The following is a 72089-nucleotide window of genomic DNA, read 5'->3' on the forward strand; positions in this document are numbered from 1 at the left end:
AACTTCAAGGCACTTCATGAAGATGACTCACTGTCTTATGACAGGTTTGTGGGGTGAACTGAGGCATGGATCTTCCTCTGCCTTCCACACCCATCTCTTCCTCCACGGCTGGCGTTTGACCTGCCTCCTCCCTTTGGGGTGGTGCCAGGGCCACCCACACACCTAAGCCCTAGTCTCTGGTATCACAGGACTACATATCCTTTGGGGTTGCGGCCAGGTCCCTCTCCTCCCCGAAATCACTTCTCAGGAGCCCCAGACATGGGGTCTGCTCAGACACTGCTCTTCACCTGGATTCTTATTTCCAAAAGAATCTTCTTCCTGCTCCTTTATCATCCATCACACTTCATTGTCCTTGCAGTTTTCTTGGACCTGTTTGTGGATGGTACTGGGTACCTCACTGTGGCTCTTGCTGATGTAATACTCATTTAGGAAAACACATCTCTCCCATGCTCACCCTGGATTCTGGGCCTAGGTTCTATAAGAAATTCCTTTCTAAAATATTTTCTGTTCTTTCTCTAGGTACACTCTTTTCTGCCCTTCCCTAAATGGTGTGTGGCATTTCTTCCATCAATGTCAAACTTCTAGCTTCACCCCTGTCCTGTTATTCCTGTTTGTTTGGCCAGGCAGAGCTAGTGGCTCAATGCTAAAGTGCTCTTTGCCCTCCAGAGAAGCTTTGCTTCTCTATTAACTTTCTTGAATATGTGCATATTTCAGAGAGAACACACTCAGAAACTTCTGATGGTAGTTCCTACGTATCTGGGGTTTTATTTTACCCTCCCACTTCCCCTTTATGGGGAAGGACGATGCTTTTATCCTACCTTCGTTGTACAGAGACTTTCTCAGGACCTGTGTGTAGATGGTACTGGATACCTGTTAGGTACAGTACTGTCTAAACCATCTCTTTACTTGTTGTAGCTCTATGAACCATTTTCACACGTAGCAAGGACTCAGCCTCTCTCCTCATAATTTGAGAGTTCGTCGATGACACATCTCGAGATACCTGTGAGTCTCTTTAATTCACAAGTGGAAGCTAAAAGTTTAGGTTAGTTATTTCTCAAGTAAACTCGTTGCTATGGGTGAGGATAGAAAGCATTTTCTTTTTTCTTTTCATATCCAAGAAAAACTCTTCTGAGACCATTTACTATCTCTGGTTACCCTTGATAATGAACTTTTCCATTATTTTTGTGCTTTAGTTTTCCTTTTGATTAGGCCCCTTCCTTCTTCCTAAAATTACATTTGCAAATAACCTATCTCCACATAAATCTTTGTTTTGGATCTGGTTTTGGAGTAATCTAGGTTAAGACTGTTATAGAAAGCATGAATTAAATCAGTAGTAAATCTATAATCAGATAAAAATCATCTTATGAATTTGAAAAACGTATTTGTCCCTGACCCAAATGCAGTCCTCAGAATCTCTGAAATTGAGATGTCAAATGGAGTGGTATATCATAATTAATTCCCCCAGACTCATTCCAAGTTCACTGATTTTCTAGAAAGACACATAGACCTCAAGAACCTATTACGTCAACATTTACATTTATGATAACATGTCTTCCTTTCATTAAAATGAACAAACTAAGACTTCATGTCATCAACTTAATATTATAACTTAAGGAACTAGGGAAAAAACAACTTACTTAACCCAAGGCTAGACACAGAAAAGGAATAATAAGGAATATAGAAAAAGCAAACCAAACAAATAATAGGATAGTAGCAAAGAAAGCTGAACAAATAAAAATGTTGTTATTTGAAAAGACCCACAATATTGACAAGTATTAAAAAAAGATTCAAATCACTAAAGTAAGAAGTGAAAATAGAGACATAATGCTAATTCTGAAGGAATAACAAGTATCATGGAAAATTGTACACACACACACACACACACACACACACACACACACACACACACACACTGAATAACCTGGATGAAATTAGTTATATTTTGAGAGCTATAAAACCTACAGAGGCAAAAGTTACAAAGAAATTTAAAAAAATCTGGATGGAATGATGACGAGTAAAAAAGACTGAATCAATTCCTGATAAAGAAAATTTCTAGACTGGATGCTTTTCCTGATGAAGTTTAACATTTAAAGAACTTATGACAACGTTTCTCAAATTTTTCTAACAAGGTGAAGAAGTAGCCTGTCTTTCCTACTCTTTGAGACATTGTTGTCCTGGACCAAAGCCAGATTACATAGAAGTAAAGACCTTTGCACCTCTTGGGAGCTTTGAAGTAAATATCCTCCACAAGAGAATATTTAGCTGTGCTAGGACTACATCATGAACTGAATAAAGATTTCTACAAGTCTGGTAGAGAAGCTGATGGTCATGAAATTCCTAAGGCAAGATCGAGCAACTAGACTTCATTGCATGGAACTGAATGAACAGATGCAGCTGGGTTATAGCACATAAAAAATTTGAATATTTGTGTATTTTATGTTTTAGTCCCTGGATAGAGGAAACTTCTTTCTTTTATCTTAAGCTATCTATAACTTGCAACATACTGATTGGGAAAATAATCATATAAAAGTAGAAATGAAACATTTGTCTTTACTTCCCCCTACCTAATCCATCCAGAATTTGTCTCAAAATAATCATTTGTCTAAGATCGATATGAATCTGTTTACCTTGGAGCAGGGCATACTAGAAACATGGGCTACGTGGAATGTTCTATTTGAGAATGATGTGTAGAATCAGATATGAACCTGATACCTGATTTTAAGTTTTAAGGAGTTTTAGGAACTAAAATTGAGTTTATGGAGCTAATGCTGACAAAGCACTCTGGGATAAGGAGTTGGAATCAATGCCAAGTAAAACTTGACTACAAAGATCCTTTATGGGGTCTTACATGGCCCTGTGGCTGGATTCTCTTGCCCCATCCCACCCTGCACTCCTATGGAATGACTTACAGAAGTCCTTTCAGGATTTAAACAACATGGTTTTGTGTGGTGTGTGGTGTGTGGTGTGTGTGTGTGTGTGTGTGTGTGTGTGTGTGTGTTTAAAAACCAAATCAGAAACTTCCAAGAAGTGATCAGCACACATTATCGGGGTATCCTCTGTACCTGAAGCTACTGCTATGTGGGCCACTCAGAATGCTGTGAAGTCTTAATGGGTTGCCCATGACAAAATGACAACAAGGGTTCAGCTTGTCCTTAAGTAACAAAGGAAGAGGGAATGAAAAAAGAATGCACTTGACATTGTTCAAAGGAAGAAAGGATGTCTCTTCTTTCCTTGAACAGAGCACTATTTGATTCTTCTTGACTCAACATTAGTCAGGTCCCTCTAAGTCTTCTTTCATTTGGGATTCTACCTTGGCCCCCATCTTGCCAGACCTGAGAGCCCAGTTTTGGAAAGAATTCTGGAGAGTTTAGAGAGAACCTCCCATGCTTGATATCTGATCACTTTGATCTGTCTTCATTATGAATCCTGTGGAGCTGGATTAACAAGAAACTCCCTACCCTTGCTATTTCCTCTTAGCTATTTTAATTTTATTGTAAAGGTGACATACACAGGGGTTACAGTTACATAAGTAAGGTAATCAGTACATTTATTTTCCAATTGTGTTACCCCCTCCCTCGTTTTTCTCTTGCTTTCCCTCCCTGGTAACTCCTCTCCCCCAAGTTGTAAAGTTTATTTCCAGTAGAGTGTTTAATGAGTTTCACTGTTGCCTTGGGACACCATTTCTATGATTCTACTTCCCTTCCCCAAATCAGAGAAGCTTATATAAAAGACAAATTGTACTGAAATAAAACACAGTGACATCCAGTTCTTCTCCTTGACTCCATATGAGCAGTGGTATTGGCTACATTTGAAGTTAACTTTGATTCTCTACTGAGGTCTCCTTCCCTCTGTTACAATAAAACTCTCCTCTTTCTTTCTTTCTTTCTTTCTTTCTTTCTTTCTTTCTTTCTTTCTTTCTTTCTTTCTTTCTTTTGGACAGTACTTAGCTAGGGGCTGGGTCAGATGACTTCGACTCCTCCATCAATCGTCCTGATTTATTTTCTGGACTGCACAACTTCTGCAGCTTCAATCTCAGGCTTCTCATTTGTTTGTTCTCTTCTGGAATTTCAACTTTCTTCCAAGTATGACAAGTACAACAGATTTGCTAACACCCACAAGCCAAACAGATTTTATTTACAGCACTAACATCTTTGTTTTGACCTTGCCAATCCAATGTCTACTTTATTCAGCTGCTGTCTGTCTGTCTGTCTATCTATCTATCATCTACCTATTTATCAATCTATCTTATCTATCTGTCTCTCTGTCTATTTATTCTGTCTGTCTAATCTATGTAATCGGCATCAGTTTGTTTTCCCTCCCTTCTCCTCACTGATCCTCCCTTTCCTTCCCTCCCTCCCTCCCTCCTTCCCTCCCTCTCTCCCTCTCCTTTTTCCCACCGTCTTTCTTCCTTCTTCCTTCCCCATTTAGATCTGGATTCAGGGTTTTGTGCTTGTTAGGGAGGTGCTGTACAGCTTGAGCCATACTTCCAGCCTTTATGCTATGGGTATTCTTGAGAAAGAATCTCAAATTTTTCCAGAGCCATCCTGGACCACCATCCTCCAGTTTTAATCTTTCCTGTCACAGGTAAACTGGCAGGAATATGCCACTATTCACAGCTTTTTCTGTTGCCATGGGTTCTCATGAACTTTGTGCCAAAGCTGGCGTAGAACTGGGGATATCCTGATCTCAGCCTTCTTATTAGCCAGAATCACAGTCATGAGCCACCACAGTAACTCTTATTTCTCAGTAACTCTTTAAGACTTCCAAGTTGCAGCCAGGTGCTGGGAGATCATGTCTGTAATCCTAGCTTCTCAGATCTAAGGACTGAGGTTTGAAGCCAGTCCAGGTAGCAATGTTCATGAAACATTTCTTTCCAATTACTCAACAAAAATCTGGAAGTGGAGCTATGTCTCAAGTGGTAGAACACTAACCTGGAGTAAAAAAAAATTACTCAGGAACAGTACTCAGGCCATGTGTTCAAGCCCCAGGACTGGCACAAAAAGAAAAAAAATCCTACTTGCTGAAATGAATCCTTTGACCATCTGAGTTGTATTCACCCATTCTTTTGCAAATTATTTTAATTTTTCTTAGAATTTCTAAGACCCATAAAAAGACATCTTCTACCTTCCTTCCTTCCTTCCTTCCTTCCTTCCTTCCTTCCTTCCTTCCTCCCTCCCTCCCTCCCTCCCTCTCTCCTTCTCTCTCTTTCTTTCTTTCTTTCTTTCTTTCTTTCTTTCTTTCTTTCTTTCTTTCTTTCTTTCTTTTTTTGCTAGTGCTGGGGCTTGAATTCAGTGCCTGAGCACTCTCTTTGGGCTTTTTCAAGGCTAGAGCTCTACCACTTGAGTCTTAGCACCACTTCCAGGTCTTCAAGCATGCTAGGCAAGCATACTACCAATAGGCCATGAGATAACTTCTTAGTTCTGAATTTCCTCATTTCTGTAGTTGCTTGGTTTTATCTTTCCAAGATACTTGCTTGGTGATCAGGGTCATGGAAAACCTCTTTGTTGTTCCAGCATAACCCTTCCCTCTGAGAGCAGCCCAAATGTAAAAGTTCAAGCTTTGTGTAACATTTTCTTTTTTCCTAGTCTGCTAATTCTCTCCAACTCCGCACCTTGTACCTGTTTTCAAACTCAGGGCTTTGAGCCAGCTGGCTTTCCCTTAACTAGCTAGAAAGATTGGAAGTATGTGAGCTGCCAGTATGAGAAGCTGCTGAAGTCTCCAGTTTTCCTAACAGAAAACTGGAAATTGGAAAGAGAAATAGGAAAGGCTATCTTAACCAAAATAGCAGGATCTCTACTGCTGAACCTTTTGTTCATTTGGTTAGGAATGTTCAGGATAGGAATGACATAGTTCAGCAACATCTTTGAGATAATTGTGTCTTTAAAAATAAATTTTAAAAATTCTCTAGTACTTCGGTTTGAATGCAGGGCCTCTTGTGTATTCCACTAGACTCTGTTACTTGAGCCATAGCTACAACCAGCTCTTTGCGGGTTATTTTACAGATGGAGTCTTAGTCAATTTTTCTGTCCTGGCTGGTTTTTTTGCCATAGTCTTCTGGATCTCAGTAGTCTGAGCAACTAGGATTAAAGGGTCTATGCCACATTTTTTTTCATTTTAAAAATGAAATAATTTATATAATGTGGGAAAACATTAGAACATTTGAACATTATGTTCAAAAAATGAACATAATCATAAAACCACATTATATTTTGCCACATTTAGTGATAAGACTTTTTCTTTCAGTAAATCTACATATGCATTTTCGTTAACATGGTACTTTTTTGTTGTTCTTGTTTTTTATTAATATGACCTCAACATTTTCCAATATGACTAATTATTCTTCCACATTCTTTTAAATAGATATACAGCCTTCCATCACTCTTTGTTGTTGTTATTAATTAATCAATTTATTTATTTGGTCCTAGGGTTTGAACTCAGGGTCTGGGTTGGGTGTCATCCCTGAGCCTTTTTTTTTTTTTTTGCTCTAGGCTAGTGTTCTGCCACTTGAGCCATAGCTCTACTTCTAGTGTTCTGGGGGTTGATTGGAAACATGAGTCTCATGACTTCCTTGCCTGGTCTGGTGATGAACCATGATCCTAAGATCTCACCCTGCTGCATAGCCAGCATTACAAAGATGATCCATAGGTGTCCAGATACTTTTTTTAAAAAAACGTAAGATAGGTGGTGCCCATATAATGCAACACACTCCAGAGATCTCTGGTAAGAACTCAGGCCTATTTGGCAACCACGGGCAGGGACTGCCCAAAAAGGGGATGAGTAATTGCCAAAGTGGCAGGAGAGAATGAAGTTCTGTATTCTGTTAGGTGCTTACATGTTGAGGCGACTTATTACTGCCGACTTCAATGATGGAATTATTTAGAGATGACTCTAGGACTGATCAATGAAGGACCCTGATTCAGGGTAGGAATGCAGTCTCTGCAATACACAGCTATCCTGAATATAAGGTTCTTCATAATTCTCTTTTATCTCTGATATTTTGAAGTTGAATGACTGACCCATCAGCAAATTCAAGGCTGATTATTTGCCCATGTTAGATTAGATTAAATATCCTTCCCCCTGATAATCAATGCTAAAACGCACTCCTGTTTTTAATCACTTGTTAGATAGATTTCTCAGGGTTATTTGGGGGTGGGGGGAGAAACTATCTGGGAGGGTATGTATGTGGGCAATTGCATGCCTTTTGTGTGAGAAGAATGTATCACAACTCCTAGCAAATAGATCCTCTAAGGATGAACATTTTCTTTCAGGCCTCTATATACGCAGAAGCTACCCAGCATAAGCTGGCACAGTGCATCCTAATGAAGATGGGGCTATGTGGCTGATTATACAAGTGTGGCTATTTAAAAAGAAAAGACGTCCTTTCCTGAATGTTTGTGGGTCTGTATGAGCTCAGATTATCTGGAATGTGAACTGAATGAAAGACAACAGACGGTCATGCTGAAATCTGTGCAAGTTCTGTAAACTTTTCATAAGATATCCAGGACCTTGTGGGAAGACAATGAGGATTGGAGTTTCACTGAAGCCGAAGCCATGAAATGCAGTGGACTCAGTCCAAGGCAAGAGAGGAGTCTTGTTCTAGCTATTGCTGCCCAAACAGACAGACTTAGGATAGCATTACACAATCGGCATAGTTCCTCATTGCCTTCTGCATGGGTCCCCAAAACCTCATAGAAGTATGCAGTGACACACAAAGCAGATAATATCGATACCAGACATGGTCATCTTTCGGTCTACACACCTTAGCTTACCATGGGAGACCTGCAAAAAGGGGAAAGACACAGCCAATGATGAACAGAGCCAAGAGTGGAATGAATGGTCATTTAATGGGGCACAGCAGAGAATAAAGCATTCACATCTCATTTTAAATCCCTCTTTAAAGGAGCTCCAAGCAACTGAAGCACAGTGGAGGCACAAAGGTTTTCTGCTAAAATCAGATGCTTGAAGGACTGACTCCACTGTGTAAAAGGAAGGTCTCAAAGCACAAAATTTAAGATACAAATGGATAGAAACTGTGATTAAAATGACATCAGAAAAATCAGGCATAGAAACAAATGGGGAGGTTGTGTTCATCTGCTGGTGGTTGCATCTTCAAGAGGGTAAACAGCATTACTTCTGCTTTGTCTTCAGTTGAGCTGGGCTTGGAGTGACTAGTGAGGGACAGGACTGAGGAACCTTGGATTGGTTTGGCTCTGGTGCTTTGTTGTAGCCTGGCTCAGGAACCTTTGCATAGCCTGGCTCAGGGACTGTGGTGCAGCCTGCCACAGGGATGCTGGTATTGCATGGCCCAGTAACTGTGGCATAGCCAGGCACAGGGACACTGGTATTGCATGGCCCAGTAACTGTGGTATGGCCAGGCTCAGGAACCTTTGAATAGCCTGGCACAGGGACTGTGGTGCAGCCTGCCACAGGGACACTGGTATTGCATGGCCCAGTAACTGTGGCATAGCCAGGCTCAGGGACACCGGTATTGCATGGCCCAGTAACTGTGGCATAGCCAGCCTCAGGGACACCGGTATTGCATGGCCCAGTAACTGTGGCATAGCCTGCCTCAGGGACACTGGTATTGCAGGGCCCGGAGACCACAGTGCTGCCTGGTTCAGGGACTACGCTGTATCCCTTCTCAGGGATCTTGCTACAGCCTGGCTCAGGAACTTTGATGTTCCCAGGTTGTGGAACATTTGGGTGGCATGGTTCCGTGGAGATGGAAGCAAAGGGTCCTTTTGGCAGAGGCTGCGAGGGCTGTTTCCTCTGCTGGTCTTGAGGCTGAGGGGGTGGAACAAGGGGCTGCTTCTGCTGGTAGGAGCTCATGCTTCAGAGGACGCAGAACCTGGGCACAGAAAAGCTGAGTGAGTGGATTCGAGGACCAAGTAAAATGGTCCTTTTAGCAGTCCAAGTGTCTCATTGCCTGTCCCTTGAGAAGTGTAAGGCCCTCTGCCCCTTCTTTCTGTTTCTCTGAATTCAGACCACAGGATGCTTCCCTGGTTCCCACACAATCTCAAAGTAAAAGATAAAGGTGATTGGTTGAGCTCCACGTGGGTGGTGCACTTTTCTCTGCTTCTTTCTGCTGAATGCCTTGAGATAAAACCCTGCACACAGCCTAAGATCTCAACACAAACAATTCATTACAAGAGCAGTCTCCTAGGTCTGCTGTGGGGCCCCAAGTTTTCAATCACCCCACAGATGATAGGGCAACAGGTGTGGAGTCTCCCCACTCATGCATCCCATAGAGAGCTTTAGGTCTCATAGGAAAAGTGGAAATGATTCCATCTCTGTGTTTCTGCTCATGCTATTTTCTGCCACGTGCTTTCTAGAAGGCTTCCTTGTATATCTCTGCAGTCCCCACATGCTCACCCCAGTGCCTCTGTCAGATTCCACATCACCTCCCTTTTGTTGTCCGAATAGATTACCTGTGTCTCCTTCTATTCCTTTCCCTACTGTATTCTTAGCAAATTCCACCCTTATATATTTTCTAGGCAGTCACACATTCACAGTAAAGAAAACCTTACTTTTTCGGGGTTCACATTTCTAATGTCACATTTTCTATGTCCTCACCTCTCAATAAATTCCACAGAAGGAATCAGAAAGTCACTAGAAATTTCCTGTGATAAAGACTACCCTTCTATTTATTCAACAGATCATTATTTCCCTTTCTTCTTTGTCCTCAAAGCCTATGCCTCTCATCTGAGTAAGGTCTCAAAAATTTACAGAGCCCACCCAAATGGAAATTGTCAGTGCATGGAAGAGAAGTCTCCATCAATACAAAGTAGTGAAGGGAGAATACTAAGAAGTTCCATGTATGGAGACTTACCTGGCTGCAGGGAAGTTTGAACTCTTTCTCCTCTCTGCTCTGGTGTAGAGTCTCTGACAGGCTGGCATTTTATATATAAAATTAGTCCTACCTTAAGGAAGTTGAATTTTCTTTCTGACAGCTCTGTCTCATGAAAGTCTATGGCTTCACATTTTTTGATGCTTGCTGTATGACAATGTGTCACTTAGTTCTGTCATCAGTGTCCACCCTTTTGGGTGGCAGAAGGAAACATAGAAGGCCATGGATTAAGACAGGAGGAAGTTCTTCAATTTCTGGGACCAGAAAGTCGTGTTGATTGGTTAAAACTCTAATCTTATTTAGCTCAGATTAGTTCTGTTGGATCACTTCTTATTTGAGATGAATATAGGGATACCAACAGACATTTCTGATTTTTTCTGGAGGCTCTGGGAGATGGGGAGGTGCTACAGAATGAGTGAGTCATATAATTTTCATTTGCTCAGTGGGTCAATACTTGGGAGATAAAATGAATGAGAAAAGGCTACTTTTGGAAATAAATAGTCTTCATTTTGGAGGAATCCTTCCTTTTTTCCTTTTCCTTCCTCTTTATTTTTTTAAATAGCTTTAGCAAGAAGTTGTTTTAATATACCAGGGTTAAACAGGGAGAAATAGAAATAGAAAGAAGCATGTTCTGTTTCCCATACAGAAAATGAGAGTTAAGGACTCCGAGTTTTGAGAGATTTTTACATGTGTGGGTTCTAGATACAAGACTTTTGTAAGGGCCATGCAGGAACATGCATGCTTGTAATACCAGCTATTTAGGAGGCAGAAGGAGTAAGATCATCCATCTGAGGCCACAGGGCAGGGTGGGGGGTTGTGAGAGAAGGATGAACTACTGAGACTCTCATTTCAGAGATAAAATACAAACATACAAACAAAGGGCTGGAAGAGTGACTCATGTGATAGAACACTTAAAGATTCTTGCTAGATATAGACTATTTGCTAACATTTTCTCAGGATTTCCTTCTTTTTTTTTAACATGGTATTTCAGAGAACAAAAGCTTATTTAGTTAGTTATTTTGCCAGTCCTGGGGCTTGAACTCAGAGCCTGGCACTGTCTCTGAGTTCTCAAGGCTAGAACTCTACCACTTGAGCCTCAGCACCACTTCAGGCCTTTTCTGAGTAGTTGATTAGAAATAAGCCTTTAGGAAACCCAAATGTCTTCAGAATTCAGATGTGTGGATAATGCTTCCCTTCTTCCTGGTTCTTACTGCTGTATGATTCCCATAAACCTGTTAGCCCAGAATCAACCCCCATTGTTAGCTTCTTATACCATTTCCCCGATGACAGCAGCTGTTCTTCATCCTCAGTATCACTAGGATAGAACACTCAGTCAATGGAAAGCCTATTCTTTTCTATGTGGGTATACGAAGAAATGCAAGAAGATTGGCAGGAAGGAATGAAGGAAGGAAGGAGAGAGAGAGAGAGAGAGAGAGAGAGAGAGAGAGAGAGAGAGAGAGAGAGAGAGAGAGAGAGAGAGAGAAAGAAATAAAAGAGTGAGGAATGAGGAGGCAGATGGAAGAGAAATTAAGAAGAGAAAGAATAAATTTTAGAGCGATGCCAAGAGTTCTTTTTGAAAACCAGAAGGATGCTTTTGCAAATAACTCAATGTCACTCATGATACAAGCTGAGAAGAGTAAGGATTCATCAAGGAGTAGGTACTTCCACCCATTTCCTTTCTTCTCTATGAGTGTCTCAACAGCCACCTCCCTTCACCTGCCTCCAGAGAGCTACCATGGCCACCATCACACCCAGATGTGCTAGCTATTTCCTATTACCTCACCTTTAAGCTTCAATCTAGGTACTTGGATTTCTTTTCCTAAACCACCTCTGGTCAGATGTTGCTCTCATGCCAGCGTTCCTGTTCCCAAAGGAAAGTTCTATCCTCCATCATACTTCATTGTACTGAGAGTTTTCCTGAACTTTTCCTTTTCATTGTTTTTTATGCTGGTCTTGGGGCTTGAACTGTGGGGTCCAGCGCTGAGCTCCTTTTTGCTCAAGGCAAGTGCTTTAACATTTGAGGCACAGTGCCTCTTCTTGGAGGTAAGGGTCTGATGGGCTTTCCTGCCTGGGCTGCCGTTAGCCTCCTGAGTAGCTAGGATTACAGACGAGAGCCACAGGAACTTTTTTTGTGGGGAGTGTCTTGAATGTCATATCTGTTCATTTGGTGAAGCACGCACAATAGTTGAAAGCTATTCTGTACTTCTGAACGCTTCTTCACGGATGGTGCTGAGTGTGCCAAAGGATCTGGCCTCAGTTTCAGGGAGAGTAAATCCAGTGTCATCTGAGAGTGTACCCCAGGTCCTAGGTACATTGAGTTTTTCTACTAGGTTTTCTTCTCTTTTCAACTAGCAACAGGCTAGCTGCTTTGGGCTAATTTTATTATTCAAGGATTCACCATATCTTTTAGACCTTGTTTGTTTATTTATTGGTTTGTTTTTGTTTTTGCTTGTCTTGGCTCTCTGGACCACTCCCATATGTTGCCTGGGACTTGACTTTTCTTTTCCTGGCCCAGGTTCTCTGATGCCACAGTGTGAGTTGTGTGTGGGAATCTGTAATGCATATATACATGTGAAAACTAAGCCTTGAACTCTGCCTCATCTATGCCCAGTGAGCTGACAGCCATACACTGTCAGTGGAGGGCATGAGAAGAAAGACAATGCTTACCTCTCTTGTTCCCAATCATCATCGTCTAGGGCACAACTTTTCAGTTCTCTCAGAAGAGAGAGCTTTGTAACAAATAACTTTTCCTTTTGTTTAACTTAATCACTCCCCCTTCTCTTTCCTATGATTATGTTCTCAAAGAAACTAGCTGCACAAAAGACTTTGTCTTCAGATCTGAAGGGAATCTAGAGCACGTCATGAAATGCCTGCTCCATGAGAGGTACAGAAAAAGAAATGCAATTGTGCAATGATAGACATTGGTGCTCAATTCAAAGTCAGAGGATCAGTTCGAGAAATTTGAAATTGCTGTTAGGTCTGTCTTCAAAGATTCTGGAACAGGGATAGCTGCCAGAGCATCCTCTAGTCACACGTGATCCTTTCTATGTAAATATAGAGATTTAGGGATCTGAAGAGCAGGAACTATCAGGCTTAACCAGAGGCTTTCCTGTGCTGAGTGTGTGATGCCAATGGAGATTATATCAGCTACTTGGATGCTTCTTGCACTGCTTGCTCTATAGGTTCTTAGAAATCAGATACAAAAGAAATGATTTTCTGCATCTTCCCTATCCGGAGTACAGTTTGGCAACACCAGCTTGGTTCTTGTGAAAGTCTGAGAAAGTTTATTTCTCTTTACTCACTTATATTAAACCGTCAGTGTTCTTATTAACATAATAGAAATGGAAACTGTTTCTTACCATCTCGACGTCGTGGGATCCCTGATAGGGTCTCAAGAATCCCTGAGGATTTGAAGACCACACCTGGAAAACTTCTTACTTAATGGAAGAACTTCAACGTGCATAGATCAGAAAAATCAAGGCCGCTATTTTTAGGGGCTCAGAAATATTGGCCCTGGAGACAAGGTACTATATAGTCTTGAGACAAAGAGAAACCACTTCACAAATTAAAATCTCCCAAGTTACTATCTCAATAAAAGTGTCTTGCCAAGACTTTTGTACTCTAAAGAAGGAATATGTGGGAAAAGATTATGTAACTGTTGAGGATTTGAGAAATAAAATCAAATGACAAAATAAAGGTTTTCTTCAGCTTATCAAATTTGAATGATCTATTCTTATATATATTAAGAATTGGTAATTTATCACTTTTAAAAGGCAGAAATATGGTATTTACAGAGGGGCACATATCTGTAGCTAGGCAAAACAGGCTCAAGAAAGCAAAAAGGATCACAAAAGCCACAAACCAATGGGTACAAAAACAACAACAATAAAAACAACCAGAATGCTCCTAGGAGGGATAGCCAGAAACAGAGAAGTGGGGTCCACTGGTCCATTTCCCACTTAACACAAAGCAGTCTGCAATTCCTGAAAGGATCACAGTTTTCTTGCTACAAAGGCCCAACTTGGGAGCTGCCCACCTTATCCAGCAGCTCCAGGGGAATTCCTTCAGTGAACAGATCTTATCTAAACCGGATGCTGTCTTGTTTCCTGCCGCACACAAGAAGGCTCATTGCCTTATTAGGAAAAGGATTATGAGGAGCCAGTAAACCAAGAAGGACTCTTGTGAAGAAAGATGGCTAGATGTGTCTTCTACTGGCAGAGCACAGCAGCCATGTGGTGAACTGTACTTCTAACCCTGCGTGTTGAGGCTTCTTACCAGTGTGACACCTCAGGCAAATGCAGCCCCTGCCCTCTACTGTCAGTTTACCAAATAGCACTCTGCTTACTGCTTGGGGAAGGAGCCTGGAGCAGGGAAGGAGCTCAGAGAGCACTCCTCCTGGCTAGGTGTCTTATCATCTTGAGATGGAAGTGTCTTTCTTTTTGAATGTTATTGGGGAAGCGTTCCACAAAAAAAAAAAAATAGAATTGCAGTGGGGAAGTTATATAGCACAACTATTTTTTTTCCCCCCTTGGCAGTCCTGGGCTTGAGCTCAGGGCCTGAGCATTGTCCTTGTACTTGCTCAAGGTCAGAGCTCTACCACTTCCAGCACCAAGTCCAGATTTTTTCTATGTACGTGGTACCAAGGAATCGAACCTGGGTCTTTGTGCATGCTAGGCAAGCACTCTACCACTAGGCCAAACTCCTGGCCAACTATTTTTTTTTTTAAAGCAAGTTTAAGACACCACTCCTGACCCCCTTTCATTTGGATTACTATCCTGAAAATTGTGGCAAGATATGAGGAAGGTTCTGGATAAGTAATTTTTTTCCTCTAGTTCATCAGCATCATTGATCTTCTTTAATCCCTTAGAGCATTATGTATAAATGCTATTTCAATTTCTGGAATAGCTGATGGTTAAAATGCAGAAATATTCAAAAGGCAAAATATATAACACTTATTTAGCCCAACAGTTGAACATATCTACTCTCTGGCTGTATTTACATGTTATATACCACAATATCTTATGTGGGCTTGATATTATCTTAACATTTTTCCATATGCATAAATATTCTCATATAATAATGGTATACTCTAGGATTCAGATGCAAAAGAACTCAATCAATATTCTCTATTGAGAATATATATTATTTTTCCTCATCCTTTATTTTAATATTAGATATAAAATTGAAAGTCTCACCTAAACAAATACATATTTGTATATAAAAATGGATATTTCCTGGTGGAGTATAAAATATTGAAGAATTAGGCCTCATTTTGCTCAACTCAGAAGGTAGTCTTGTAACCTTATAACCCTATTGACCCTATCCCACTAGAAGGTTTCCCAATCAGGACTCACCAATTTATAGTGAAGATGACTCCTAGAGATTTAGTTACTTTTTCCACAATAAGAAGTTGCCTTACCATGTTTGTTGGTTTTTTTGTTTTTGTTTTGCCTTTTTGTGCAGTGTAGGACTTGAACTCCAGCCCTGGACACAATTCCTGAGCCTTTTCACTCAAGGCTAGCATTCTACCACTTTTGAGTCACATGCCACTTCCAGTTTTCTTATAGTTAATTGGAGATAAGAGTCTCATGGATGTCCCTTTGTGGGCTGGCTTCCAGCTGTGATCCTCAGATCTCAGCCTCCTGAGTAGTTAGGATTACAGATATGAGCTACCAGCAACCCCCCCACCTTCCCCAAACCCGGCCTTACCATGAGAATACCTTACTGACCATGTGATGTCATGTTCTTCTACTGAAAACTGCTCATCAACTTGCAAAAGACTATTGATTATTATTATTTTTTGGTATCTCTGACCTCTTTCCAAACTTACTTGGCGTAGTTGTGCATCACACAGGCACCTTACACTCCTTCGGTACCAGGAAGTGTCGTCTTGTTTAAGAGGATCATTCCCATCTGATCACTGCAGCACCTTTGAAAATCTACCCCTCCTCTGCTCCGGCTGAAATTCTGCTCTGGAAGGAAGTTTCCAGGTCTTCTAGATCTGACCAGCCAAGTCTCTAAAGCCTGCTAATCACCAGGAAAAGCAAGAAGACAGAGAAAGCCAGATGCAGAAAGTCTACGGATCTGGGCTCTGGGAACAATTCAGAACTACAACTAATGAGCATCCTTAGGTGTTTGTCTTCCCCTTCTGGACATCCTTTGGTCCCCTTCTACTGAAAATAAACAGGTTGGATCAGGTGATTTTTCCCCCATCTTCTTTACTCTGATATTTTACATTATAATGACCTGCGTTTCCTCAGTGTTCTGTTTGTAATGGCAAATAACTGAAAGAACTCACCTTCCCCTCAACAATCATATCTTAGAACTGTCTTGCTGCCCACCCCACTGAATCATCTGCCCTCCCGACCCCTGAACAAACATACCCTGCAGTTGTAGAGAAGAGAGCCTGAGACAATGGCCTAGTCTGATGCTGTTACCCCTGGTGAACACAGATAGTGTGGAAGCCTGGAAACTCCTCAGTCAAAACAAGACTGCTCTCCCAGTCCACCTCCATCTCACCCCACTTCCACCTGTCCTGCCTGCCCTCACCCTTTCTGCCTAATATTCAAGGGGATCTTCCTTGTACAGTCCCTTTAGCCAAGCTGAGAGAGTCTTGGTTGCCCTTCTCAGGTTTTCAGCTCAAATAAACCCATTGGTCTGTTGAGTTCACCTTTCTGCTCTTTTTCTTTTCTTACACTTTGTCTTACCTGTTTTAACATCCTTCAAAGACTAATAGTTTCTTTTCATTTTTAATTTGATGCATTTATTTCTATGCCTTACATAGAAAAGTATCGTTTGTAGGAGAGGTGAGAGGGAGAGAGAACGGTGGGGAGGGAAGGGGGGAGAGAATGCACTTGTATGTTTATATGTAAGGAAGGTGCGCAGATCAGCTGCCTTAGAGAGCTTCTGGAGCAGGCATGTGGATTCTATTCTCCTTCTGGCCAGTATCAGGTGTCTTCATAGTAGGCACAGGGAAATCAATAAAGAAGACTGAGGAGATAAAAGTCTGTGAATGTGTGCTGTGTGACTTGAGGAATCTAAGCACATGGAAGTTGTGTGTGTATCAATGTCTGCCTGTCAGAACGTCCACCCCTGTGTGTGTGGGGTGCTTTGTGAGGAGTAAAGGGTGAGGAGGGAAGTGTGAATGCTTGTGTTGGCAATATCAAAGAGGGAAGATGAATAAACAACAAATAATCAAGTTGGAATATGCACAAGTACCTGCTGTTTGGATCAATTTTTTGCCAGTTGTGGGGCTTGAACTCAAGACCTGAGCACTGTCCTTGGACTTTTCTCAAGGCTAGAGCTCTACCACTTGAGCCACAGCACTACTTCCAGCTTTTTTCTGCATATGTGTTACCGAGGAATCGAACCCGGGCCTTCGTGCATGCTAGGCAAGCACTCTACCACTAGGCCAAACTCCCAGCCCCTGGATTAATTTTTTTAAAGAAGGAATCAACTGAACAGAATAAGGAAAATTTGGGGACAAGGACTTGGAGATGGAGATACCTTGAAGTGGGCATCATGCATCCTTGATGGTGTGTCAGTTGGGTGACAGCTGGGTCAATGGTATGCCAGCTTTAGCTGTGGATGCCTTGCACCTCCCCTGCCAGCCTCAAAGGGTCACATGCATCAGCCACATACACACATACACGTTCTCAGTGCCTAGGTCAGGAGCTTCTCACCAAAGAACCTCATGACCAATTTTACTGCACCAGTTCCTGCTTTGTGATAAGGGAGCAATGACGAGTGAAGCAGAAATGGACACATAACCAGGAGTGAAGTTAAAAGTGATTTAATGAAGCAGGACTGGGGAGATTCACTTGATTCCTTTTCAAATGAATCCTGGCTACGGGAAGACTAGCTCACTCAGTGAGACTTGCATTCGTATTTAGAGGCTCAGGAAATCACCAGAATGACTACCAGGGATATCACCTTAAGGGTTGCAAAGGGAAGAGGGATGATAACTTAGTGACAGCATGCCAATCTCAAGGTCAAAGGACCACATGGGACTCTGGGGAGGAAGGCTCAGCATGGGCGATTGGCTCTTCATGGGCGAGGCTGTGGAGCACATCACTTCTGCTTTGTCTTCTGCTGGCATGGTGCTGGGGTGACGGTTGAGGGGCAGGGCTCAGGTGCCTTGGGGTGGCAGGGCTCAGGAGCAACTGGCTGGCAGGGCTCAGGCACCTTTGGGTGGCAGGGCTCAGGTGCTTTGTGGTGGCAAGGCTCAGGTGCCTTGGGGTGGCAGGGCTCCGGCGCCTTGGGGTGGCAAGGCTCAGGAGCAACTGGCTGGCAAGGCTCAGGTGCCTTGGAAGGGCAGGGCTCAGGAACAACCGGGTGGCAGGGCTCTTTGGTTTTGGGGGCACATGGCTCCTGGGGTGGAGGTTGGCATGGCTGTTTCACCTGCTGCTGCTGAAGTTGAGGGGGTACAGTGCAGGGCTGTTTCTGCTGCTGGGAGCTCATGCTTCAACAGTGGCTTGTCCTAGAGACAGAAAATGAACTCAGTGATTACACGAAACAGGGAAGGAATCAAGTTCAATGCCAAATAGATTACAAAGGCAACCTATGCTGTAATCATTTCTAGGAAACTTCAAGAGCAAGAGCTTAAGAACATCCGTTGCATTCTGCTCCATTTCAATGGGGTTCTTTACCTGGCTTGCTTTCTCCCCAAGACATTCCTTGAAATGCTCCCCAGAAAGATGGATTCTGACAGAACTATTTGTCCATCTACTGAGATTTTGGGGAATTGACATCCCAGAAACAAACGTAGTCCATCTACTCTAGGTTACGTGGACTCTCTTAGCATATTTAACGCAACCCTATATTAATTCATCCCCCCTATGGTTTTGCTTCTGGCTTTGGCTCTAACAGTTCCTTCTAAAATGCATCTCTTTCCATCTCTGCTTGCAAAATACTACTCCATCATAGCTCACATTCAGAGGCTCTTCTTGAACAATGCTCCCCCAAACCACGCAGCCCTTCTCTGCTTTCGATCCTTAAAAAAACTGGTCTGTGCCTTATCTTTTATCTCTCTCTCTCTATGTACATATATAGAGATATAGATAGGAATTGTAGATAGGAATTCTCCCCCAGTTAGGTTACAAGTTTGGTAAGTTTCATATTGGCTTCACTTATCTAAATGTCAGGCACAGCACATTGTCCTGAATACAATAAAAGTACACTAGAGATTTACCTAATGAATGAAACTGTGTTTAGTATTACATCATCTTTGCTGAGAGTGCTCTGGAACTGAACCTAAGCCTTTCTGCTCCTATGAACTTCCTGTGGGCATTTGGATCCATTCCTTCCTGTCCCTGAATCCTTGGTTCCATGGTTGTTTCACCAAGGTGGCAGATTTAGTCATTTTTAAGTTCCTGTCATACCCAAATTGTGCTGCAAATTAAAACAATTAAAGCATTCCTGACTCTAATACCTTGCATCAACTTTTCTACACATATGTATCCTGCCCAGTTTCTACTAATACTAACATTATTTAATAATAACAAGAATTTCAGATTAGTTGCAATCAGAGACTCACCTAGTCCACAGAGAAGAACAGGCTGCCTGGTAGCTCGGGTCTGATGTGACGGCGAGGGCGAGCTTGGCTTTTATAAGATGAGCATCTCTAGGAAACAAACGTGCCCCGGCCACGATGTTTTCATTTCTCCCTGTCACACATGACTCACCCCACTCCCCTCCATCACCCTTTGACTCAGCTTTTGTGATGAAAACCACCCAGCTGATATAATGACAACCTGACCATGATGTCATCTGGGTCCTACTGCCACCTCCCCCTCAGACCCAGGTGGCAGGTTTGTGTTCTGGGAAGGGCTTAGCAACAGCTTCTGAGGGTTTAATGAGTTAGCCCTCGGGAGGTCTGAGTCCTCTGGTGGCCTTGATACCTGCTGGGCTTGCCACTGCCCTGATTGCTGCTTGTGTTTTGTGGAATAGAATACGCATTAGCCATGGACAGCAGGAGAGGGGAAGGGGAGAAGAGGAGCTGGGGTGGGCACTCGTCTCTGTAAAGGTGGATGCTAGAGCTGGAATTGACTGATTTTAAACTGCTTTGATCATCCGGAAAACACTCATGACCTCTGAATCCATTGCTCATTTCGCTCTTCTAACTCCACTGAAATACAAACATACAGAATTATTCACTTTTCACCCCAAGCCTCACCCTCATGACTGGCTGCTAATCTAGGTGAACCGGCTTCGTTTTTACCAACCACACCTTCGCCCCTCTGCTTTTGAAATGTGCGATGTCTAATCCTTCTTCTGGGATCATCTCTGCCTTTCTGTTCCGTCCAGTTGGCCGTGGCCCTTTCCTCCTTCCTAACTTTCCTTTATTCTGCCCTCCTCCTAAAAATCTAGAAGACTTATCAGTGGCTTTCACACCAATCCCATCCAGAGACCTCAATGTGGAACTCTTTGTCCTTCCTGCCTGCTTTGGCCTTAGCCCAACCTATAGATTCCTCCAAGCTGCAATATTTTCCTATCCTCTCAGACTCTCTACCCCTGGGTGGGGTGGGGGAAGGGGAGCTCTCAAGGGTCAGAATTGTGAGTGCTCAAACCAGCAATGTTCCCAAGATCAGTTGCTTCCTCTTTCTACAGCAAAAATGGATGAATGGACTGTGTGTGTAGGGGTGCTGAGAGCTCTTAATCCCCACTTCTGAAGGGCTGACTGGGGAGTTGAAGCCATGAGGTGTGCAACAGCTCACCCAACGGCAAACAAAGAAGCAAAGAAATGAAAAAACCCAAGAGCAAATTAACTCCAATTTTTCTTTGTTTTAAGTTCCCTTATACTCACATAGGAGTTAAGGCCGAGCACAAGAGATTACAAGGTTGAAAGTGGAGTTCAGGCTTCCTGGCCTGGTGCCAAGTCCTGAGTGCCAGGGAAGCTTTGGGTGAGCCAGTGGCTATGAGAAGACAGGAAGAGGAGTCCAGATTTGTAGAGCAGCCCTTAATTGTTGCTAGGATAAATCCTCTTAAGTAGGAATAAAGCTGCCTGATGGTTAAAGTGGCTCTAGGGATCAAAGGTATTTCTAGTTCAGCTAGAAGTAGAAGGGTATAGGGAATGTAAGGGACTCAGTTTGCCACAACAAGGATGGACTACGGCTGTCTTAGACCCATTACACATAGTGGCTGAGAGCAGCACTCTGTCGCACGAGACAGTCCTGGTCTATCCTGGAACCTGGGCTTCATCCTCAGACAGCTTCTAAGCTTGACAGGCATTATTAGATGCTCAGTGATGTGTTTCATGAAGAGCAAACAAACATGACCTTGGGAGCAAGGTTGGCTTTAAGAGGCACCGTTCAGGCCCTTAAGAGCTTGTAGGGCTAGAACATCAAATGGGGTCAGGGAAATATTACAGGGAGCTGGAGGAGGGCCCAAGATAGGAAGGAAAAGGCTAATGTTCTGAAATATCTGTCTCTGGTTCAGGAGACTTCCCTCTAGTGCGGAAAGTCTCAGAGTGGTATAATGCCATGGTCTAGGTTCTCTGACCACCTGCCTAGCTGTGCTTTCCTTGTATACATATTCTCTGGATTCTCCCAGACTTGGGGACTTCTCTCTTCTGGGAACCTAAGAACAGCAATTGTCCCAGCAATTTTCTCTTATCAACCTAATGTGAAACTGAGGTCATTGATTGAGAGCTACATTCCTAACATAATTTAGTAATGGGGATGACCTTTGAAAAATCCAAATTACCTTAAAACTCAGGTGTGGATGGCTCTTCTTTCTCTTCTCAGATTTTTCTCTTCCCAGTACACATACCTAAATGTTTATGGCACACCTGCTGGCTTCACAGCTGGCTTACCTCCAGTAAACTTGAGTCCAAGATCAGCCTCCCACTGTGTACAGATTGACATCCAAACATGGTACCTGGTGTAGAGTAGCTGCTTAGCAATTGATGAGTGTAGACTGAAGGACTGACTGACTGACTGATTGAATGAATGAATGGGTAAGGGAGGGTATGACATTATTTGTGAAGAGAGACACGGAGACTTCTTCGATAACTACTACGGAGAAGTCTTTTGTAAGAGAAACATCCCTTTGTGTTGGTTTCTTGGAATGAGCTGAGAGGAGATGAGAGGCCTCAGCATATGATACTTCAGTTATCCTCCTCTTCCTCCTTCTCAGAGACCTCAATTGCAGGAGCTAGGGGCAAACCCTCAGCTACCTCTAGTGGGATTCCCAGGCCCAGTGAAGGTTTCTTCTGGTTCCTCTGTCTGCTGGTGTCACCCAGCTTGCTCAGATTCTGAGCTATTCAAGTCTGACTCTGATGCTGTGCTACTTGTATTCTTTTCCTTGTTGGTACTTGCCGTGGGTGGACTCTCCTGCTGCCTTAATCGGTGCTTGCTTTACCCCAAGGTTGCTCTGGCTCCAGCTTCTAGAACTTATTTCTAGTCCTGACATATTCATTTCCTCCATTTTTGTATCTGAAGCCCACTTGGTGATTTATGAAGAATCTTTCTCCCCTTGACTTGTTTCTTCACCATCCAGAATGTGCTTAGCTATTGACTGAAGCCTCACAAGTGGCAAGGTACATAAAGAAAAGAAAAACTGCCCACACTTGACAGAGTATGGCTCCCAGATACTTAGTCCAGCAGCCCCATTTGGTACCGAGGACTCTGTTGCTTTCTACTTGTATTCCCAGCATCTGAATCCTCCATTGATTCAGAATGGTCCTTCTAGTCCCTCCCTCACCACTTACACTGGTGGCCTAGCCTGCTCAATGATCAAGCTTTATCAAAACCAGTTTAGATTACTCCCTTCTCTCTAGGCCTGGCACCAAAGTTCATTCACCATCCACACTCCATTTCCCATTGGAGTGTCGATTTAAAACACATTAATATGTAGAAACGAAGTCTTAAGAGATTGCATGGAGGAGCCAGAGGGCTCTGAGTGTTGGCTAGTCATTTCATGTCACGAAGTGTTTTCAAAAAATGTTTCTACAGTGGAGCTTTGACTTTAGTGACAGAATGTTCAACTTGAACAATACAAGCTTAGCAACAGTGTCCAGAAGCTGAGTTTAAGCCCCAGGATCAGCATATAACAAAACAAAACTAGTTTCCCTGGTCCCCCATCTGAGAAAGGGCAGGTATTTAGGTATTAAGCGCAAATGTGAAACTGTGTTTGCAAATCTGAGTGTGGGGAGGGAGGGAAAAGTCGGGGGGGGGGAGAGAGAGAGAGAGAGAGAGAGAGAGAGAGAGAGAGAGAGAGAGAGAGATTACCACTCTCTCTCCCTAAGAGTGATCTACTTTTTTATTTATTTAGTTATTTTTGTCGGTTGTGGGTCTTGAACTCTGAGCCTGGGCGTTGTCCCTGAGCTCTTCAGCTCAAGGCTACCTCTCTACCCCTTGAGCCACAGCACCACTTCCAAAACCTCCTCTTTTTCTCCCTCTTTATCATTCCATCCTTGAGGTGTTAGATAAATATTTAAAAATCTTTTTTTGTGTTACATGTTTCACGTAAGGGCAGGTAACCATCCTCAGTGGAACAACAGTCTTTCCTTATGTGATTGCGTTAGGTCGATTTATTTAATTCTTAGCTTTCAGGTCTTTGCTGTTTTCAAGATTATATTTTGAACCACAGGACAGTGACAATGACTTTTCAACCCCCACACAGGAGGCAGTTGAAATGATGGGTGATTGTGCCATGACTTGGGCATGCCACAGTTAAGGACACTGAGTAGAAAAATAACTCTCTGAGAGTTCATAAAGTTATGACCTGCCATGATACAGTCTCTTTCACCCTGATGGGTCCACTCACTACCCATGGGGCATTCTATGAACTGGAGGGCCTCTCTTAGATGAGATATTGTCTGGGTCCTGACCCTCTCCTACATCTGGTCTGACCAGTTGACCCATCGTTTATTTGAAATAGGAATTCTCTGGTGTGAATGAGTGAAAGATTCAGGGCCTCCACAGAACACTGGGCTCTGCTATGGTTCAGTGTGCCATGCTCTGCCTTCCTATCATGCATTGCCCCTTGGGTTGTGGGGCAAGGCCTTAACTAGAGCTTCTCGACAGACAATCTAAAACCTCATGAGACATGACTGCTGTGTGTGTAGTTGTTGGTCCCTTCTTTTGTTGGTGTAGTTGTGCCTGTTTGAAAACATAAAAATACTGGATTCTAATCCTGGTTCTGATTTTTGTTAGTTGTATGTGTGGTACTGGGAGAGAATCCTAATGAGGAAATCTACCACTGGCCTGGTTCCAATGCTCATAAAAGGAATGTAAAGAGCAGACCACAAATTCACTCTATAGATGTATAAGCTACAAGCACAAAGACTCAGTCACTTGCCAAGTTTACTGGCAAATAATGACAGAGCCAAGATGCAAATTCTGCACTGGCTTTGGTGAATCTTGGTTTATCTTACCTGTAACTTAGGAATGATAATATTTGCCCTCAGAGCTGTTATTAAATGATTATGAATGCAAAGTCACAACAGTGTGAATGGACAGTAGATATCAGGTGCATTTCTCCTTAGGGTCTGACTATAGCTATTATTAGAAACTCATCTCCAATGACTCAGAAAATCCCGTCATTTGCTTCAATTTAGAAGCAGTCAATCAGTCATTCATTTAACACATATTTGTGGGATGATGTTTAACTGTCAAACTTGAGAATCCAGATTTGTGAACTCTGGTTCAGAAATAAGGAATATTCAATGGGCTTCTGGGAGCCAGTTCCCATCAGGAGCAGTGTCTCCCATCAGCATAACCATTACCTATACTCTTACTGGAAACAGAACTACAATCTCTCCATCCACATAAAAGACAAATGGATAGGAGAAAGGTCTAAGGATCTATATTACTAAAATTTGCATCAAGTGGCTTCAATGGTCAGATGAGTTGGGATTCTAAAACGAATGGCTTTTCCACCTTGATGGCACTAGGTATCATCTGGGATCTCTAAGAATGTGTATACTGAGTGGAGTCAGGTAACTCGAAGGGATGGGTGAAGATGGATAGTGGGGGAGAATGACGGAAGAAGTGACAACGACCATGATGCGTTGTGCTCATTGATATAACTTTGCATAACTATTTTGTAAAAATATGTGCCTGTCTGAATGGCATTACAGAGTTTTAGTTCAGTGTATTTTTTTAAAAAAGAAATCCACAGATAAACTAAGGGTTGAAAATCACTGACCCAATAGAAATGGCAGCCTCTAGTACTCAACCCAATAGTACTACAATTCGTACAATTCGGTCATCTGAGCTGCTCCAGGTGGAAGGAAGTCTAGGTGGGTTCTAAGGTTCCTGGGAAGATAGCGCTGTTGATGCCACTGGATGCTGATGGATGTGGGTGTGTGTCCCGAGGCTATTTGGAGACTTGTGACACAAGTCCTGTGGAAGGAAGGCTAAGTGCTGCCACATGCTCGTGTGCCTCACTCGCCCTCCAGGAACTTTATCAAAAGACAGGTTGAGGCAGGTTTGACCCGGCTAGGACAAGAGCCAGTAGCTTGGGGCGAGGAAATGATCCTGAGTCACATTCTTGGCCACCATCATGTGCTTGGTATGGAGCCTTTCTGGTGGGTTAAAGATTCATACTTCTGAACTCAAGGAAGCTGCTCCAACAGCCAAAATTTGGACCTATGGAGTCTCAAGTTTCTCACAAAGAATTTGTAATATTTCTGCTGTGACAAAGGGAAATTGTTTCTTCTGCTTCTTAGATCCCATGATGGCGCCTACAAAATGTAATTGACAAAAGACGGATGAGCAAGAGAAACCCCAAAATTGTTTACTGATGTAGAAGAATAAAATTTCAACTTTACTGTTTACCAGACAATCGTTGTCACAAAATGGATTAAAGATTTAAATACAAGATCAGAAACTATGAAACTACTGGAAGAAAATGAAGAGCAAATGTTTTGGGGGATTTGACCTCAAAAATAACAGGCAAGAAAAATAGAAAAATGAGATGTTGTCAAACTATAAAGCTTCTACACAGCAAAAGGAGCAGTGAGTGAGTAAAGTGGAGATAACTTATAGAATGGGAGAAATGATTTTGCGATACTTCTGACAAGCGACTAACATCTAGAATTTACAAGAAGCCCAAACAACTCAATAGAATGAAAGTAACTAACTTGATTAAAAATGTGTAAAAAACTTAACTAGATGCCACTTGAAAAACCAATCATTAGTACACTATGAATCAAGCCATGATGAAATATTACTTCAAGCACCTTAAAATACATATCAAGAAGACAAAAGATGAAAAGTATCAATAAGAATGTAAAAAAGGACCTATGGCGGCTCCACTGGGAGGGATGTTCTCTGGACAGCCACCCGGACCCCGGCCACCCCCACCAGGCCTCCCGGGCCAGCCCTCGCTTCTTCAGGCAGCTCCGGGAGCTCCGAGAAGTTCTAACACAACATTGGTGGACGAATTGGAGTCCTCATTTGAGCCTTGCTACGGAGAAGAAAATTGGAAATATTTCGTCCCGTCTCCTTTTATGGCTGCAGTAACTGAGCCTCAGAGCAGAAGAAACTTCACCAAAGCCAGAACTTAGGCTTGCTTTGCCTCTCTCATGAGTCAGGACTATGTCAATGGAACCAATCAGGAAGAAATTCGAACTGGTGTTGATCAATGTACCCAGAAATTTCTAGACATTGCAAGACAGACTGAATGCTTTTTCTTATAAAAAAGATTGCAGCTGTCTGTCCAGAAACCAGAGCAAGTTATCAAAGAGGTACAAACTTCCTTTGTTCTTCCATGTGTAAGAAGATCAAGGCGGTCAGGATTTTGATTATGCTTTGATGGTTTACACCTTTTCCCGTGAGTACTGTAGCACTGCTGGTTGTCAGTGTTTATGACCCTGGGTAAGTAGAGAGCCAGGCAGTTGGGTTGGAAAGAAGAGCCTCAGGTAGAGCAGCAGGCAGAAGCAGGAGAACTTGCCTGGAAAAGCTTTCTTTAAAAAGGCTGAGAATGTCTGCTTAGTGGTAGAGTGCTCGCCTGACATGCATATAGCACTAAGGGTTCGATTCCTTGGTACCATATATACAGGAAAAGCCAGAAGTGACTCAAATCGCACGTAGAGTGCTAGCCTTGGGGAAAAGCTGCTCAGGGACAGTGCCTGAGCCCTGAGTTTAAGCCCCAGGAATAACCAAAAAAAAAAAAACCTCAAAACAAAACCAAAAAACACCTGGAGTCATTCACATAAGTGAAAGCTTATTCAGAGGAACTGGGTCCTGCTTTTGGACTTGATTTTGAGACAGTCTTGCCATGAAGCCCGGTGGGCCTTGGACTCAAAATGTAGCCTCGAAGGGCTGTGCAGTATGCTGCCACACTGCTCAAAAGTTCATTTGTCTTGACTGTCCTCACGTGTTGTTGAGTCGTATAACTTTGTTATTATTTAACAGAAGTTAAAAATGAAGACAATATTCGATAGATATCATTCAGTGGAAGAGTTGCTTTGGGTTCTCACACGTTGGACTCAAGCCCCATGGACCCTTGACTTTGCATTTGCTTTCTGCCCAGTGTCCCTAGTCAGTGAGGACCTGCGTTTGTTTGCTCTGGCTGATTCCATCACTGTTGTCTGTAGGATGTCTCAGAACTAAGGAATGAATTGCAGCGGAAGGATACGCTGGTGCAGAAGCACCTGACGAAGCTGAGGCACTGGCAGCAGGTGCTCGAGGACCTCAACCTGCAGCACAGGAAGCCCACTGACATCCCTCAGGGCTCCCTGGCTTACCTCGAGCAGGCGTCCGCCAGTACCCTGCTCCGCTGAAGCAGACCTAACAGCTCTGCCTAACGTCCCTCTTGTGGACACAGCATTTTAGAAGATGTCAGGTTTATGTTCCCATAGAATTTCCCCCATATTGTCATGAGCTATTCGAATCTGTCTCTGTCTCTGTCTCTGTCTGCCTCTCTCTTTCTCATGAGATTCTGGTTTGTAGCCCACTGGTCTTGAGTCTCACCCAGTACTAAGCTTTATTTCTTTGGTACTTTATAAAATGCTTATGATTTTGATAAGTAAAAAAAAGAATGTAAAAAAAGATGTAGGAAAGAGAATCCTAATATATTGTTTGTGGGAAAGTATTTCAGTGTAGCCTTTATGGAAAAATAGCCTAGTGCTTAATAAAAGAAACTAAAAAAATAGAACTACCATATGACCTAGCTAATCCCAATATAGGATTATGCTTCCATTGGACATAAAGCAAGTGAGTAAGGATAGTAAATGAAATGCCTGAATGCTTATGTTTATTATAACTCTTTCATGATATCTAGGATATAAAATTAACCTAACTGTTTATTCACAGATGAACAGATAAAGTATGATATATATATGTATGAAATACAATTCATCTATAAAAAAGAATGTAATTCTGTTATTTTTTGCATGGGTGGACTGGGAGGACAGTATTTTAAAAGAAATAAGCAAGAACAGGAAGTATAATATCATATGATATCATTCATGTGGAATCTAAAAAAATTAGTTTCATGGAAGCAGAGAATACGTAGACGGCCTTAGGTGGTCTCTTAGTGGTGAGGGAGAATAGGGAGGTATTGGGTAAACAGTATATGGTAAAATCAAATAGAATAAACATAGTAAATGTGTTGAAAACACGTAAATACAGAGACAAGAAGTGCATAGTTGATTTAGGGATAGGGAGAGTAGACTGGGAGAAGTGGAGAATGACTGATCATAGAGACAGAGAGTTTCTTTCTTTTTTTCTTAACTTTATTTTTGCCAGTCCTGGGCCTTGAACTCAGGGCCTGAGCACTGTCCTTGGTCTTTTTCTCAAGGCTAGAGCTCTACCACTTGAGCCTTAACACCATTTCTGGCTTTTTTTTCTATGTATATGGTACTGACAAATTGAACCTGGATCTTCGTGCATGCTAGGCGAGCATTCTACCACTAGGACAAGCTTCCGGCCTAGAGTTTCTTTTTTATGTGATGAAAATATTTAAGAATTGATGGTGGTAAGGGCTGTATAAGTCTGTGAGCATACCAAGAACCAAGAACCACGAGATTTTATGCCTTCAGTGAATGTGACACGTGAATTATATCCTAATAAAGCTGTTTATTATCCTAATAAAAGTAACAGAAAAAAATCTGGTAGAAAACAGAGGTCAGTTTAGTAAGGTTTGCTTGTAGCTTCATCTTGGTGCTGGTTCTCTACCCTTGATGATGAATGTTGATTTTATACTGCTTAGGAGAAGAGAAAGTTTATTCTGTCTCCCAAAGAGATATTTATTCTCTTCTTGTAGCACATGAGGAGAGGACAGACAACTCTTTCAATGTCTGTTAGCTCTTATTTGCATCGGGTTTTTGGTATCATTCTTGTGCCAAAGTGGCACATTTTGAAGTGGCAGATCTTCACTCCCCTGTTCGTCCTTAATAATTCAAAACAACTTCAGTTTATATGATCACCACTTCTGTTTTTTTTTCTTTCGGATCTTCTGGTTACCACTGTCTGAAATTGTTCATGGAATCTGACCTCATTTGTTTATGTATTTACTTTATTGGATTTTTTTTTCTTTTTGGGCTTATGCCCAAAACACTCATGCTTTGTTAGGAAAGCTCTAGTTCCACCTCCATGGGGCAGAGAAGGTGGGGTAAGGAACAGAACCCACAGAAATGCAAAAGCTTCAAGGAATTACAGTATCCACTTAGTTTTCGGGTAAGAAGAAGGCCTCCAAGCCACCTCTCATTTAATGGATAAAGAATGGAGATTGAAGAAGGGTCAGAATCAGAACGCAAATCTCTTTTCCATTCCAAAGCTTTCCCCAGCCTTGAAAACAGATAACACCCAGCAGCATAGATTTCTGAGTTTCGATAAAAGGATTTCCCTGTAGAGGAGTTTCCTTAGCTAAGGCTTTGGCAGTTTCCTGCCCTAACTGTAAGTGATGATGACATCAGTTATTTGGTGAACATGGAACTTTATAAGATTCTTCCTAGATATCGGCTCCAATTGTTGTAACAATGCTGCACATAGTTGTCATTAAGCCATTATTGTTTTTCTTGTGTGAGAAAACTGAGGGCAGGGATCTAAGTGAGTGGGTGCCATCACACAGCTTGGGGAATGGAGACCTTGGAATTCACCTCTGTTCCATTTGATTACAAATCTCCTGCCTCTTTGGCAAAAGGAGAACTGTCTGAACAGCTCCACTGCACATCTCATGGCCTAGTTAATTTGCCTCTAAGGGGATCCTGGTCTGAAGATGGCAGAGAATCTAACCCAGCCATGTTTGTAGCAGATGGATCAGGCAGGCAGGGCATTGTTTTGTTTCTGGGGTGGAGAAAACTTTCTGGGCAAGTGGAATGCTGAGGAGGGACTGAGGGAGGAGAGGGTAGTAAGCTGCAGTGAACACACTAGAGTGAGAAATATTTTGATTTCATTCATATGTTGTGACTTGGGTTGGAAGATATGGTGGGGGTGGGAAGTTGGTAAAGTCTGCTCTGCCCAGAAACAGTCGGGAAAGTCACTGAAATTATTCAGGGTCTCTTCCCTAGCAGTCTGCAAGCTTCACTCATTATCTCTTGTCTACTGAAAGCACTATTTTGTTGTATCTATCTATCTATCTATCTATCTATCTATCTAGTATTATATATGCTATATAATACATATACTACATATTATATGTGCTATACATATATGTACTATATATAATATATATGTAATATATATAATATATATATAATATATATAAATATTTATACTGTATGTGTAGAGACAGAAACTTTCTGTTTTAGTATTTATTGTGAGCATACCCAGAATCCACTGTGTTTTCTAAGGTTGCCACCCAGTACCTTCCACAGTGAAGAGTCCAGAATTGCATTCTTCCACACGTCTGGAGTCTACAAACTATTCCATGGTAAAAGGCTTTTTGGCTCATTTCTTGGTGCTTCTCTGCTCTGTGGGGCCTTTGGGACCCTCATTCTACAGATTTGGTCTAGATGTTCCATTTGCTGAACCTTTGCCACAGTATCTCATTGTACACAGAGGCAGTCCTTGCTTCTGGGCTTTAGAAAAGCCAGTGCCCGTGTCCTGGGAGATAGGCCAAGGAGAGCAGTGCACTTTGAGGACTCATAATTTAATAAGGGAAATTAAACACCTAGGGTAATTATAATAAAAGAGTATTATATGCTTATCTAAGATAATTAAAATTGTTTTCTAAATGTACAAAACACTATGAAAGCTTATGAGAAATGATCAATTATTTATTTATTTTGGTGGCATTAGGGTGTGAACTCAGGGCTTCATGCTTGACAGGCACTTGACCACTGGAGACCTTCAGCCATCTTATTTGTTATTCTTGAAATAGAGTCTCACACAGCTATTGACTGAGATGAGGTCCTGTAGTAAACTTTGTGCTGGTATTGGTCTTGAATTATGTTCCTCCCGAACTCTGCCTCCTAAGTAGCTAGGGTTGCAGGCATGAGGCACTAGAGCCAGCAACTTCTTGATTTTTCCTTAATGGGTTAGGTGAGGCTCTATGGAAATATTTGTGCCAAACATTTGGGGATTCCCTAAATAGCATAGTGGGGAATTGATTCAAGGTGTAAGTGATTTAGCTGAACCATAAAAAAAGGCATCAAAACTGAATTTGGAGAAAAGCCAATGTTAACTGGAGTTGTAGGATAGTAATGTAATGTGTTTTTTGAGTCTTATAGGAAAATTTTGGCACAGCCCAAAGGTTTCTATATAGGAATTAATGGGAGAGCTCTTTAGTTTCTTCCATTTTATTGTCAATGACATTGAAATAAACGATCACGCTGTGATCTGGCATCATTTTACTTCATGTGAAAGTAGGAATAAACAAATTACCCTCCCCCTTTTTACATAATTGGTGAGGTTTGGAAAGGTGGAATTACATGAAAGCAATGAGAGAAATAGGTCCTTACCTCTACCCAGACATAGGACGTTGTCTTTAGCCCATGGTGTGGGTGTCTGCTCTTCCCGCTGAATTACTAACTGAGATACAGGCACATTTACCTCTGTCCAGATAACTGATAATCCCCAAAACCTGTGGGAGGTCTCAGTAGGGTTTGTCTGAGTGATTTGAACATGATATTCGAAAATGACATGACACAGAAGCTGTCTAGGAAGAGAGCTGCTAAAAATAAACCTCTTTCTCCTTGAAAGGGAAGTCATTTGGGGATGCAGGAATCACAGTGCAGAAAGTCAGTCAAAAACTTCTCAGAACCAGGCATCAGTAGCTCACATATGTAATCCTAGCTACTCAGGAGGCTGAGATCTGAGGATTGAGGTTTGAAGCCAGCCTGGGCAAACCTCCCATGAGACTCTCGTCTCCAATAAACTACTTTAAAAAGCTGTATGTGGCACTGTGGCTTAAGTTGTAGAGCACTAGCCTTGAGCACAGGAGCTTAGGAACAGAGCCCAGGCCCTGAGTTTAAGCCCTATGACTGGCACACAAAACAACAACAACAGCAACAGAAACCAAACTTCCTAGAGGCATTCACTATTGGATGATGATGATGATGATGGTTTTACATTCTTGGTTAATACTTGTACATATTAAAGTTTTAGTAATTACTTCTTAGAATTTCATCCATGGAAAGTAGATTAAAAGGAAATGAAGAAGGTACTTAGTAACTCCTTTTTAGGCCATTGTGTTCAATGAGGAAGTACTTTATTGTTGGCTTTGCCAATGGTGACAGTTAAAAGCAGTGAGCAGGAGGCATGGCTACAGCACCTGCCTAGTAAACATAAAGCCCTGACTTTAAACTCCAGACCACAAATAAAAAACAGACAAATTTTTAAAAAATTGAATAAATTTCAGTGAACACATTTTCACAGGATAATTGAGCTGAGGGGACAAATATCTGGCTGTGTGCTTTAGTAACTCCTTGCTTCAGGATCTCTGAAGACTCATGTCTTTTTACACCAGGGAGGCTGCATGCCTCTTTCGAATACAGTCTCACGCATAGAGTTAGGGAGCACGAGACCGTACAAAATTGACACTTCTTTCACGAGCTATATAAAATCAGGCATAAAATCAGTCCTGTATACTTTGCACAAACTCTCTGACCATGCATCTCTCTGGGAAAATCCCTGTGATAAGGAGGCAACTGACTTCCAAAGAGTGTCCTGAGAGTCAGGGTAGATGTCTTAAGATGACTCTGAAAATGTAGCGTGGGTAGAGCAGAAAACTAAGCTCATACTAGAACTTACTAAATATCCATTGAGTGAACAAATGAGTGAGATGATGAATAAATGAATAAACAAATACATGAAAAATCATGTTTGTATAGACATTCTACAGCATTCAGGTCATGTATACATTTTGTCTATATTTTCAGAAAGATAGCATCTAATAGGGGAAAAAAATCAAAGTCACCAGAGGGGCTAGGTTGCTAGTAGTACAAACTTAAACTTGTATCTTCTTGATTTTTCTTAATTGGATTAGTAAATACATTTTTTATGTGTATGTGGGGGAGAGGCTGGTCTTGGGGTTTGAATTCAGGGTCCGAACCCTATCCTTAAGCTTCTTTGTGCTCAAAGTTAGTATTCTATCATCTGAGCCACAACTCCATTTCTGGTCTGTTTTGAGTCATTTATTGGAGGTAAGAGTTTGATGAACTGGACTTTCCTGATGGGCTGGCTTTAAACCTCGATTCTCAGATTTCAGCCTCCTGAATAGTTAGAATTACAGGCATGAGCCATGGGTCCCCAACTCACAAATCTCTTGAGAGACTCTTGTCAAGTAGTCCCTTGCACTTGTTCTCTCCATTATTTCATGAAAGACATGCCAGGAACTGACTTCTCCCCCATCAGTAGCTACCATAAATTAACTGTGTCCATAAAGGTGACAATTTGGACTTCAGGATCATTTACTTGCATACCCACTACCTGAAATATGAAATATGACCTCTGAGCCAGTGAATGGATCATAGCATGCTGCTGAGAGTTGAGAGGGTCAGTCTAGGAAGCAGACACATTTGTTTTAACATGAAACACAGATTTATTAGCAGGGGACATAGGAGAGAAACACAGACAGGATATAGTGGGGATAGGACCAAGACATGTCTTCTCAAGAGGATGGAGCTCACCAGAAGCCCAGATGCTTTTCTTGCTTTGGGATATAGATGGGTCTATAGCTTTGGCCAAGCTGGAGACTGGAGGGTATGATGTCCCCTTGGGATTGCATTAGGGCAGGATGTAGTAGGAGGTGTGGAGCGAGAAGGATTTATATGATGGATAGTTTGACGGGAACAATTCTTCCATTGGGATTGGGGAAGGAGCAGAGGGTGGGAAAATTTGGAAAGCTGGAGGGAAGAGGAACAAGAGCAAGACTCCATCTGGCAGCTTGGATGGTGGACATGCAGCAATCTCCAGCCTCTTCTTACTTCTGTTTACAATTCGGAGCTTGCTGGGCTGGGGCACACTTCCGCTGAGCTGTGCCCTTGGGTGGGCATTGCTTCTTGGCCTGAGAGGCACATGGATCCTTGGTTTTGGGTGCACACGTCTCTTGACATTTGGCAGGTGGTGGCTGACAGGGCTGTTTCACCTGTTGCTGCTGGGCCTGCTGGGGAGGGCATTGTTGGTGCTGGTGCTGCTGGGAAGACATTGCTCCAGGAACAGGTGAGCCTGAAGGAAAGCCATGTAGGGATACCATGAGGAGATTCCTATATCCTTCCTCTCACCTGGCACCTAAGGAGTCCGCCAAGGACGTGATGGGTGATACACACTCCTCAGGTGGATTCATGAGCTGATTCGTACCTACCCAAGGTGACCTTCCTCTTTCACCTCCTCCTTCTCTGCTGTTCTAATTTCCTATCTTTCTGCATCCTCCTATGGGCTCCTGACTTAACTGAATGCACAGTTCCTAGTCTTCCTAGGTAATAAGATGGGGTGCTGAGTTGAGGATTTAAAGGTAGCCTTTTTGTTAGGTAAACCCAGGATATCTGATCATCGTTTAAGGTGTTGACTAATGTGAACTGACTACCTTGATAATGCAGACAGAGTGAAAGGGTGCAAGGAAGGAAGGGAGTAAGGAAGATGATAGAATGGCAATGAGACTGGAGAAAGGGTTTACCAGGAACTCAGATACTTGGGTTTCTAATCCTAGTTCTACTCCAGAATGTTAAGGAGAGTCATTTAACATGGCTGCAGAATTAGAGGTTTCAGTCCTCCTTGGAGAACTGGGGACCATGGTGGGCAAAGAGACCCCTAGAGATAATGGACATTAGGAGGATATTTTACCAAAAGGTAAAGCCTGGTTCAAGGGAAAGAGCACCACCCAGTAGGCTCAGATATGGTTCTAGGTAAGCCTGCTGCTGATGTCTAGGCTCACTTGTGGATACTCTATATCGTCTCTGAACCTCTGTGTCTGTCATGGAAGATACGAGTCTGGAAATTTTCTAAGTTCTGGAAGTTCTGTGTTAGTTGTGCTTGGCTTTCTTGCTAGGGCAGTATTCTTCATCTAATGGATTGAGGGTTATAAATGGAAGTGCAGGCCCAGAGAATGGAGTAATAGAAGTCAGGCTAGTGAGGAGCAAGTGTGGTGCAATAGGAAATGCAATAAACTTGAAGCAAAATTTAAAACCTGCTAGTAGAACCAAATAGCTTCAGAGGAGCACAAAAATGTCTTAGAGAGGGCTTGAGTTATTGCAAAATGCTACAGCTCTAACAGCATCCCCTAGAAGAGAAAAGCTCCGAATGAGGAAATAAGTCACACTGTGTGATGGTGTGGATTGGAGATTAATTTTTCTAGGTGATAATTAGTGTGACATCTCCATAATTCAGGAGTGACAGGAGACTCTGTCACTTCCCTGATTACCCAAGAATTAGAACAGGACCTTGACCTAGCGGCTCAAGTCAGGGTCACGGAGAAGGAAAGAGCTTAATGGATCCCAGGTGGATTCTCACTTACCAGAGGCGAGTTGGACCCTAGGAGAAAAGGCTGCCAGAAGATCTATGGGGAGCTACTCCTGGAACCCTTATAAAGGGCCCCCACCTGTTCCAGGCCCTTGGTGTGTCCCTCATTACACCTCCCAGGGAATTCCTCACCCACTTCTCCCACCTGCACTTCCTCCAGCACCTTGCTTTACTGGCCTGTTTTGATGAAAACCACCCACCAGATATTTCTAGCCATCTGGGTCCCTGTACTTAAGCTAATTTAACCCACCGAAAGTATTTGCTTAGACTCAAAAGGTTCAAGATCTTTTGAAAAAAAAGAAAACAGAACAAAGCTGAAGAGTCATTTGAAAGCTTACAAGATGTACAAGAAATGTGGTGGAGGAAGAAAAGGGAGAGAGAGATGAAAGGGCCAGGGAGGGACACCTGTTACAAAAATATGAACCTTTACTGAGCTGTTAATAAATACTGACAGCCTAAAGGCTGCCATGTATTAATCTGGCTGTGCCTACCAATGAGTCCGTCCTTCTTGGCCATTCTTTCTTTTTTTTTTTTTTTTGCCAGTCCTGGGCTTGAGCTCAGGGCCTGAGCACTGTCCTTGGACTTTCTCAAGGCTAGAGCTCTACCACTTGAACCTCAGCACCACTTCCAGCTTTTTTCTATATTTGTGGTACCAAGGAATCGAACCCGGGTCTTCGTGCATGCTAGGCAAGCACTTTAACCACTAGGCCAAACTCCCGGCCCTTGGCCATTATTTCTTTTGTTTTCATAGCATCTCTGGACAAATGCTGCTGATGCCATTTTGCAAATAAGAAAACATGGTGGAGAAAGATCACACTGGCAAGAAGGAGCAAGGATGGGGTTTGAACTCAAATCTGGATGAGTCATAAAACTCAGATTCTTCACCATTATGGGAGAACTCCAGGCCCAGCCACAAGTGCTTTCTGTCCTTCTGCTTTCTAAAACACAATATCCCTGCCTTCTGGATTCCGTGGGGAATATCCGCAGAGGCTTCCCCTGGAGATCAAGTCGAAGCCCATGAGAATGGTATCCACATGGAGGTGCTGCCCCTCAACACTTGACTTACTGGAAGGCTGGCTGCCCGTGGGGATTATTGGCCACAGCAAGTGTGATAGAATTAATCTTGGAGGAAGGCTTGCCGTATGAAATACAGGATACCACCTAGGTACCTGTGGCTCATGCCCATAATCCTAGCTACCCAGGAGGCTGAGATCTGAGGATTGCAGTTTAGTTAGAGCCAGCCTAGGCAACAAAGTCTATGTGACTCTTGTCTCCAAATTAACCAGTAAAAAAGCAGAACTAGAGGCATTGCTCAAGTGATAGAGTGACAGCTATGAGTAAAATAGTCAAGTGGGGAAGGTACAAGGCTCTGAGCTCAAGCTCTAGCTAAGCAAAAGAATTATCTACAGTATGTCCCCCAAATAATGAGGGCTACCTCAAGTTCCTTCTGCCCAAAACACTCTCCAAACTCTCCTCATTTAATCTTTATGGCAATTCTATTGTGTAATAAAATCTGATTTTACAGTTTGAAATAACAGACCTGCTCAACAAAACGCAGCATGACGGCGTGGAGCTGGGCGGGGCTTTTGGCCCAAGGCTTATTTCTACTGTATCAGAGCAGCCCGTATCTCCACAGTGGACAAATGACTCCATTTTTCTGAGCTTTCTGTCACATGTAGACTAGGCATTGCTTTTTTTTTCCTACCTGGGTCAGTTTTACTTCATAGTTAACATTTCCTGATGTTTATTTTGTTAACCTTTGATTTTACCTTTTTCTTTTTTTTGCCAGTTCTGGGCTTGAGCTCAGGGCCTGAACACTGTCCTTGGACTTTCTCAAGGTTAGAGCTCTACCACTTGAGCCTCAGCACCACTTCTGGCTTTTTTCTATGTATGTGGTACTGAGGAATTGAACCTGGGTCTTCATGCATGCTAGGCAAGCACTCTACCACTAGGCCAAACTCTCAGCCCTGATTTTACTTTTTTAAAGACTGACATTGTTTCTATTCTCCCCTGTATCTGCAGTATTTCAGCTAATGCACACCACCTAAAGTATTTACTTACATAAACCAATTCTAGCTTCCGCATACAAGAGAAAAAAGAGAAAGTATGTGCCCTGTGGGCCTGGCTTATTGGTCAAGGGGTGGGAAAAGTAGATTTATGAAAAGAAGAAATGGGGAGAGCGCAGTCAAAATGTTCAATGCACATACTACTACAAATTTAAGAAAAGCGACTGAAGGGTGGGATGGGAGGGAAGGTGTTTTAAGGGGTGACATTGATCAAGATGCATTGTATTCGTAAACTGCCTTGTTGAATGTCAACTCCTTTGTACAATTACTTAGAGATAAAGAAAAGAATTAAAAATCGTTAACTGTTCCCTGATTTCCTTCCTCTAGGCCCAGCCTCTCTCTTCCTCCTCCTGAGATTGTAAACATGAAGAAGGTAATGTTCTGGGTTCCAGATGCAGGTTCAGCATTCCATCTCCCACCTTCTCTCCACCTGCACTCCAACTTCCTGTCTTTCCACCTGTACCCTTCACTTCCACCCTCCCACTTCACTCCACTCCACTATATGGTGCCCATGCCAACGCAAACCCTGCTGGAGAGCAGTGAGCAAGCAGCAGGAGAGCTTTGGCAGGGGTCCAGATGAACATCCTACTGAAGCCATGCCTGGCACGTGAGTACTTCTACCTCTTCACGGCTCGCTCATCCTTCTACTTGGCTTCTTCAGAATGGAATTTCTTATTTGTTTCCCAACTTTACCACTGTTATCTTTAACAATAAACACTTTAGCTTTGAAGAATGCTGTCTAGTGGTACAGTGTTGGCTTATGGTGCACCTTTCATTTCAGAGACTATTTCAAGGTTAGCTGGGATGAAGATTGAAGCCTGATGACCACAGCTGTCTGCCAGACATCCAAGACACAAACTCATGTGCCCTGAACACATTACAACTTCCCACACTTTTTGCCACTCAACTTCCCTGTTGGCCACATTAGCCCCGTTTTATAGAGCGGGCAACTGACTCTTGTAATGAGGATGTGTTTTGTTCAAGGTCACATGGGGATTAGTGTCAAATCTAGATAGGGTTACAGGTCTCCCGACTTTACACCTATTTTGAGCCAGCTGAAAGGTTTGAGACTGGTGTTTTCAGGGCACAAATTTGGATGCTGATTCTAGTGGTCTCTGCCTCATCTTGCCTCTAACTTTTCCTCTTTCCTTCCTGGCACCAGGCGCTCATCTGCCCGCCAACCTGTCCTCCTCTTCCTTATCTAAGAGATCCTAAGCAATCCTTCTCTTCACATTGCCAAGCACAAGTTCATTTTACTTCTTAAACCTTATGAAACACCTACATATACAAGGTTGAGAATTGTTTGAGGAATACAATAGTCTTCATTTTTTCCATATATTTTTATTGTAATTATTAGAAGGGTTACATTATATTCACCAGATAGAAGGCACATTTCTTCACAAACATTTCTCATGTATTGGTCCCCATTTCCCTCCCCCTTGCTGCCCCTCTTGTTCTCCTCCCTTCCCTATCTGATTTCAAGTAAGTCTTCACTTTTTTTTGCCAGTCCTGGGCCTTGAACTCAGGGCCTGAGCACTGTCCTTGGGTTTTCTCAAGGCTAGAACTCTACCACTTGATCCACTGCACCACTTTTTCTATGTATGTGGTACTGAGGAATTGAACCCAGGCCTTCGTGCATGCTAGACAAGCAATCTATCACTAGGCCAAACTCCCAGCTAGTCTTCGCTATTTTACAGATGAGAAAACTGGTTGCAATGGAGGTTGGATCCTAAATCCTGCTGGGAATGCTGATCTAGACAGTTAAAGTGGTAATGACTGGTTTGAAAGATTCCCTAACCTGCTGGGGCAGTGGATTATTCTTTCAAAGGAGGAGGGGAGACTTCCTGGCACCCCTCAAATCATCCCATGTAATCAACCCCTCTAGGCAGGGTGGACCTTGAGAAGAGGTGACTTGAGAGAGGAATGGTGACTCTGTAGTCCCTGCTCCCACTCCTACTCTCCAGCAAGATTGTCCCCTCACCCACTGCAAGTTCTGTATCTCTTTTCTCTTCTTCAAAGAAGCAGGCTCTGTTGACACAGGGGAGCCAGGCTTTACATCTTCTTGCTCTAGAGAAGAGGGCCCTGAGAACAGCTGTGTGTCTATGACTGTGTTAGGGAGGGAAGGGCACAGGTCAGACTCATTTCTGAAGATGAGTCAAAGCTTGAGAAACTCCAGCTCCACCCTGCAGGTAAACAGCGGGTGACTTGGGAAGCAGTGACCTAGCTGGGAGGTGCCCTGCTGAGATGGTGCTAACCATTTACCCTCCCATTCAGAGGCATCTCCACTTCTGACCATGGGCTTTGGAGGGGTGGGGGGCCATGGTGGAGAACTTCATATGGAGACAAATGGAATATATTTGTTATTTTCAAGAATACAACCAGTAAAAGCAAAGCAAGGGGTTTGGGACTAATCTGGAATGGCCCTCATAAGAGGAGCATTGTGAGGCTTGGGACTTTCAGAGCAACTAGTTGTCTTCCCAGTAAACAGTGAACATTGAAAACCAAGCAAGAGCAACTCAGCTTCACAATCATAATCATGCCATATGATGTTGTACAAAGAAGTTTCCATTCAACAAGTCAGATTATGAGTACCATGCATCTTGACCCATGTCATCTCCCCTTCTTTCCCAACCCCATTTGGGTCCCCAAATCATGTAGTTCAACTTTTACACAATGTACATCTAATATAAACTAACACAGCCATCCTATCTCCATGTATCTGTTCTCCCTCTTCTCCACTCCCCCACCATGTTTTGTCTTCCTGGTATTCATTTTGGTCAACTGTTCATTGGTTGTTCAGAGGAGTTACTCCATTGGACTCCTTCCCTGAGCATTCCATCCTTTAGTCAATTTGTGTATGGATATAATGTCACACTTTCTTTATCCTAATTTTTAGTTGGAGTGCAGCCAATTGTCATGTCTTGGACCATTTTGGTTTCGAGTGTCTCCCCTCAGTCATTATTTAGTCTGTCAACAAACCCTATAGAAGGTGCTACTTAAAGACATCTTGTGACTTTCTCTTAAGGTGGGAAATCCATTTGCAACAGTAATCATTTTACCCTCTCATTTACTGTTTGCCAGTGAGATGTTTCCATACTAATGTCAGGTATTTTGAATGATAATATCCAAAGTAGTCTCATGAAGAGAGACAAGTGAGACAAAGAGTCTTTGGATGTAGTTATCTCCTTCTATCCTTAGTCTCGTCATGTTTCTGGAAGACCCTTGGCTGTGTTAGTTTTATGATGTCCCACAATCTTGGATGTGGTGAAGGCTAGTTTTAATAGGAAGTTTGGGAAGACTGGTCGTGGGCATTGACTACTGGCTGGAATGGAAGAGAGGCTTCTCTGAGAAGATTGTCAAGACCTGCCTGATGTGACACAGCCCAGCAAGTAGGAAAGTAGCTCTTCTGATTCTTTTCACTGGCTGTGAGGTCTTATATATGTACCTTAATTTTCTAGGGCCTCCACTACCCAGGATGAGGGATTTTGGCTGAAATTATCTTTGAAAGATCCCATTGGTCATGAACCATCTGTAAATATGTGATCATATTTTGTCCTGATTGGATACACAGCGGGTCCAGGGAAGGAAGGTGAACTCAGATCCGCCACAAAGAGTGCCTTAATGACCCAGGTGTTCTGTGTCCGGGGGTCCAGAAGGTCACTGCCTCTGGTTGAGCTTCAAATAGAGGGTGGTATCTGGGGATTTTTCGGTAAGAATCCTCCACACACTTGAAAGACAGGGTCCATGAATGGCTTGGAGGCCTTGCACAGGCTGACGGTTCCTGTATCCTAAATGTAACCCTGGAAAAGAGTTCTGTTCCCAGGGTTTTCCCCAGATTTTCCTGCCTTAAAGCCTTCCATCTGTGGTGCTGGCCTATTCCCAAGATTCCCACAGGAATCAAGGCCTCATCTACCTATTCTCACCATCCCACACATTTTTTCTTTTTCTTCTATCTTTTTTTTTGAGTGCAGTGCTAGGAATACAGCTGAGGGCCATACCTATGCTGAACAAACATTCTACTGCTAAGCCACATCCACTGGTCTTAGAAAACCATGTTCATACTACTTTATCCTTGGCTCCTTTCCTCAATCTTTATAAAATGACAAGCTTTCTTTCTCTGCTCAACACATAGCATTTTAATCTGTAGGTATCTCAGTCATTCTGCATATGATGTTTCACATATATAGAATATATGAACGTATGTATACTTAATAAACATAACTTCTTTGATGGTAGGAGTTGTTTCTCTTCATCATGTATCTGTGTATACCAGCTAAGCCTCACATGCTAGCCAGGCCCATATTGCATGCACTCTGCAAATATGAATCAAAAAATGGATGCAGGAATGAGTGGGTAAATGATTGGAAACACACAGGCAGTGATTTCTCCTTTTATAAACAGAACCCAGGAAGTCTTGGGATACTTTTGAGGTTTTTGTTTCATTGTGGTGGTAGAGATTGAGTCCAGGGTCTCACTACCAGCCTGGCAAGTGCTCTGTCATTCAGTTAAGCCTCAGGCCCTTGGCATACTTTCTAACCTATGTTTTCAGTTTAGGTTGATGTTTAAGCAGTTTTCCACATTTATCTTTATATCTTTCAAACTTAAAGGTTGCTGGAACCATCCTTTTCCTGTAAGAGGCATGTTGCCTGAATACACTTGAGCCAAGCCCCATTTTCCATTTTCTAGAGGTTAATTGGAGATAAGAGTCTCAGGTCCTTTTGTGCCCCGGCTGGCTTTGAACCTTGACCTCAGATCTCAGCCTCCTGAGCAGCTAGGATTACAGGCGTGAGCCTGGCAATGCCTGAGTGTTTTATACAGTGATATGAGTGTTTTATACCCAGCCAAAGTGCAAGCTTCCTAAAGGCAGGAAGGATATTCAGGACAGAACTTATACTCTAGTCACATATGCCTTCACCAGTTGATAGATTAGCTTGGATTGGGTGGTCCAGTGACTAAAGGGTGCTCTGAGTGAGTCAGTGAGTGGGCAAGTGAAAGACAGAGGGGGTGAATAGGTGAGTGCATCAACAAGAAATGATCTCATAAACTAGCTACCTAACTGGCCAGTCCACTGAAGAACAACTGACTAGTCAGGCTTGTTAAGTGACTGACTGACTGATTTCCGAACTGTAGCTGGTTGACAGATGGCTAACTCTGAAAACCAGATCCAAGCATTATTTTTTAAAAAAGAAGCTCTACTGGGTATTAAAAATACCCCAATGCTCTGTATAAGAACCTATAAGAAGCCTATTGTATGAGTTGGACAATTATTTCTTAATGCCATTTCTTCTGTTCTCTTGGGAGTTTAAATGCTTGTGGTTTAAGTTTCTGATATTAAGGAAAGAGAAATTATTCAATGGCATTTGTTAAAGTCTACTGGGGATTATGTGATAGGACTTAGGACTGCTGTGGTGGGGTTTTGCAGTCCAGGAGGGAGTTTCAGCTCTAGTGCTTTCCTGATGGGGTTTATAAATAAGGAACTGTGTTGTTCGGTGGACAGAATGTTATTAAGCAGAGATATGTGGGTTAAGGGGATTGTGGCTAAACCAACAGAACAAGATTCTTGCTAACCATAGGCTAGAAAGATAAGATTACCTGTGGGAGATGATGGAAAATGCAGAACCGGATTGGATATTAAGGGTGATAGGCTACCAAGAGGAGAGGAGCTAAGGGTAGCTAAGGGTATAAAAGTCCTGTGTAGGAGCCCTTAAGAAGTGTATCCCAGGAACTTGACAATGACTCATTTTATTTTCTGCAATTATTGATCACAAATAATCAATATTATGAATAATTATTTAGTACATTATCTTCTAATTTTAAGTGTATTTATTTTTTCTAAATTGGCTTAGTAGATGTTTTCACTAAAACCGTCTTTTAAAAAATGATCTTTAAGTAGTTGTACAAAAAGGGTCTGCCTTTCAACAGAGTCAGAAAAACTGCCTTTTTAAAGAAAATGAACAGATGGGTCTAGGGGAGGTCTCAAGACCCTGATGAAAGTTTGGTCATGCAAAGAATGTTTATCACTAGTTAGCTGAACTCAGTGGCTATAACTAAAGACAAGCTAGAGGCAGACATGAAGAAAAAAAATCCCTTCCTGAAAGCTCATTAGGGTGAGAGGACTTTTCATCAATGGCTTGGCCTGTGAGAACCCCGGAGATGGGGAGCTGGCACCAAAGCACCTCTTCAGGTCAGAGAAAGAGGCCTCAGTGATAGTGGCTGAGATAGGATCCAAACCAAACAAACTAGTTTGTAGGTACCACATGCTGTACCCTATGGTCTAACCACAGAGACCTTCCTCTGGGAAGTGGCCACAAAAGGCAATTAGGCAAGGATTTCAGGAATAAGCCTCAGAATGTACTCTGGGGTAGTTGAGCCACTCAACACTCCCTGTGGGTCCAGACTCCCTGGATCCCGAGGAACTGCCACACTGTATTATATTTGGCCTTGCACGTGCTCAACACACTGACATTCATTCCCAACATATAGTGTGTCCATCTCTGCTGAGCTGGATGGGAAGGACAGGACAGGCCTGCACACTAGATCTGAGCAACCAAGCTACTGCACGCCCAAACCCTGCAGGGATTCCCACCATAGTTGACAGGATGGGACAGTCCCTTCTTTGTGCTTTGGATCCCTTTGAGAAAGTTACCAGCATCCTCTCTCCTCAGCCATGTCCCCTCCTCTTCTGTGCTTACACATTCTCTACCACTCCAATCATAAGCCACAAAGAACGACTTATAGTTTATTTAAAAATTTTAAATTAATGTGTTCTTTTTCTTCTGCTGGCAAACCCCACTTTCTACACGGTCCACCTGATCTTCATCTGTGTCAAATGAATCCATTTTTTTAAACTTTTTTTTTAAATAAAGAAGAGTTCTGTTCTTTCATATGGAAAGAGCTAGTACAATCACTTATTTGAAAGGAGAAACAACAGGTTCCAAACTTGAGGGAAGGAAGGGTGAACCCACAATTCCATTTCCCATCTGAGGTATCAGTTTCTCCTATAATCACATATCAACAAGCTGCACAGTACACCTTTCAAATACCTGGTCTACATGAAGAGACAAAAGAGAGGAAAGACCAAAATAAAAGCAAAAAGAAAAACAAAACATAACCTCAAAAACCACCTAAATCTTTTTTTGACTACACAAGGTATGAGGGCCAAAAGCCTAAGTACAGGTCCACTACCCAGGATGAAAGATAACCCTCCACACCATGCTGTCCTAGGAATTGTCACTGAGACTGCAACACACTGAAGATGGCCCTGCAAGCGTGGTGACCATCCTGGAAGCCACCAAACCAGGTGGAGAAACTGGAAGGCCACTACCCAGACCCATGCTCCTTCCTACGGTGGAGGACATGACTGGGTCACAGCGGTGGTGGGTCACCAACACTGAGCACCTCCTCTCCCTTGGGTCCACTTATGAGTCCGTTTTTTTTTTTGTGACTAGATGCGGTATGAAATCTCCAGTCCAAAACAGATACAAAGGAATCTATGTTTAAAAAAAACATGTATATGGAGTCCACATAAATGTGGACTCTTCCCTCAAGTGGATGTGGTGGAGAAATGATCTTTTTGTACAATGCAGGATACTGTGGATCTTAGTGGTTTAGGCATTCTTAATCTTTTCCTGCTTGGGGCTCTTTGTGCCCCAATGAAAACTTCAAGAGCCATGCGCCATTGGCTTCTTCTATCCTTCTACTCTGCAGCCTGAGGACAGGCCATGTTCCTGAAGGAGGATGCTCTGCTAACCTCTCTCGAAGTTGAAGTAGGTAGGTAGGCCGTGGTTGACTCTTCTTTAGAGGTGCTGAGTAGTGATCAGTATGTTTCCATTTGAGAGGCTGGGATTTGGGTTTCAGTTGTTACTGGGCTCAATTTTACCTAGGCTGAGTTTTACACATGGGCTATATAAGAATGGACACTTTTTTCCCAAGGAGTTTTCTTTTCTGATTCTACTTGATACTGGCCAAACAAAAGTAGTGCTAAAGTGTGGTGTACCCCAACACAGTGTCTCAGGTGTGTGTGCTTGTGTGTATGTGTGCACACCCATAACTATGGGTGTGTGACTGGATGCAGTAGGGGGAGAGGGCAGGAGTATAAGAAAGCCATCCTAGGCTAACACAGCCCATCACAAGGACCATGTGTTTATGGGAAGCTGGCATTTTCCTATGAATGACCTTCATCAGAAGGTTGGGTTGGAAACGAAATTATGTTGTCGTAACATAAATATAATAATAAAATAAACCACTGTGACCACAGGACCTTGTGCCAAACCACCCTCTGGGTCGTTAGGGCAGAGTGCCACCTGCTGGGGCTGTTAAAGCAATGCCACTCCTCTTCATTCCAGTCTCTTCCAGCAGGAGACTGATCCAGACTCAATGGCTCCAGACGGTAGGTGATCTTAATCTCACAGTACAATTTAGGGACGGAGAGCCCTCAGCCGGTCTCCCTTCCGCCTCCGACTGGGCTGCATCCCAAGGAAGGCCTGGCAATTCCATCATCGAGCCAGTGTCTTTCTGGAGCTTCTCTGTTCGTCGTGGAAGGCAGTGGGCTTGACTCAGCTGACTGGTGGGACAGCATGTGGCACAGCGACTGGGAAGGACGCGGTGGAGGGTCGCCGTGTTGGTCTGGATGATGAGGGGGAGGCCGCCCTGCAGTGGCTCCACTTCCGGAACACTTGCTAAGGAAGGAGCGGAAGCGGAAATGCGCAGTTGCAACGCCGGAAGCGGAAATGCGCAGGTCCAAGGCCCGCCCGCGCAAGGACCTCTGGGTGACAGGCTGTTGGGAGAGCGGGAGCAGCGGGCAGGGCGGAGGACCCGAGGCTCTGTTCTCAGCACAGGCTGTGTGCGGGCGTCAGTCAGGTCCGCGGAATCATGCCTGCCACTCGACTCGGCCCGACAGAAGACTTCCGACAGGGCGGTACCTGGGTGGAGATCCTTGCCTGACAGCTTTTCCCTTTAAGAATTCTTTTTTAACAGGCCACTGTTATGGAAAGAGCAGGGGAAAAAATGATACCCACTCGTGCAAGGCTTGGACGTGCAGTGTGCTCTTCAGAGCGGAGGACACGGTGTTCTGAATGCCCGTCAGGGGTCTAAGAAGGCCTGGCAGAGCCGGTACCGAGAGCCTGTGAGGCTGTGTGAGCCATGATCCATTGCCCAGACGATAAGACATACCACTTTCTTTCTCTTTGAACCGTACGTTGCACATCACTTACTTAAACACGGCTTATGTGGACGCAGTATGGACAGAATCCATGCGCCTTTTTATTTAAACTGTATTACCTGTCACAGATTCTTTGGGGTCATCTTATTTGTGGTATTCTTTCTCTTACGACACATTTTATTATGATGATAGAGGTGATACATGGAGGGGGGGTTTACAGTTACATAAGTCAGGTAATGAGTACCTTTCTTTTTGAACACAGAAGGCATGTTATTTTCTGTGTGAAGTTTACCTTTGGAGGTGATGAAACCTTTAGTGTCACTTAAGGCTGCTCTGAGGGCTTCATTTTGGCTCCCAAGCCTGGGCTCCCCCAAGGGAAGCTGAATCTTGAGCAGTAAATAGTAGGGGCTAGTTCAAGGATGGTTTCCATTGCTGGTTTGCAGGTGGTAGGGATTTCTGTGAGAATCTGCTATAATCACCATTCATCATTTTTCCCTCAAGGCTTTCCTGGCTTCCGACCCTGAGGCACTAGTCCCCTCTTTGTCTAGTATGGAGGTGGGAGGCAGCTGTGGTGAGCTCCAGCTGTTTGTGCTTTTATGTTGGCACCTGCAGGTGAATCATGGCAAATACCTGGCTCACCCACTCTTCTATGAGGTTGTAGGCACTGCTGTGTGAGCCCATCTCTCCAGTGCTCCCTTCTGTCCACCACTTTCCCTGAAACCACAGGCCCCCAGTCTCCAAGAACAGGACTCTCAACAACATCCAACTGACTGTTCCCTGCATCTTTGAAGGAGTACTAAAAAAGGGAATATCTTTAGCAAAACCAATATTCTGGTTTTACCACTCTTCCCTCCCTGGGTTGAAGTCTTTGTAAAGATCATTCTTGCTAGTGGCCCTTTCCAGATGGTCCAGAAAGAGATTATCCTGTGTTCATGCATGAGTACTCCCATGTATGTGTGAACATATATGCACACACAGGTATACACAGGGCATGTAGAGGGCTCAAGGCCCTCACCTGCATCCAGTCTCACGTAGAGAGTAGAGAAAGAACATTTAATCAAGTCCTGAAGGGAATGTTGCTGCCATTCGTCTTAGAAACCATGAGTCTCTAACCCTAACTCATCCAGGAAGCCTGATGCACGTTTCTTACCATTAAATATGATTTCCCAAAGGCCAATGTGAGCAAGAAAAGGCATTGTGGTCTGGTTTGGGGTAGGTTGAAGCCTACATCTGAACATTCCATTAGCCTTATCAGAGTTCTCACTCTACTGGGGTAGGAGAAAAGCCCAGGCTTATCTTCCCCTGGAAGCTCTTAACCTACCCCTAATGATGGGGTCAAGTGGGAGGGCAGAGTCCTAGTGAAAAGAATAGCTTAAGTGAAAGACATACCAGTGTGTGTAGATTTTTTTAAACAGATTTTTATTTTGGAAATTTTTCAGATTTACAGAAAAGTTGCAAGGTAGAATAGGAAGCTTTTGTAAACCTTCCCCCAGTTTCTCTGTCAACATTTCTTCATTCTTTCTTTTAAAAATGAAAATGTTAATTTTAATTGGCAAAATGTTGGTTATGTATGATATATGGCATGAGGTTTTGGAATAATGTATACATTGTGGAGTAGGTAAACTGAGTTTGTTCATATCTGTCTATTGACATATAAATAAAACTTTCATACTTAAAATCTACTCTAATCAGTTTTCACACATACAGTAAGTAGTGTAGTCACTATGTTGTAAATAGATCTTTTGAACTCATTCCTTCTGCACTTTTGCATCTTTGACTACTATCTCTCCCGCTCTAGTCCCTGATAATCACCATTATACTCTCTACTTCTATGGTTTTCTCTTTTCCATGTATAAGTAAGATTTCATATGTAAATAAGATTATGTGGTGTTTCTTTATTTGCTGAGACAACTTTTTTTTGTCAGTTGTAGGGCTTGAACTTAGGTCCTGGGCACTGTCTCTAGGCCTCTTTGTGCTCAAGGCTAGTGCTCTACCACTTGAGTCACAGCACCACTTCTGGTTTTTAAGTAATTAATTGAAGATAAGAGTCTCTTGGGGACTTTTCTGCTTTGATTTGTGATCCTCAGATCTTTGCCTCCTGAGTAGCTAGGATTAGAGATGTGAGCTACTGGTACCTGGCATAAACCCCAACTCTTCAGCTGCTAGCTCTCTAGTCTTGGACTGATTTTGCTACCTCTTTGGCTTTCTTTCTTTCTTTCTTTCTTTCTTTCTTTCTTTCTTTCTTTCTTTCTTTCTTTCTTATACTTTCTTTTTTTGCAGAGTAAGAGTTTTAAAAAATCTTATATTAGTGATGACCAATATATCAAACTGGAGTGTTAAGATCCTAGTATGGTACTTTGCTTACAATGGTAATGTGATGCTTTTATTTTTTTATTTTTTTCATATATTTTTATTGTAATTAATAGAAGGCTTACATAATATTTGCCAGGTAGAAGGTGTATTAATTCACATACATTGATACCCTTTCACATGTCTTGGTCCCCATTTCCCTCCCCCTACCCCCACCCCTAATGTGATGCTTTATTTTTTTTACAGAAACAGAGAGGTTTTATTTATCTAAACAAAACCTAAGCCATATAGATACTGTAAAGCAACTTCTATACCACACACACATACACACACACACACAAATGTTTTATCCACAAGATTATTTACATATTTAGGGTCTATATCATAAAATATAGTCACCCAGGTGTAGGATGAACAGTTCGTGGCAGCACATTTGGAAGAGGACCACTGTGGCACTTTGTAGTTGGTGAGGAACATGGTGAGCAAGTCCCTAGATGGCGCTTCCTGTGCAGAGGTGTTCAGATCTTGATTTTGAAGGTTAAAAAAAAATCAAACTTGATTACTGGAGCACAAAGGCCTCTAGTCAGTAATTGCAATGCTTCTATACCATTATGGGCAAAATAACTCTTAATTTGCAAAGATGAGTTTTACATTTTAAATAGCTACAAAACTGGATATATATTGGCTGACTGGAAGACAGCAGCATTGAGCCTTATCCTGGGCACATTTGAAACAGATTTTCACTTGGGTTGAGCTTTCTCTCTGCTCCCATGCAGGAGCACTTGAGTGGCCTCATCGTTCAGTTTTCATGACTGTGACTAATTAATAGAAGTAGGTATTAAATAAAGATTAAAGTGAGTCACTGCAGATTGAGACAGAACTAAAAGGAAGCTGAGAAGCAATCCAACAAGCCCAACAGTGTCATCACTGAGAATTCTTCCTTTATTGGAATGCAGGTGAGGATACTGAGGAAAATAATAAAGGAAAGATTTTCCTCAAATCCCATTGGAGGCCGGAGGAAGAACCAAGACAGTAACTCAGATCTCATATGCCCAGGTCTCTAGTGCTCTTTATCTGCAGCTGAAGTCCGTTGGAGAGAGAAATCTTCATCCTGTGTGGATCTGGGCTCTTTTAGGAGACTTAAGAAGATTTAGGATAGGGAGATACCTGGAAAACTCAGGGCATGGAAAAAGTTCACCTCATATTTTATTTCACAGTGGGCAAAAGGCAGCCAGGCACATTCTTTTTGGCTGGCAGAAAAATCTCAGAAGACTGAGGTCTGAATAGCAGGAGCCAGCAGTTGGAGGCAGGGGGAATAGCAGAAATGGCTGTTTTCTGCACATGCACAGGACAACTAGACAACAACCACCACCGTCCTGATCTGGATGGCACCAAACTGATCGGGAAACAGTTTCAGCATGGCTGAGCATTGGCTAATCCCATAAGCATCTTCTGGGCCAGGTGTCTGTGATTCCCCAGGAATGCCAGGCAGCCAGAGCTGCACAAACATGCAGGAGGGGTGGAGCCCATTCTACCTGGCCGCACCTGGGGCAGTGCTCCCTCTAGAGAGGGATAGCCTCTAACCTATGGAGAGCTGAGGCTTCTCTGCAGAGTTCACAGGCCACTGGGATCCTCCCCCCCCACACACCTGGGGGCACAGTGGGGTGTCAACCCAGCAGCCAGATGGGTGAGCTATGCCTCTACGCTCCAAAGACAGTTGTGGAAGGGTAGACCAGCTTATCTGCTTATCTGCAACTCTTCTTAAAGTCTGAGTTATTATTTTCATTTATTGCAAAAGTTGGACCTAGCTCCAACTTCAAGTGGGTATTCTTTTTCTTGTATATACCATCTATGTATGTACCTTCCAAGGAATTCATTTATTGGAATATAATATATGTATATATATTTATGTATATATCTTCTAAGGAGGTTAGGAGCTTTCATACCCCAGCATCATACTCTACCCTAAGATCTTCATTCTGTAGAAACTCACTCAAAACAGATGGACAAATAGCTCTAATGGGATTTGACAAGGACTTAGAGAAAAATGAGAGAATATGGGACATGAGGACACAGGCTGAACTCATTCCTGTGTGGCATGATATGAGTGAGAATGACAGCACGAGTGTATGTATGTGTACCTGTAAATGCATGTGGGTATCTGGAAGTCTGTGTTAGTAGGTAAAGACATTGGAATATGATGGCTGGCACATGATTTTGTCAGTGTGTAAGGAGCCCTCATAAATTGATATGTGTGGGAAGATGATATGTGTATGTGTATGAAAGTGATTGTGTACAGGGCTGTTAGCAAGCAAATGAATGCCAATCTGCATGGGTATTGATGAATCTCCAGTCCAAACGTTAACAATAGATAACTATCTTTAGTTCTAGAACTATCTTTGGTTCGCAAGTAGCAACTTCCTTGGGAAATTTGGTGCATCATGCTGACAATGCCTTCCCACCACCCTGGCAGCAATGAGGGGAAAGGAGGCCATTGAAAGTAGACTCTGGGTCTCCTCTAACTTCTGCTGTCTTTGCTCAAAGACAGTCTAGAAAGCTGTAGACATTGTTTTGAGTACCAGTCTCCTTGGTCATGAGTATGTGTGGATGTGCACGGGTGTGGTGTGTGAGAGTGAATGTGTCTGGCTTTGCCTTCCTAATGGATTAGTGGTTGGTAAATTCTGGAAGGACATCCATACCTGAGGTTTCTCACTTGCTAAGTTGTAATGGAATGGATTGGAGGGTCAGAGAGCCTGGGTTTGAATCTCAGCTCTATCACCTACGAGCCACTGTTACTACGAGCAAGGAAAGGACGTTTTTAATCCTGTCTATCATGGGAATAATGATACCTGCTTCAGTAGGGTGGTGCCAGAACTCAATGGGTAAATGTGAATGTATGGTTGGCACCCTCCACACAAGTCAAGCCTCTGCCCTCTCCCTGCCGCCGTAGCTTACCACCCTCTTTTCTTGCCCTCCAGGGAGAATCTCTTGCTTTAGAAAGACATGGATGACTTTATTATCGACAAAGCTGACTTCACTGACCGGCTGCCTTGGGCTTTGTCAAGGGCAAAATCCTGAATAGATGTTAAAGTAAAAATAAAAAAGGGAAGATTTTAGAAGGGAATGACAAACAGCCAGTAGATTACTTATACCTTAAACAGAATCTTGCTTCTTCTGGTCAACATTTACTCAGATCCTTTACTATACTTAATTGATTTTTGTCTCCTCCCCCAAATGTACCCCTATCCCTCACACCTTTGTTCCACTAAAGGTCTAAAGAAAATGCACATCCTTATGTTGATGGGAAGGAAGGAGGCTGCTACCTACAGGCCTGAGGATCTGTCAGAACTTAGATAACAAGAATAAAAACAATAGCATTTATTGAACACTTATGGTGCACCTACTGCTTTATTTCCAATGTCTCGTGAAACACTCATCACCTCCATCAGCCTTCAGATGCAATTGTTGCCACTATTCAAATAAGGAAAGTGAGACTTAGACTTAGCACTCTGTAATATAATTAGTTTCAGATCACACAGTAAGAGAAGGCTCTACCTTTACTTAGCATGATAGGAATACCAGAAAAATTAGCAAGCATCACTGCTTTCCTCTCCTAAGGATGTTTCTCAATTACTTCATGTTTATATCAGTGTGTGTGTGTATGTGTCTGTGTTCATGCACACTCACATGCAGCCAAATGCACATATACCTGTACAATTGTGTAAATTGTGATAATGAGGTGGCAGGGTGGGGGATTAAATGAAACCTATAAGGGCAAAATTAAAGCTCGTGTTGAGCTACCAAGTAAGGTATAGTAAGAGAGAGTAGATAAAATAACCTTGGAGAGAAAGATGAAGAAGGGGAGACATTTGAAGACTGCTGACTTAGGACATCAGAGTGTAAGGAAATATATCATTTTTTCAGAAGTTACTTGAGGTTTATGTAACATCCATTAATGCTTTGCTGCAGACTTGAGTTTTGTTGAGTGCAACACTCTATTATGAAAAACATAAAACTATGGTCTGGGAGTTTGGCCTAGTTGTAGAGTGCTTGCCTAGCATGCATGAAGACCTGGGTTTGATTCCTTGGTACTACATACACAGAAAAAGCCGGAAGTGGTGCTGTGGCTCAAGTGCTAGATCTCTTGCCTTAAGAAAGTGACAGTGCTCAGGCCCTGAGCTCAAGCACCAGGTCTGACAAAAAAAAACCCTAAATCAGAAAAAACAAAAACATAAATCTGGTCATTCGCCCAGATTTCTGGGATTTTCAGCAAATGTGTATGGTCATGCTTTTCTACCACCCTGTGATGGGCCATAGCTAAGGAGGGACTGTGCCTCCTGGGAATTCCTGACACTCACAGCATGAGTTCATGCTTTATCTGGTTCTGGAGGGCTCTCTTCCCTGCCTGCTCAAACTCCCATACTACCCAGCTCTCAGGTCTACCTTTGTTACTTTGAATCTGGAAGTCATGTGAAAGGTGCTAAACTACCAAGATGGCCAAGTTCTTCTTCACTTAGAGGCTCTTGGGGTCCTTGTTCTCGTAGTCTTTTGTGAGCTCTGAGAGTCTGAGCCAAGTGGTGTACTGCTCAATTCTGAACTGTGATTCTATGGACTCTATATCTTCATGATCTCTGTCACATTCTGAGGAAATGGGAAGGGTGTTTAGTAAGAGTGTGCTGATCAATGAATGGGAGATGGGACAGGTGGATGGATGCACAATTGGAAAGGAAATTAATGGCATGATTGAAGAATAAATCCTGGCCATCCAGGAAAGCCAAGCTAGAAGCTGTGATCTATAGCTAACTTTGCATTCCCCATAGTTTGTGCTATAAATTGGGGGTAATCCAGATTCTAAGTTTCTATTATTTCATTCCCTTTTTCTTTTGGGCCCTTAATGTTGTTTCTCAATCTTTACTCTGTCTTTACTCTTTACTCTGTCAGGACCCTTGCAGATTTCCTGGTACCTGAGACGTGGACCTCCTCATGTATTCTCTTCCCTATGGATTGGGGCTTTGGATCAGGAGTGAGATAGCACCGTCCCCCCACCTCCCGCCCCCAGGAAAATAAAACAAAGCTGCAGGAAATGAACACTTTCAAACAACAGAATCACCAGATAGACTGTTTGGTGCCAGAGGAATTCTGTTTTAATTGTTTGGGAAGGATGGGAAAGGGTGTCTGTCTGGGTGTGCCTCCGAGCTTCCAGCAAGCTGATGTAGATGCATGTCAGCAAAGATGATTCGGCAGTTCAGAACTAGATCTTTGTCAGAGTTGGAAACTGTAGCTGCTAATTAAGAAGAAGCAGAGATCGAGGAAGCCGTGATCCAGGTTCTGCCTTTCACCCAAGCAAGAGGTGTAGCTGCTGTTCAGAAGCACAGGGGTGAGTGGAAACATGCTTGGCCGATGAGAAGGATGTGGGGTACTGACCCAGGGAAGGCTTCATACTGTCTCCCTGGGGCCTCTCGTCTGGTCAGAAGTTGAGGGCTTACTTCTGCTTGGACTTCTGGCATTGCTGAGGGGGTGGGCACTTGGGTGGAGGCTGGCAAACTTGCTTGGTCTGCTGGGGTGGGGGGCAGCACTGCTTGGGTGGGGGGCAGCATTGCTTGGGTGGCGGGCAGCATTGCTGGGGTGGGGGGCAGCATTGCTGGGGTGGGGGACAGCATTGTTTGGGTGGTGGGCAGCATTGCTGGGGTGGGGGGCAGCATTGCTGGGGTGGAGCACACTGCTTCTGCTTCTGTTGAGACATTCTCAGCCGGATTTGTAACTAGAAACAACAAGACAGGAAAGTGAGCTATACTTGAGCAATAGATCTTGGGGCCCAGGTGGCCCTCTACTCACATTGGTATGCTGCTCTGATTTATACTACCTCCATCTGATTGCTTCACAAATTTAAAGTGGAGGGGTGTGTGTGTGTGTGTGTGTGTGTGTGTGTGTGTGTGTGTGTGTGTGTGTATGTTGGCATGTGCGTGCGCCATTGCAGCTTCTTTTGAGAACCAAGAAGCAAGGAAGGAAAAGAGGAAAGGAAGGAAGGAAGGAAGGAAGGAAGGAAGGAAGGAAGGAAGGAAGGAAAGAGAGAGAAATAGAGGAAGGAGAGAGAGAATTGGAGACAGGGTAAAAGAAATTGAAGGGGGAAGAGAAGAAGAGAGCTTAAAAGAAATAGCAAGAAGGACAGAGCAAATAGGTATGAGCAAACTTGATAAAACTCTAGTTTCTGGAATAGAATTGCCTGATATCTGGATCCTGCTTGAACTACTAACAGTCATATGACTTTTAGAAATTTACTGAACTTTCCTATATTCTCTGTTCTTAGTAGGGAAGGGATGAGTATGCAAGAATACATACATACAATCAGAGCTACAGACATAGATATGTGCATGTGAGCATGCACACACACACACACACACACACACACACACACACGATACCACATAATGAGTACTAATAAGAACCTGCACAGAAAATTAAAAAGAAGCATTTTAACCATCCTCGAAGAGATTTAGACAGAGGAACCTAGAGGAAGATGGGCAAACCCTATAGCCAGATTCTCTTGAGTCTCCTTGAGGAAAGCCAGCCTGAGAGAGAAGAGAATGGCTGCACAGACATTAAGCACTGGTGACTGGAACAGAAGTCTCCTGGGTTTCCAGAGCAGGCCTGCACCACTGCATCACACTGTCTTGTTCTCTGTCTATTCCTTGGATTCCACTTTGCTCTACTCTTCTAAGTCAGCTTGGTTTCCTGACTCTCCAAACTTCTTTTCCTTGAAACAGCAGCCCACCAGTGGCTCTACCCAGATCTCTCTTTCTCCAGATTCCTCCTGAGCATCTGGCATGCCATGACACCTACATCATTCCAAGAGGGTCCTCAGGACACAGTCTCTCTTGTAAAACCCTCTTCTCCCATCTTAACCCAGTCTCCCACACTCCTCTGCTGAAAGACCTGCAGGAACCAAGAGAGACTGGCCTCAAAAAATTATAGAAAGGACTGAAAGGGCAGACATCCAGATGAGATCTTCCTTTCTGACCAGCCATCTAGAGCTCCCAGCCAGCTTCTAGTCAGACACTGGGATACAGGTAGAGAGAGGCTGTTAGGAGGGTGCTACCTCGCTAGACTTACCAGAGATCACCAACCAGCGTCTGAAGTGTGGAGATGCCAATGGGTTTGGGATGCTCCGAGCTGGCCCACCTTTTATGTATCTCCTGGCCGTGCCTGAGGTCATGAGCTGGCCTGAGATTGGGGTGGACTAATTAGTCTCTCGTCACCATAGGATCCACCTGTCCTTCCTCAAACTTCAGGTTTTACTCACCCCCTCAGGCTCGCAGTCTCCCTGGTGGCATGGCAGGACGTAGGGATGATGGTGAATTCACCCCTCCCCTTGGGCCACCTCCCCATCACTTTACAAAGGGCTGGCCATGGATTTCCAAACCCACTCGTGACTTTTGACTTAGAACCTTGGCATCTGGGAGGTCCTAAGCGAGCGTTCAGGACAGGGATGGGTGTGTGTGTGAGGGGTAAGGCGTCTTCCCAGGAATTTCGGTTGGCAAAAGGTAGGGGAGGGAGGAAAGGTGGCCCGAAACAACTATGTGTGTTGGCATTATTTTAAAGACAACAGTTGAGAATGTGGATGGTTCTCTTGGAATTTCATTACGTGTAGTCAAATCAGCTTTGTCTTAACCTGGACTGAAAGCAATCAGCCTGAAATAGGGGGAAAGAAAAGTTTAGATTTTTTTTTCCTTTCTATTGTTACTTAATTAATAAAAAAGGGACTCTAGCCCTCTTTCCTGCCTGTTATTGGGAAAAACCATTAGGCCCCATTAGACAAACTGGGTGGCTATGGCAGACAGAACTTATCTCTCCATCTCTCTACATATGTATAAGACACTCAGACTCCAGGGTTCCCAGGGAAATGATTGCAAGAGGTGGACCGGGGTGGGGAAACTGATACACATTGCATTAGAATGAGCTCATCAAGGACTTATGTTGCCTGGGTCCAAGCCCCAGTGCTTCCTCCTTACTCCTGTTGGAGATCCCCAAAGGGTCTGGAAAGAAGATGAAGGAAGACCAGAGGGCACCAACTTGGATGCCCCCCCCCCCCGCATGTCTGATAAAGGATGGCTTGTATTCATACTGAGTTTCTGCTTTTACCAGTTGGGTGACCTGGAACACTTAATATTTTTTAGCTTCCTCGTTCTCATCTGTTAATGAGGATAATAATGCTACTCTGTATGTCAGTAGTGAGGATTAAACTGGCTAATTTATGGAAAGTATGTGCACGTGTTTGGCACCAAATGAGTGCTCAACAATTGTTGGTTACTTTAGGAAGTTGGCCTTTGACTACTAGACCAAGATAGACTCTTAGAAGTACAGAGGGAAAATACAATCAGAATACTTAGTGTATATATGTAAAAATGGAACTAGGAAACTTGAGGAGATGGATGAGAATAGGATAGATGGGAGAGAGAGGAAGAATGGTGGAAAGGGTGACAATGCATGAAGATGAATTATAAACATAATCATACATATGTTAAATTAAAATCTCTGTACAACTCTTTGAAGGTAATTTATTTATTTTATTGTAATTAGTACAAGGGTTACATGATATTTGCCAGATAGAAGGTGCATTAATTCACATACATTGATACCCTTTCACATGTCTTGGTACCCGTTTCCCCCCCCACCCCCCACCCGTCTTGGTTTTTCCCCCTTCCCTATCAAATTTCAAATATCCAAATACAAATAAATTCAATATATCAGATAACAAAGTGAGATACTATACCAATATGAGATAACCAAGGGACAGCAAAGGAGATGAGAGACAACATAGTACATTAAGGACAACAATCATTCATTATATGGCTTTTGTTTCACTATCCTGGAGGTCCTTTCAATTAGCTTCACATTATATGTCCTTATGTATCAAGATTTTGCTCTATTGCAAATCTCTGCTAGTAGAGCCCAAGGTTTCTACTGATTATGACGAATGAGGGAAACCATTGTTGAAGGTAATTTAAAAAAGACACATGGAGTGGATAGCTGCAAACATGTGAAGGCAGATAGTTGTCCTTGTCATAAGTGTCATAAGATCTTGACTGGAGGAGTCAGACAGGAGAAACGAATTCAAGACATCTATTACATGTCATGGCAGCTGTAGTTAATAACAATGTAATGAAAACTGATTGTAAAGGTGTTCTCACCACATTGAAATAAAAAGTGTGTATCACAATTACAACAAATTTAGTTTGAAGATCTTGACTGGATTTTATTTGTGATTCTAGAACTGGCCAACACCTTAGTCTATAAAAGAAAATGAATATTTTGCGTAGGAATGAACTGGGCAGAGCAGAAGGGTTTGGTTTAATAGACAAGAAAAAAAGCTGATGAAGCGGAAACAAAACAAAAAGAAATAAACACAAGTGGATAAGTCAGAGTTTCTTGTAAAGTTTCAAGCAGATGGGATTTCCTTATGACGCTGGCAGAAACAGAATCCTTAACAATCTTCTTTTTTTTCTCTCTCTCTTTCTTTCTTGATAATCTACAGAGTCATTTAACAAGATTTAATGTAATGATATGGAACTTTTCTGTTTTGATTTGGTCTGCTGGACTGAATGCACAAACTCAGTCCAAACCAATAGTCTCCTGTAATTTGATAAAACATTATATATACAATATATACAATGTATACAATATATACAATATTATATAATACTGGGGCTTGAATCTGGGGCCTTTCATTCTCTCACTTAATGGCTGGCATTCTGTCACTTGAGCCACATCTCCACTACTAGCTTTTATTTCTTCTGGTTAACTAGAGATAAGTCTCTAGGATTTGTCTACCTGGTTTGGTTTCAAATTCCAATTCTCAGATCTCAGCTGCCTGAACAGATAGGATGACAGGCATGCACTATTGGTGCTTGGCTGAGATAATACATGTTAAATAGTTTAATGAAGCACCAAACATTGTGTACATATAACAAAACATCATGTTGCCTATCGTGTATGCATGTATAGGTATATAGTTACCATTTTTCAATTAAAAGTATATTAAGGGATAGGACTAATGATGTAATAATCCTAGTGTTCAGGGGAGGCTGAGGTAGAGAATTGTGTTTGAGAACAACCTCAGTTACATAGTGAGCTCAAAGGAAACAGGCTACATGGTGAGACCTATTTCCAAATAATGAACAACAAACTCATAACTATATAAATAAATACATTGAAAACTAAAAAAGATCTCAATAGAGAGAAGTGGAAACACATAAGCTGGTCTTTGAACTGAGGGTGGTGCATCTTTGATATCAGACATGGAATTTCATGTGGCTCTACTCTAAACCTTAGAATTTCTCAAGATCTTAGAGAATCACTACAATCCCAGAAGACTTAGACAGTATTGACTCTTCATTAAATTGTGGTCCTGACTCTCCGTGATCACGTGCTGTATAGAGACAAGGAACTTGAGAGAAATCTGAAGGAATCCAGGTCTCTCAGAAGGAGAGTCCCTACGAGGTCTTAGAAAGGATCTTAGAACTTTAGCCCGGGTCCCTAACAACAGAGAAGAAAGGCTATGTGGGTATTTACATTGGGATAGTCACTTACTTAGCACAGTGAGCTGTATTTGTACCACACACTCATCACTGTGTCTGTGCTGGGGATACAGGGATGCTAGGATAACCAAGCTCTCCCCATATTCAAGGAAATCCAGACGAGGAAGCTGGTAGAGTGGATCTGGTTTTGTTTGCAGTGTCCAACCATGTCAGGGGGAACAAGTAGTGAGGCTGATTCGTGTCCTCTTAGCTTTTTTTCTCCCAACTCTTATATTTTTCAAATGTTTGGCTTGGATTAACCAGGTAAAGTAAAGCCAAATGTTACTGGAGTGACCACTGGCTGTTTGGAGAAAGTATGACTATCCACTTTGTGGGTTTGAGGGTGTTCAATCCTGTCATCTTTTGTTGCATGTGCCTCCACCACCCAGAACAGACATTTGGTGGTGAAGCCAGCTACCTCAAGAATGCATGATGCAATATTGCTTCTATGGCCAGAGGACAGAAAAAGGAATGGATAACATAGAAGCCACTAACAAAACCAAATATTTATCCTTGACTTTGGAACACTGGGCTTCAATCACTCTCTGTCACTTACTTTCTCTAATCATTGATTCCTTTCTAAAAGGCACAGGTACCCATGCACATGCAAGCACACACATATACATGCCCATGCATACACACACAGAGGTATTTTCAATGTGTTTTTGTTTATGGGGAAATAAGGAGATCCTTCAGAAAGTGGATGAAATTGAAGGTAGTATCTAAAACATGCCTACTCCTACATAATGCACACATACATACATATATACATACACATACACATACCCGTATATGTGAATGTGTCTATGTGCCACCTATGCCAGGCAGTGGCTTCCCACTTTCCATCCCTCCCATATGCCTAAGGCTCTGTATGGTACTGGGCAATGTTTCTTCCTTTCCACCTTTTCCTTGGAGTTCATCTTTCTTATTTCTCTTCCACAAACACCAGCATGATTATGTGAGGTAATTCCGATGAGGGGTAGATATAGGACCCTAGGATTCAGTGGGCCTATGGATGGGAAATAGATGCTCAGGTGCCAGGTTCTAGTCTTAGGCAGTAGCAACACATTTGGCCTGAGAAGGTCCAGAACCCAGCAAGGGAGGGGGCAGGGAGCCAAGTTTAGCTGAGTCAGTCCAGACAGCAGGTATACAGGCAGCAAACTTCATGTCACTTACTGTGGGAGTTGGGAAGTACTTGAGGTTTTAATCTTGGGAAGATAGGTTCAGCCACATATGACAGAGGATCTGGTGCTTTTGACACTCAGACACTCAGGTGACTCAGTACCTGAAGGATGATATGGAACTCGGGTGTCATAGAGCCCAGAGGAGAAGCTTTTCCCGTGGGATGTGCCCACTGCCAACAGCAGTGCATCAGGAAAGACAGGAAAGACTGGGATGGATGGTTAATGGGGGTGAGCAGTGGACAGCCTTAAACTCTATATTAGCTAGGAGAGCTGAGTAGCCGAGAGAAGACTGGGCCATGGCTCGAACCAGTGGAGAGATGATTTTTTGTAATATAACAAATAACTAATTATACAAAAGGGTTCTATTGTAATTTTCTATGAATCTATCTATCTATCTATCTATCTAATACATTACATAGTGTACTTTGATCAAATTCACTCCGTCTATCATTCTTTTTTAGTCCCCTTTCCTCCCTTTCCCTTTGAAGACAATTTTAGTGGGTTTCATTATGCTATTTTTACACTACATAAAGTACCTTTTCTTGGTGTGTGTTGGTCCTGGGGTTTGAACTTGGCCTGGATTCTGTTCCTGAGCTTCATATTTGCTCAAAGCTAGCATTTTATCACTTGGTAAAAGCTCCACTTATGACTTTTTTCTTTCTTTTTCATGATTAACTGAGATAAAAATCTCATGGACTTTACTGCCTAGGTAGGCTTCCATCCACAATCCTCAGAATCTAGCTTTCTGAGTAGCTGGGATTATAAGCATGAGCCACCAATGCCTGGCTTTCTAATTCATTTTGATTATACTCACCTCACATCACAATCTCTGTTCCCTACTCCATATAAAAGAGTTTTTTGAACATCTTTTTTTAATAGCATAAGTAAGTAGAAAGGCATTGGCATATGCCCAGAAGGCTCAAGGGTGCTTCTAGCTTGGCCAATAATGACAGTGAGCTTTCTAAAGAATTGATTTTTTCTCCTTGGGGCTTGGTTTTTCTCCCCTATGCAACATGACCAATTCAAAGGGTCTTTCTGGGCAAATGTGATCTTCCAGTTGGGGAATATAAAAGCCAAAGGAAGGACAAGACTAAGGTACTCTGGGGCCTGGTTGTCAGGAGCACACACAGAGGGATAAGGTAGGAGTGGAGGTAGAACAGTTGGAGGCAGGGAGATCAGATAGGGAGAAAAAATATGATAAGGTACTGCTCTCAGCAGCAATAGAACTAGAAAGGGAGGCCAGATCTAAACATTGTCTTGAATGAATAACATGGAAGGCTAGAGGACTGAGAGGATGAACAGAAAGGGAAGGAGTTGAAGGAATTTTTTGGTTACAAGTTATAAAAATGGGGATAGTAGTGATTAGACGTAGGAGAACCATAAAGAAAGACAAGGTGCCTATCCATACTCTTGTGTCTGGTAAGCTGTACACCCCGGGAGACATGGCTGGCTAGTCTGCAGGAGAAGGAAGGAGTAAAGAGGACTACAAAGAAGATTTTCCTCAGCTTTATGGTGAGCACTGAAAAAGAAGGAAACCCAGCTAACATAAGTCAGCCATATGCCAGCTTTTGGCTAGAGTTTTGGCCTCTTCTCAGAAGTAGGCCTTGGACAGAATCAGAAAATATTATAGACTAGTAGGTGGCAGAACTGGAAGGAGTCCAGCAACTAAACAGAATATTCTACCATCTCTTGGATCAAGGATTTGGGACAATAATTAATGAAATTCTGAACAAGTCACAGAAGAATGAGAACATGTTCTTATCTTTTAGAGATTGGTATAAAGCTGCTAACTTTTTTTTGAGTGTCTTTTATTTGTTGGTTGGATTTTTTGGAGATTATTTTCTTTTGACAATTATTTCACAAAATGATAATTATGTAGGATTCCCCCTCCCCCATTACTCAGTAAAATTAAATGCTGGATCTTTTCATTGGTCTGTCCTTCCTTCCTTCCTTCCTTCCTTCCTTCCTTCCTTCCTTCCTTCCTTCCTTCCTTCCTTCCTTCCTTCCAAAGGGCTGTCGGCTGTAGGCAAAGAATTCCTCTCTCTGTCTCCATCTCTGTCTCTTTCTCTATCTTTCTGTCTCTGTCTCTCTCTTTCCCTTCCTCCCTCTATCCCTTCCTCTCTCCCTCCTTTCTTTCCTTTCTTCCTGTCTTCCTCCTCTCTTTCTTTTCTCCACTCCTTCTCTCTCATTCAATTTAGTGAAACCCAAAAACTTAAGAACCACTAATGTCTTCTAGCAAGTGACTTTCACTAACAACTGTGGACAAGGTGAATGAGATATGGGTGGGGTGACTTACTTGAAGTCATATGTTAGTGGTGGGACCTAAACTCTGGGTTCCTGATGAAAAGCAAATAAAATTGACCATCCAAGCAAAGAAATTCAGACTTTGGCTTTCGTCACAGTCTCAACTGGGAATTCTCCTCCCCTTCTGTTTTGCCCCAACTTTAAAGCTAGGCCTTGCCAAGGGTGGCAGGAGCAGGCCTGTTAAGACACCCACACCCCACTCTGATGTTTCCAGGACGCTCTGGGACGCAGTGCATCACTCTAACAAGCCCCTTTCTCCTTGGCGACATGCTGTGGCCTGCACCAGATCCTCACCAAGATTGAACTTATACTCCTTTGCCCTTAACTGGCTTCTGGGATCAGAGGAGATTAACTCCTTCAAACAACCTCTCCTTTTCCTGGTTCTTAGGACGTCTCTAGCTGGGGGGAGTAATTCACTTCCAACGCCCCACTGCGAGCTCCTTGGCTTCCTACCTGATCCATGCCTAGGTCTAGTGGCTTCATTACTGTGGTCGGAGAGACATGGAATACTTGAATAGTTCATCACACTGGGGGTTTTCTGTAATTTCAGCGGCCCCAAAATGTGGCGTGAAGTCCCAGAAAGGGTGACGTTTTGCAGGTTGCTTCCTGAGGCTCCTGTTCTTCCTTGGTGATCTCATTCATTCCTGTGGTTCTAATTGTACCTTAGTGGTGATGACTTGCAATTCTTCCTTTCGGCCAGGCCTCTAGCTTGTGCTTCAGATCCATAGTACATCTACTGCTGTTCCCTAATACCTGGGGCAGGCTGTGTTGTTTTGATCTATTCATGTGTTTACTGTTCTCTATAAATATACTAATGTCATTGATTGATTAAAAGAAACCTGTTTATTGAAAAAGTCAATCCGGCTATCTCAAGGCCACATTGATCTCAACATATCCAGCACTGAGCTTTGTGTCTTCCCCATTTGTTCTCATTCTCTAGTTCAGAAATTAGAACCACCATCTACTATCTACCCAGCATCTCTAGCCGGCAGACAGGCACCGCCACTACCCATGTCCATTTGCCAAGATCTATTGATCTATGATGTAATAGGTAATGTATGGCTGTCCTGGTATGACTTTTGTCAACTCTGACTTCTGAAATTCTCCCTGTCTGATGTCTCCCTTGCTGAAAACTGTCTTCAGCATAGATCTGTATCATCATTATGAAGTGTATATATGCATATCAAGATGTAAATATATGCATAGATGGAACTTGTTTTATACTTAGAATTTTGTTTTACTTCAAAACAGAGTAAAGCCACCACACATATTAGTTACCAACAACAAACCCCTCAAACACCACAAAACACTTTAATTTGGAGTGCGGGTAGTTTAAACATGAAATTCTAGCTCCTTAGGAGACTGACATCTGAAAATCACAATTCAGAGTAGCCTGGGAAGATAAATCCAAGAGACTCCTATCTTCCTTTAACCAGAAAAAATCCAGAAGTGAAGGTGTAACTCAAGTGGTAGAGCACCAGCTGAGCAAGTAAGCCAAGCATTAAGACCCTGAGTTCAAATCCCAGTACCAGTAAAACCACAAGGAGAAACAAAACAAACCCCAAAACTGTACTTTGAGCCCCCATGCAACAATTTTGATTTTCAATATACTATTGAAGACATCACAGAAGATCTTTAACATTTTATTATTAAAATTAACTTCGTGTTCTATGACTTTGCCCAAGATATGCTTATTTAATAGAAGATAAGCCATGGTGGCCAGAAGATGTACTAAAAGGTACTTTGGACTTAAAATATTTTCAACTTGTGCTTGTTTTATCTAGATGCAATCCATTGTGAGCTGAGGAGGGGAAGAGAGTGGGGGAGGGGAGAAGGTGGAGGAGGAGGAAGAGGAAGGGAGAAGGAGGAAGAGAAGAGGAAAACAACAACTATGAATCTGGCATATCTGCTTGAAAGGTATCTAGAAATCTTGGATACTGTTCTTCTAACTTAAGATCTGACATTATGTCAAAAGAAGACATTTTGAATATAAATGAACCACTGCCATTCTCCTACACAGAACCTCTCAGAGGCTGCTTAATCCCCCTTCCTATAGAAAAAAAGTCTCCAGCTTTATCTCATATACCCTGGCTCCTCCTTCAGGTCCTGTCAATGAGGACCTGCAGGGACCAATTATTTCTCATTTGAAGTCTTTGCTCACATCATCTGTGTGTGTGGAGTTCCTGCCAACTCACCTTTCCCTTGCTGATCCCTGGAGGAAAAGTCAGAGGAGGGATTCAAGCAGATGAGTTGCATAGACCAGCTGCCAGTATCTCTACAACCTTTTCCTTCTAGCCAGTTCACTTGTAATAATAGTTGTTTTCCCTCTCCCTGGAATACAAAGAGAGAGAGAGAGAGAGAGAGAGAGAGAGAGAGAGAGAGAGAGAGAGAGAGAGAGAGAGAGAGAGAGAGAGAGAGAGAGAAAGAAAGAGAGAAATGTTTAAAGGAATAGCCTGGGATTCTAAGTATGATAGAACTAGATTCAGAAAACTTGAGGAATGTCTTTAATATAGCCAAAGACTACCAGTGCGGCTGCTGGCCCTCCAGTCATTTATATAACTTTCAGAATTGCTGTCATTTGGTATCACTGCATTTTTTATTCTCTGCAAATAGACACATTAACCTCTTCTGAGCTTTGCCCAAAGACGGGGGAAATAATTTCCTAGCCTGCAGTATACCAGGTAAGCTTAAACTAGAGGTCAAGAATGTGTGTGTGTGTGTGTGTGTGTGTGTGTGCGCGCGTGTGTGCGTGTGTGCGTGTGTTATGTGTGTGTGTTCATGCTTGTGTGCATTCAGGGTGGGAAAAAGGATAACAGACAAATAGAAAGCCCCTTGGGCCGGGAGTTTGGCCTAGTGGTAGAGTGCTTGCCTAGCATGCACAAAGACCCCGGTTCGATTCCTTGGTACCACATACATAGAAAAAAAGCTGGAAATGGTGCTGTGGCTCAAGTGGTAGAGCTCTAGCCTTGAGAAAGCTCAAGGACAGTGCTCAGGCCCTGAGTTCCAGCCCCAGGACTGGCCAAAAATGTAGAAAGCCCTGGCCTCCTCCTCTTGTATCACACACTTCACCCAGTTTTAGAACTGCCAAGTAGTTACTTATCTTAACAAGACTTTATGAGAGAAACTTAAAGAGGATATTCTGCTGAGCTCCTGAGCACGAGCAGGAAGTACATCACTGGCCTGTATGAGAATAGCCCGGGGTGAGTTCACACCTATGGGATCTGTCAGTCTCTAGGATTTTCTACAGACCACCTGTTGCATATTCTCCAACCTGGGAGTCAAATTTAACTGGAACTTTCAATTTCCTCTGGGAAATTTGGTAGGATCACCAATCATTATGTCAGACCTAGGTCTGGTGAAGATTAAGAAGATATTATATATAGTAGCTGGTTATAAGTCATCTCCATCCTATAAATGGAGGGAGATGTGTTTACATGTGGTTTGAAATGAGAGAAAGGAGCCAATAAGGAAAACTGACCACAACATAAATTAAATAGGTAAAGTTGATCTCTGTATTAGAGAATTAAGCCACAGAGATGAAGGGAAGAAACATGAGGGTGCATATATCCACCTAATGTCTATTGGTAAAGTTCTTGTGCAATTCTAGAAAGGAAGAGAGGACTTATTTTTATGTAGGGAAATTTTTATCATTTGTCTGTCTGTCTGTCTGTCTGTCTGTCTCCCTATTCATCCCCAAGTGAGGGGGTAAGAAATGCTATTTTAAGACATTTTTCTCTGTATATTAAGCAAAGCTTCCATTGACAGTCTTCTGGTTGCACTAGGGAGAAATGTGGGTACTTTTGTTATCTTTCTTAAGTCAAGCTGTAAAGCCAATCAATCATGTGCAGGTTTCCCACAAACTACCTTGAAAATAAGCGTAGATTGTTTCAAAGCAAACGTAGTGAATTTTAGTTACAGATCTATAAATACAGAAAAGTTTATCCATGTAAAATACTGCCTTACAGTCTCTCCTTGATGCATAAAAATCCCTAAAGATAAATGTATTTAAAAAGCAACTTGAAATAGGGCCAGGAGTTTGGCCTAGTTGTAGAGTGCTTGCCTAGCATGCATGAAGACCTGGGTTCGATTTCTCGGTACCACATACATAGAAAAAAAGCGAGAAGTGGTGCTGAGGCTCAAGTGGTAGAGCTCTAATCTTGAGAAAGTCCAAGGACAGTGCTCAGGCCCTATCCACTTTAGATAGTAAAAGAAAAAAATCAGACTTGGTTTCTCATAGGTGTGAAACAATACAACTTAATGAAGCATGGGGAAGAGGAGCCCAAGTGTGGCCTCAGAGCCCTTGAGTCCCATGGTCCTTGACTGCTGCCCTTTGGCAACTTCCTTCAGCTCTTTGTGGAGTGGCAGAGGGGGAGGCAGAGGTGGTTTCCTTCACCTTTTCCGTGCACACCCTTCGTCTGGGACAACCCAGGCATGTGGGTGTGTGGAACCCAGACAAGCAGGTATGATGTTTGCTTCCAAGTAGAGAAATCAGATTCTATGCCTGGAATTCTGAGTCATATCAAGCTTCAATGAAGGTGGGTGTCTATTCTATGCTGTGTCTTCGCTCCCATCATTGTAATGTAAGGACTCTCTGTTTGTGCAGTATCTTTTGTTAGACTCCTGAGTAAAGACTTACACATAATATATAATCTGAGTTGGCTCCCACTGAAAGTAGGAGCAATGTAAAAAAAAACTATCTTCAAGTTATTGTGTGTGCTTAGAGAAAATGGAAGCAAGTAAAAGGAAAACTCAACTCTGATGTAAATGTAGAACTTAGGTTTTCATTGAGGTTCAGGTTATAGACAGAGGAAGAGTAAGACTGTCTAAATAGAAGACAAGACCTTAGGAACCTGATCAAGAATGACTAGAATCACAGTGGCTTGAGTTGAATGGACTGGGGGTGTGTGGTAGACTGTACTATGGGTTACTCTGTCTTTTTCCACCAGAAAGAACAGCAGTGGGATTAGAAGTAGAGCTGATCTAGTTGCTCCTTTTATCGACAAAAGGCATGGAAAGGTCGTTATCACTTTGACTCAGGCTGGAAAGAGGCAAGAAGATGAAAAGTTGGAAGCAGGTTAGAGAATGGAAGCTTCCAGGTGGGGTGGGGCTGTTACTGGAGTTTCCTGAAGATAGGGGAACCAGAGTTCTAGAGGCCGAGAGAAGATGGAAGAAGTTCTGGCCTGGAGGACAAAACTAACTTAGGAAACAAATTAATGTACTTGTGAATGAAGCTTAAGCATCTTTAGAGGGCGAGGGTAGAGGCCCAATGAGAAGTCAACTAAGTCTATTTTAAATAAATAGTTTCTGGAGTTTACTGGAGGTTAGAAAAGAAAAACACTGCTCTTAAAAATATGAAATTCATGGGCTGGGAGTTTGGCTCTAGTGGTAGAGTGCTTTCCTATCATTTACGAAGACCCGGGTTCAAGTCCTTGGTACCACATACATTGAAAAAAAAGCCAGAGTGGTGCTGTGGCTCAAGTGGTTAGAGCTCTAGCCTAGAGAAAGCCCAAGGACAATGCTTGGGCCTTGAGTTCAAGCTCCAGGACTGGATATCTATATCTATCTATCTATCTATCTATCTATCTATCTATCTATCTATCTATCTATCTCTCCATGAATCCTTATTCACAAGCAATGTATCTGCCTAATGGTAGAATCTCTCCGTTACTCCCACAGCCTTTTGTAGATCTACCAGGATTCAGACTATATTTTTGAGTCCTGAGACACAAATATAAAATTTGTTAGTCCCAATAGTGTTAAACCTTGAGGTCAGAGCCACAGTTGTCCTTCCCAAGACTAGTCCTGAGCCAGGCCCATGACATGCCAACTCAGGAAATATTCTGAGACCTGAAGTCCTTCAAGGTGATGGGTGAAATTTGGGTTTGGTATTACTAGGAAGGTGAAATCCAAGTTTTAAGTAATGAAGCAACCAAATATCAAGTATCTAGGGTTGGTGACCATCGAGTTCACAACTAATTGGGTTCTAAACAGAGAACATACTTACTGAATGAGTGCTATAAATAGGAGGTAGAGAAGGAAATAGTCAGGGAGGAGCTTTACACACACACACACACACACACACACACACCCCTCCCCCACCTGCACACTCACACAGGTGTGTGAAGGATTTTCTGTTTTTCATAGATACTGTATATCTGTTTCTGTCTAAGGACCAATATAAATAGAATGGTATCTTCATGAGTCAAGTTCCAGATTTATCCATCTGGGCTCCTCCTTTGGTTGTGTGATGACTTCGGACCTTGTCCTCACAGTCCTTAGGTCTCTGCCGAGTGTGATCTTAGATGCCAACCACACGGTGTGGCTGTTTGAATGCCATGTCAACTGGAGGACCAGGGGAAAGGAGTCGTCTAGACACAGGATGCAGTCAAGTGTGCCTCTGAAACATTTTCACTCCATATTTAGTGAGCGCTCCTGTTCTTGGATAATGAACTATGCACTGTGACAGTTCTGATATAAATAAGTCATGAGAATTTTTCCCCTTCTAGAACAGGAAACAAACTAAATAATTTCACTAATATATAATAATTTCTTTAGTAGTGTTATGACATAAAGTAGCCAGGTGATATTACCAAATGTTTTCTAGAAGAGTCAAAGCCTCCCCAGTGTTGTTTGCTCCCTGCAGTTGTTATGAATTGGGGACCCCTCTTTCCTTTCCCCTAAATGTCTTCTGGTTTCAGAGACAGCATCATGCAGAGTTCTGTTCAGAAAAACCTCTCCATGCTCTTTGCCCTCCATCCCTCCACTCCTTAGACAAACATGCCATCATCTAAGGTCCTGAAGAGGCTGAAAACTGGCTTTCTATAGGTAGTGCCCAGAAGCTGTGAGTCTTTGTGAGGCTGATCAGATAGAGAAAGATGAGGCATATGCCACACACACCACAGAACACTTGGTTTACAGGCAGCATTGCATTTTGTTACCTGATGCTTTTGCTCATTTTCTAGCTGTGTACCAACTAGCCACACCTCTAACCCCACGTTTTTCCTTGCTGTAGTAAGAACGGTCACCATAAGCGCTACTCTATCAACTGCTTTGAAGTTTACAGTGCACGATTGTTAACTGTGGGCACAGTGTTGAATAGCAGATCCCCAGCACTCATTCCTCTTGAATAACTGAAGCTTTCTTTCTGTTTGTTGATCATCAGCTCCCTGTTCTCCTACCTGTATGGCAATCATTCTTCTCTGTTTCTGTTGCCTTTATGAGTTTGACTGTTTCAGATACTTCATGAAAGTGAACCTCGCTTCACTTTGCATGATATCCTCCAGATTCATGTTGATTGCAGTATTAATAACAGTTACTTCTTTTCACAGCGTAAATAATCTTTCATTGGATGTAGAAAACATTTCAGAATCAGTTGATAGGTATGTTTAGGTCATTTCACTATGTTTGGCTACTGTAATGCTGCAGTGATCATGAAAAATAGCACCTTCAGATTCTGATTTTCACTATAGTGGTTATAGGTTCCAAAGTGGGATTTCTGGATTACATTTTTTTTTGGGTGGTCATGGGACTTGAACTCTGGGCCTGGGCGCTGTTCCTGAGCTCTTCAGCTCCAAGGCTACTGCCCTACCCATTGAGCCATAACTTTACTTTTCATTTTCTAGTGGTTAATTGGAGATAAGAGTCTTATAGACATTAGTACCTGGGCTGGCTTTGAACTGTGATCCTCAGACCACAGCCTCCTGAATAGCTAGGATTACAAGCGTGAGCCACAATACCTGGCCATATTTTTAATTATGTTGAGTAATACTCATATTGTTTTCCATTGTGTGACATTATTTTATACTCCCACAAATAACTGTGCAAACATCTCTGTTTGCCCACATTCTGGCTCACAGGTTTTTTCTTTTGTTGTTTTTTGTTAGTTATGGAACTTGAACTCTGGGCATTGTCCCTGAGCTCTTCAGCTCAAGTCTATTTCTCTACCACTTGAGCCACAGCACCAATTCCAGTTTTGTGGTGGTTAACTGGAGATGAGTCTCACGGACTTTAGTGCCTGGGCTGGGTTTGAACTGTGATCTTCAGATCTCAGCCTCCTGGATAGCTAGGATTATAGGCGTGAGCTACTGACAACCAGCTGGCTCACAGTTTTTATTTTGTATGGTTTTGGTTTTGTTTCCTAATGATGAGTGGTATGGGGACATGTTTTCATACACATGTTATCTATAGTGTGACTGTATTTTAAATAAATATACTTTTATAATTCTGTATGACTTTTTTGAAGAAACGTCTACTCAACTCCTTTGATCAGTTTTGGACTAGATTATTGTTATTATTATTGTTGTTGTTTTTCTTGAGTTATGTTATATATTCTGGCTAATAGTCCTTTATTAGATGTATCATTTACAAATATTTTTCTCTTTCTGTAGGTTTTCTTTTCTCAGTTCATTCTTTTGCTTGGTGCTCAGGAAGTGGTTTAATCTGATGAAAAAAATTGAAGAAGACCCAAATAAATGGAAAGAACTTCATATTTATGTGTTATATAACTTAATATTGCTTAACATGATCTCCATTATGTCGAAAGGTATGCGATCCCCATCAAAATCCCAATGGTATTGCTTTTATTAAATAAGAAAAAAAATACCATTCTGACTTCTATGCAGCAACAAAAGATTCCAAGCAGCCAAAGCAATCCCAAGAGAGAATAAAGTCAGGGTATCATGCTTCCTCCTCCGAAATACACTAGAAATCTATAGTAATTGAAAGTGTGTCATTGACAAAAAAAAATAACAGATTTACAAACTAGTGGAACAAATATGATCATTTGATCTTCAAC

At 42.6% G+C, this 72089-nt stretch overlaps 3 protein-coding genes and 1 pseudogene across 3 annotated transcripts; 1 reads left to right on the forward strand and 3 right to left on the reverse strand.

The window, feature by feature from the left end:
- Positions 1–8127: 8127 nt before the first annotated feature.
- On the reverse strand, positions 8128–8829 carry Sprr3 (small proline rich protein 3). The gene is made up of 2 exons (XM_090339882.1): positions 8613–8829; positions 8128–8420 (listed from the first exon to the last, which is right to left on the reverse strand). Exons 1-2 carry the CDS (start codon positions 8827–8829, stop codon positions 8128–8130), a joined length of 510 nt encoding a protein of 169 aa, XP_090196008.1.
- Positions 8830–17656: 8827 nt separating this feature from the next.
- LOC150058231 (uncharacterized) lies at positions 17657–19459 on the reverse strand. The gene is made up of 2 exons (XM_090339883.1): positions 19383–19459; positions 17657–18326 (listed from the first exon to the last, which is right to left on the reverse strand). Exon 2 carries the CDS (start codon positions 18305–18307, stop codon positions 17918–17920), a length of 390 nt encoding a protein of 129 aa, XP_090196009.1. The 5' UTR covers positions 18308–18326; positions 19383–19459; the 3' UTR covers positions 17657–17917.
- A 6637-nt stretch (positions 19460–26096) lies between these two features.
- On the forward strand, positions 26097–27589 carry LOC150058232 (mediator of RNA polymerase II transcription subunit 28-like; annotated as a pseudogene).
- Positions 27590–34162: 6573 nt separating this feature from the next.
- Sprr4 (small proline rich protein 4) lies at positions 34163–34387 on the reverse strand. Its single transcript, XM_090339885.1, has one exon. The coding sequence runs from the start codon at positions 34385–34387 to the stop codon at positions 34163–34165; it is 225 nt and encodes a 74-aa protein (XP_090196011.1).
- Between the last annotated feature and the right edge of the window lie 37702 nt (positions 34388–72089).

The sequence above is a fragment of the Megascapheus bottae genome, chromosome 10 (assembly GCF_031878675.1).
Source record: "Megascapheus bottae isolate mThoBot1 chromosome 10, mThoBot2.hap1, whole genome shotgun sequence".
NCBI lineage: Eukaryota > Metazoa > Chordata > Mammalia > Rodentia > Geomyidae > Megascapheus > Megascapheus bottae.

Excerpts from the sequence above, each read along its gene's own strand:
- Sprr3 (XM_090339882.1), bottom strand. The coding sequence starts at position 8,829 with ATGAGCTCCTACCAGCAGAAGCAGCCCCTTGTTCCACCCCCTCAGCCT. Across the intron at positions 8,421-8,612 it reads CAGCGTAGTCCCTGAACCAG|GCTGCACCACAGTCCCTGTG; the intron begins GCAGCACTGTGG and ends TCCCTGTGGCAG.
- LOC150058231 (XM_090339883.1), bottom strand. The coding sequence starts at position 18,307 with ATGAGCTCCCAGCAGCAGAAACAGCCCTGCACTGTACCCCCTCAACTT.
- Sprr4 (XM_090339885.1), bottom strand. The coding sequence starts at position 34,387 with ATGTCTTCCCAGCAGCACCAGCACCAACAATGCCCTCCCCAGCAGGCC.